This window comes from Pelophylax lessonae (assembly GCF_965119305.1).
Source record: "Pelophylax lessonae genome assembly, chromosome: 2".
NCBI classification, from domain to species: Eukaryota; Metazoa; Chordata; class Amphibia; order Anura; family Ranidae; genus Pelophylax; species Pelophylax lessonae.
In genome coordinates this window covers 223,712,328-223,784,416 of record NC_138769.1, presented here as the reverse complement: position 1 = coordinate 223,784,416, position 72,089 = coordinate 223,712,328, and positions in this window count along the sequence as shown.

Sequence of the window (72,089 nt, the reverse complement as noted above, 5' to 3'; positions counted from 1 at the left end):
AAAACCTTACAAGAAGAGCTGAACAAAATAATGGCATGTATAAAAAAGGGGATTCACTCCAGAGATAAAACGATAATTCTCCCACTCTACAAGACTGGTCTGGCCGCATCTCGAGTATGCCGCCCAGTTCCGGGCACCGGCCCTCAAGAAGGATGTGCTGGAACTGGAGAGAGTCCAGAGAAGGGCAACAAAGCTAATAAAGGGAATGGAGGACTTCAGCTATGAGGAAAGACTAAAAGCATTAAACCTATTCTCTTTGGAGAGGAGACGCTTGAGAGGGGATATAATATCAATGTATAAATACCATACTGGTGACCCTTGCATAGGGAACAAACTTTTCAGCGAAAGGGAATATAAAAGGACACGCGGCCATTCACTAAAATTAGAAGAGAACCTTAAACTGCGTAAAGGGTTCTTTACCGTCAGAGTGGTGAGGATGTGGAATTCACTTCCACAAGCAGTAGTATCAGCAGGGAGCATCGATAGTTTCAAAAAACTATTAGTTGGGCACCTTAACGATTACAACATACAGGGGTATACGATGTACTATTGACAGCAAACACACACACACTCATAGGTTGAACTGGATGGACTGGTGTATTTTTTCAAACTCCCTATGTAACTATAAGAAGATACAGAGGTCACAGATGGACTGGTTCCTAAAAATAAATATTAAAGTGGGAGTAAACTCCCATACATTAATCTTGCCTATAGATAAGCCTATAATGGCTCCATTCTGGACTTAAAATCCATAACCAAATACCTTCAAAGTTTAAACTTTCAACTTTCTACTAGGTAACTTTGCTGTCCATGGATGCCCATCTGCAGATTCCCATTCATCCCCCTCATCAGCTTTCTGCTCTGTGCAGCAGGAGCCAATTACTTCAAGTTTGGCCTATGCTCTGCTCCCAGGGTATTAACAAAGGTACTTGCCCCTCTTCATGCCCTTTTAAGATCTTGGAGCATCCAGGTCACAGTTTATCTGGGCGACCTTCTCCGTAATAACTTCACTCACTTCCCTATATCTGCAAATGTTGACTTGGACCATCCAGATGCTTCAGGCTTTCTGTTGGATAATTACCTTCCAAAAATCTGCTCTCCAACCTTCTCTTCACCTAGAATAATTGGGCCTAGTTCTAAACACAGCTCGAAAGTATTTCACCTAGAAAACAAATCGCGATCTCTCTCAGAACATACGCTCAGGACTTGAGATCAGAGAGATGCCCCTCTGAGATTCTCCATTAGAGTTCTGAGTCTCACAGTGGCCTTCTTCTGGGCTGTTCCATTTCCCAATTATATGCAAGACCTCTCCAAAACAACATCTTGTTGTTATGGAGCAAGCATTCTCTGCCTGTCTACTTACCCATGCTTCTATCCAGCCAAGTAGGGAACTTCCTAGTTTGGTTGGTATCCAGCCTAGCCTTGACAGTGGTGAAGTGGTTTCTTCCATATCACTGGAAGGTGAAAACAAAGGCCTCTTTGGCTGGGGAGGAGTGTTCCAGTCCCTCACAGTTCAGAGAACATGGTCACCAGAGGAAGCCAAGCTCCCCATCAACACCTTAGAGCTCAGAACGAAAAGGATGGCAATGCATCACCGAATCCCCTTTTTCTATCGTCCATTGACAGATGCAGCAGCTATGCTTATTTACCATTAGGGTTATGCGCCATCTACAGGAATAGACTAAGCAGTGAAAAAAAAATTCACTGACACGCGTATAGGGGCTGTCCTTCTCGGCATAACCTCGCACACACTGTGCTCCCAAATCAGTTTCTTGCTGCCTAGTGAAGGAGCAGGACCTAGGTTTCCTGCTGGGACTTCGTTCTCAGTTTTTTATTATTTTCAGAATACTTATGTTTATTTCTCTTTACTCACTATCGCTAGCTAGTGTCAGGGGGATCCTCCTGGTGAACTACAAGCGACAGCCGGCTGAGGTTTCACACTGGATAATCTAGATCCTTACGGTCTCCCATCCTGGCCGTGAGCAGGTTATAGTCCCGCACTAGGCCTCGCCACGACAGAGCCCCTGTGGAGGGAGGAGCCTGTGAGTAATTGTCTTGACGGGGGCATCGACCTGGAACGCCCTAAGTCGCAGCATACCCCTCCCTGGCAGCATTCCCACTCAGGGTGGGAGGCAGTCTGCCCAGATCAGATGGCCTCATGCCTGGGTCCTGACCGCAGTGATTCCGGCCGCTATCTTAAGTGTAGGCATCGGCTCTCTGTGTGTAAGGTACAGCGACCATTTTCCCTGAGCTTCCTATGCTTTTGTATTGGCACCATTTTGTTGTAGCCTGGAGCTACACAGGCAGTTCGGACTCTTGGGCTTCCAGGTCACTTCCTGTGAGACGTTTCATCTGCTGAATCTCCATGCTGCAGAGCTGCTGAATACACTGTGAGATGGTACAGTATAAGGGTCTTTTTGGACACACTCTGCTACCTGCTGCTATTTAAGGGTGACTCCGGTTACAGCGCGATATATTGGTGCGGACCACGATTTAAAGGGGCAGTACACTTTTTTTTTTTGTGCAAAATGGAGTCCCAAGCAGTAAATTCTCCTGCAGACCCAGTCAGTGCGACTGCTGGTGCATCCAGATCGCAGTCTTTCTGCAACATTGGAAAATCTGGCATCAAAGGTGGATTTTGTAATGAAACAAGTAACTAGCCAAAAACGGCCACTGCCTTCTCTGTCCTCTGATTCAGAGAATGATATGGTCGCCACGGACAACCCCCTCCTTGAGGGATCCCTGTCCTCGCAGTCAGACCGTGAGGAGGATATGTCCACCTCAGCTGCAGCGTGGGAACGCGCTATGGTGGAAGCACTGATTCGTTCAGTAAGGGAAAAACAATAGATGAGCCAACACAGTCAGAAAAGCGGGTAGTTTTTGGCTCCCGCAAAGCCCAGAAGTCAGGTCAGGTGTTCCCTTGTCCTGAGGGTTTTCATGATATTGTGAAGGAGCAATGGCAGAGCATTAAGCACATGCTAGTGGTGCCAAAGTGCTTTAGACACCGTTATCCCTTTAGTGACTCGGTCTCGAACCGCTGGACGGTGCCACCTAGGGTGGATCACCCTGTTTCCAGGTTAAACAAATCTACTGTGGTGCCCGTGGAAGATTCCCGGGCATTTACAGACCCGGTGGACAGACGGCTAGAACCCCTTTCCCGCCACCTACATCTTTTGGCGGGCTCGGTACTACAACCGATCTTTGCATCCGTTCTGGTTTCACAGACGGTAACGGAATTGGTTAAAGTACTTAGGGCAGTGGTTCTTAACCTGGGTTCGATCGAACCCCAGGGGTTCGGTGAGTCAGTCTCGGGGGTTCGGTGGAGGTCAAGACACACACCCAACTCCTATGATTCTTTACGACACGCCCGGCTCATCCCCCCGAGAAAATATTACTGATTGTGAGGCCGAGCGCACCCTGGGAAATCAGAGCTGCGGTCGGGACATTTCACAGCCATTACACATAGACACTTGACGCTCCGCCCCCTGTACCTCCCCCAGCAGGTTTCCAGCCTATCTCCTGCAGGCTGCTTGCTGCTTGAGTGGGCGGGATGGGGATGTACATGACCACGGAGATCACGCCCATCTGGAAGAGGGAAGTGTGAGCAGCTGAGCACAGGGAGCCGAGTGAATGTTCCTGGAGTAAGGGTCAGCTAGCTGTACATGGTGGATTCGTTTACAAGCACCTCTATGCTAAGTCTGCTGAGTCACTGCAGCTTAGCATAGAGGTGCTGTTAGCTGACAAATGGAAATGCATGTCCTTTTCATTTAGCTCAATAAAGCATTGTGAATGCCCCCTGGTGTGTGCCCTCCTGATACCCCATGGTATGCTCTCCCAACACCTCCCACCCAGTGTGTGCCCTCCTGACACCCCATGGTATGCCCTCCCAACCCCCCCCCCCCCAGTGTGTGCCTTCCTGACACCCCCAAGTCACACTGATTTGCAGTAAATATTCATTATTATGTTTTTGTTTTTGTGTGAAAATCATGTTTTAATGGTTTTGTTCTTTGTTCTTAATATGGTTTTGTTCTTTAATGGTTTTGTTCATTTTGTGCACCTATGTATAATAAATATATACCTAAATATATACCTATGTTTTGAATTTGAAAAATCATATTTTATTTTTCCAATTAAGAAGGGTTCGGTGAATGCGCATATGAAACTGGTGGGGTTCAGTACCTCCAACAAGGTTAAGAACCACTGACTTAGGGGTAACTTGAACAGTGACATAGTTCCCCCGACCCTGATTGAGCTCACGGACCAGGCTCTGGTGTTCCTGTGTTATGCGGCCGTTGATGCGGCCCCTCTGGTTGCCAGAGTGTCAGCGGTAGGGATTGCCATACGCTGCATGGTGTGGCTGAAGAGCTGGTCGGCGGACCAGGCCTCTAAGAAGACCTTAACAGATCTCCTTTTTTGGGTGAACGTCTTTTTGGAGACTCCTTGGATGAGTTAATAAAAGGATTATAAGGGGGCTAGAGTACTATTCTCCCGTAATCCTCAAAAAGCAAGGCATTCCGCAGTAGGTGGGGGCCCTGGTTCATGGCTCATAGGCAGTGTTTCGTACCTCGGGGGCGTAAGAAAAAGGTAATCCATTCAGAGCCTCTGGAGGGAACAAAAAGGATTGGTCGGGTAAGCCCCAGACTAGCCAGTCCGGTTCAGCGGACAAATCCTCTTCTACGTGAAGGGGCGCCCTTGCCCGATTCTGAATCCTGGACATCTCTATATCGGGACAAATGGGTTCAGGAACTGATTCGGTCAGGGTACAAGATCAAATTTTGGTCTCGCCCAGCAGACAGATTCTTTCTCTCAAATCTTCGTCTGTCTCCAGATTGCTTGCAGGATCTCAGGGAGGCAGTGCAGGATCTCATTGCACAAGGAGTGATTGTGCCGGTTCCTCAGCAGGAAAGGTTTTGAGGTTTCTTTTCAAACCTGTTCACAGTGCCCAGAAAGGAGGGCAAGGTGTGTCCAATTTTGGACCTTAAGATCCAGGGATTCTGGTGGCCCCAGACTTGCCTCGTCAGTCTTGGTACACAGACCTGGTAAAGATTGTCGTCGTGCCTCCTTGGCTGCTGCCTCTGAGGGAGGACCTGCTGTCTCAGGGGCTAATCTTCCATCCTGCTTTACAGTTGCTGGCTTTAACGACATGGCTGTTGAAGGCCAGGTGTTGAGAGACAGAGGTCTCTCTTATTCTGTGATCCCTACCCTGTTGGAGGGCTAGGAAAGCGACTTCCAGAAAGATTTAGAATTGCACCCTCGCTTGTTTTCGGTTGCGAGGGTCTTGACTTTCTTGCAGAAAGGAGTTGAGCAGGAGTTGAGTTGAGGAGTTGGCCTTGGGCAAAATCAAGGGCCAGGTGTCAGCCTTAGCTATCTACTTCCAACACCCGTTGGCTGCTAATTCCTTGATCCGCACCTTTTATTTAAGGGGTGTGTCATCTGGCTCCTCCTAGGAGATCCCCTTTGCCTCTGTGGGATCTGAGATTGTTTTTGGTGGCTATTACTTCTGCCCACAGAGTATCTGAGTTGGCGGCACTTTCTTGTCGTTCGCCTTATTTGGTCATCCACAGAGATAAGGTGGTTCTCCGACCTAATCCGTCTTTTCTTCCTTAGCATCCCAAGGAAATTGCCTTGCATTCACTGGATGTGGTTTGGGCAATGAGGGTTTATCTGGCGGTAACTGAGTCCTTTAGAAAATTTGATTCTCTTTTTGTCCTTACTCGTAAGGGTTTGCTGCGTCTGCGGCAACCATATCCAGATGGATTAGGCAGACGGTTGTTCAGGCCTATTCGTTGAAGGGTCAGGTTCCTCCCTTTCCCTGTGAAAGTGCATTCTACTAGAGAGCTGAGTGCCTCTTGTGCTTTTCACCGTCAGGCGGCTGTTACTCAAGTGTATTAAGCAGCGACTTAGTCGTCCTTGCATACTTTTACAAAATTCTACATGGTATATTTATTGGCATCTTCGGATGCCTCCTTTGGCCACAAGATTTTGCAGGCTGCTGTTTAAAGAGACTTGTTTTTTCTCTTTAAGGGGTGATTTTTTTTCTTCATGGGTAAGCTCCTGTTGTTAATGGTCAAACTTTTTTGTTACACAGTTGGCTACATTTTTAGCCTTGGAAATACGTTAACTGTTGGTTGCGTTTCTTCCCACCCCTCATGCCTATACTGCTTTGGGACGTCCCAATGGTAAAGAAGCATAGCTGCTGCATCTGTCAATGGACGATAGAGAAAACTGGATTTTTGTAAGAACTTGCCGTAAAATCCTTTTCTCTGAAGTCCATTGACTTCAGAGGGGCACCCGCCCCTCTGTTATGGGGATGGTTTGTGTCTTCTTTTCACTGCATGCTACAAAACTGATTTGAAAGCACAGTGTGTGCAGGGTTATGCTGAGAAGGACAGCCCCTATAGGCGTGTCAGTGAATTTTTTTTCACTGCTGCTGCGTCTGTCAATGGACTTCAGAGAAAACGATTTTACGGTAAGTTCTTACAAAAATCAATTTTTTTCAGTGGCACGCAATCAGAGTGCAATCAGACAAGATGTGACATAAATCAGTCACCAAGGGGGCACCAGGAAAAAAAAAAAACAAGGAAGAGAAGGTGGGACTTTAAAGGCAGCCGATTATAACCCCATGGAGAAAAAAAACTCAAGTATTAGGTAAAAAGTTTTAACATTTTATTGAAACATCATTAAATTTTTTTTTTCTTTTTGTTACATAAAATCAATACATAAAACACGTATATATCTTCCCATTGTAAGATAAAATCTCTCCTATGTAATATAAACATATTACATATATAAATAAATCAAAATAACTAAATTTTACAGGATATCTTGTAGAATCGCAACAAATTTCGCTTGTAGCTTCTTCAGGGAATCCTGTCAATACCAACTTCCAAAGGGAAGAAGAGGAATAAGGAGCAACTGGAGCCATGAGATGGTAGAGCACTTAGGGGGAGAAAACCGGGTATACCTGTCCTAGCGAGAAGGAGGGCAGAAGACCCACACACCACAGATATCGCTTTGGTATTTCCAAAATCAGGGGTCTCTGTCACGAGCCAAAAGCACTTGTGGGTAAAGATATGATAACAGTGCGCAAATCCAGACCTCTCCTATATGGAGAGTGGTTCATCTAATTATCTGTCTCCATTTTGTAAGTGCTTATCCACCTATAGCCCCCCCCTCCCCCAAAAGAGGAATCTAAGTGACGTCCAACACACAAGGGGGCACCTGGAGTCATGCATCCTTAGAGCAGGTTCACACTAGATGCAGCCCACTGCATTTTGATTCTTGTTTAACATACACTATATTACCAAAAGTATTGGGATGCCTGCCTTTACACGCACATGAACTTTAATGGCATCCCAGTCTTAGTCCATAGGGTTCAATTTTGAGTTGGAAATTTTTTATTTTGAAAATCTTGCAAAACAAGAATGCAAAAAAAAAAAAAAAAATTATTAAAAATAAGGTATACATAACATATTGTATACTAAACATAATAATAAAGGCTTACTTCAACCTATAAAACCAAAGTTTTTTTTTTTTTTTATTATACAAGGGCAATATCTCTAGATTATATTATACTTTATTTCTCTTTCGTTCATTGACGGACACAGCTCCTCATCTTGACTATGTGGGTTATGCTGCTCCCTACAGGAGTATGACACTAGGCAGGAAAGCACTTGACTATGCCTATGGGGCAGTCCCATGGGGTATACTCCCACTCTATGCTATAGGTACTTAATTTTTTTTTTTTTTTGCCTAGTCAGGAGTAAGGACCTAGTTCCTTGCTAGGATCTCTGGTCCTGACGATTCCTTTCATTTTAAATACAATTTTTTCCTTTCTTTATTATTTTGTTCCTGTTGAGAATCTACAATCGATTGCCGGACTGGGCGACGGACTGAAAAATCTAGAGCCAGAGGGTCCCCCCTAGTCTATCCAGTGAGCGTGTGCAGACCGCAGCTCCGCACTAGATTGGCCATGACATAGCCCCACTAGACAGGGGCTGGCCTGCGAGTTAAATGTCTCACGAGGGCGCATACAACCTGGCTTCAGCCTGAGTCGCAGCGTTCTTCCTGGTTGACAGCACCCACATTACGATTGAGCCGTGGTCTGTCCGGAGCGGTGCCCACCCTGTTCCTGGTGTGGTAAATAGCTGTCGCCCCTCTATCCCGGAGGGTTTTGGGGTGGACGTGGGCCCCTCCCTGGGATAGTCAGACCCCTCAGGTTCCCCTCCTTACCAGACAGTGGCCCCCCCTTCTAGGTGGTCTTCTGCAGGCCTTTGTCACCCCCCATCTGCCCACACCTCCCCCCCCCCCCCATGGGGTGGACATACCTTTTTTAGGTCTGTCTGGGTGTTGAGCTGGTGATAGGGGTGGGGACGGTGCCGCTGGCGACTAGACAATCAAACTTTGGGAGGGCGATGGGCCAGGTGGGGGCACCTGCCAGGGCCCCCCTTTCTGTTGGGATAATTTTCGAGCTCCAGGGGTCTCCCCCGGGAGCCACGTGAGGCCGGCATTTTCTTGTAGCTTTTAATGCTACAGATCAATGACCATGTTTGTGTAGCCTCGACTGGCAGTGTGATGCACTTTTTTTTGCGTGGGTTCCCCTCTCCATTATTGGAGTCCCTGGAGCATATTTCACTACCTGATCCCCTCTCATAGGCTGCCAGACTCTCTGGGTCCCAACAACTGACTGTACTGATGGCGGTGTCCAAAGTAGATTTGGTCCTGGGAAAATGTGCTAGTAAAAAAGGTCCTCCACCTTCACCTGCTTCATCTGTCTCATCAGATCCTGAATCTGATTTGGCCGCTGTGGACACGAGCTATCCTTCTGATATATATATATATCCTATCTGATACCTCTGCTCTTCTAGCCACGCATGAAAAGGCGCTAGTGGATGCGCTGATTGTATCAGTGCGGGAAACCTTAAAGATGAAGGATGCGACTGATGCAGCATCGGAGGCGTGGGTCACTTTTGGCACCCACAGGTCCTCCAAGGTGGCGAAGGTGTTCCCTTTTCCCGCTTTCTTTGACAATATTGTCACAAAACAGTGGGGGTGCACAAAATGCACTTTTGCAATTCCTGAGCGTTTTGCAATGCAATACCCTTATGAGGATTTCCTGTTTAAAAATGGATGTCTCTTCCTGTAGTGGACTCCCCGGTTTCCAGGTTGAAAAAAAGCCACCGTTATCCCTGTTGAAGAGTCCCCAGTCTTTACAGATCTGATTGATAGGATGTCGGAGGCCTTGACCCGCCATATGTTTACTGTGGTGGCTGGTTCGGCACTTAGGCCGTTATTTACTATTGGCCTGGTGTCGCAAGTTATAACCAAGTGGGAAAAACTTCTACGCCGGGACCTGGAAGGGGAACAGCCCCCCCCCCCCGCCTTTGTTGAGCTGGTGGATTAGTTGGTCCAAGGGCTGCAGTTTGTCTGTAATGCCTCTTTGGATGTGGCTCCCTGGATTTTTAAACTGTCTGTCTCAGCAGTGGTCCTGTGGCGTATTATCTGGCTGAAATGCTGGTCTGCGAACCAGGCTTCTAAGAAGGCCTTTTCCGATCTTCCATTTGTGGGGGATCACCTGTTTGAAGCTTCCTCGGACGATATCATCAAAGGCATTTACAGGGGCAAAGAGTACTTTTCTTCCACAGGCTTCCAAGGGTAAAGAGTCCCATTGCAGAGGGGGGCCTTTCTTTTCTAGGGATGATTGAACAGTTCGGGTCGACCATCGGTTCGACCCGAATATTGACTGTTCGAGGTTCGGCCGAATTCCGAACTTTTTGCTGAAAAAGTTCGGAATTCGGCAACCAGAACCGACCAAAATGCAATGGGACAGGAACTGGGCTTTAAAAGCTTGTGATTGGACCAGAACCATCAGTAAAAGCCAATTGAGGGGGCAGGAGAATGCTAGGAATGTGATTGGAGTGACTAGGGGGTCCAGAGGCCAATCATTAGTGAATACGCCCCCCAGTATATAAGATAGCCCCGCCAAATCTCTACCTTTTTAATACAGGGCTGTGGAAGAGAGTGGAAGCAGTTCTGTTACTTCTGCTTCAAAGTGTCATTTAGCAATTATTAGTGTGAGGAAAGGGATATCTAGTGTAGTTAGGGTACTATTTTCCACTATAGTTAGATTTAATAATCTAGTTTCTGTAGGGAAAGTGTTAAGTGTAAGGGGACCGTAGTGTAGTGTAGGGTTAACTGACTCTGACTGCTATGGCAGGGTGACAAAACCCTTCCATGTCAGGGTGACCGCTATAGAGAAAAGATTGTTTCTCTTAGAACACTTATAGAACTGGATAGTGGCTTCGCCCCTGTCACACGGCTTTTTGCTGCAGGCGTTTATAGGGCTTTTTTGAGGACATGTTTGAAGTCAGGCATGACATCTGAACTTCTGTGTAGGGGTATATATACACACACACACACATGTATGTATATATACACATACATATATATAGGTGTGAAAGTAGCAGAAACCTATGCTTGCGCTAATTAAATAATTAACACCCATATGGCTCCGCTTCTATCACACCTTTAAATGTGGATGTGTATAAATACATATAAGTGTGTGTATATATACCCCTATACAGAATTTCAGATGTTTTGGCTGCCTCCAAAGACCCCCAAAAAATGCCCAAAAAAAACGCCTGCTGCAAAAACACACCTGGGCATTTTTGTAGCTGGCGTTTTTTTGGGCATTTTTTGGGCGTCTTTGGAGGCAGGCATAACATCTGTACTTCTGTGTAGGGGTATATATACACACACACACACATGTATGTATAAATACACATACACATATATAGGTGTGAAAGCAGCAGAAACCTATGCTTGCGCTAATTAAATAATTAACACCCATATGGCTTCTCTGCTATAACACCTATATATGTGTATGTGTATAAATACATATAAGTGTGTGTATATATACCCCTATACAGAAGTTCAGATGTTATGCCTGCCTCCAAAGACCCCCAAAAAATGCCCCAAAAAAACGCCTGCAACAACGCACCTGGGCGTTTTTTTTTTTTGGCGCATTTTTTGGGGGTCTTTGAAGGCAGGCAAAACATCTGAAATTCTGTATAGGGGTATATATACACTTCAGAATTTTATCTTTCTGGGCATCAGTAAATTTAACAGATAGATCAGACTCCCACTTCGACAGGAACAGAGGGAAATAGTCATGGTGGGGAGCCATCAAAGATGCATACATGATAGATAGGCAGTGCCGAAGCGGCTCACGTTTGTGGCATATCCGCTCTAATACCGTAAGCGGTCTATAGATACCCGGGATACAGCTGCACTTACGGAGGAAATGTTGGAGTTGGAGACCAACCCAGAAGACCAGTGGGGGGTCCCCAGGAGCTGCCAAGGAGGCCACCAAGAGCCTCCCCTCCTACCCAAGAAAGTCCCAGAGGTGCAGGCGGCCCCAATCCTCAAGCTCCGGAATTGCTTACCCCCAAGGCCCGGCTCAAAGTCTGGATTGTCCAGAAGGAGCAACATCGGGGAGGGCATGGGGGAGATAGAGGTGGAGCGCTTCCCGTATAACAGTGAGCATGCTTCCCAGGGTGTAATGTTTAGTGAGGTCTTCAGGCAGAGGAAGGGAGGTCCAAGGCCAGAATCCACCAACTCTATGGCCACCCAACTCGACCTCAGCATGACAATGCTAATCAATCAGCCTGGCTAGATGGGCAGCTCTATAATAGGTATTAATGCATGGCAGACCAACCCCCCCCCCCCTAGACTTTGGAAGATGAAGCAGCTTGTATGCGTGGTCTCCGATGAGACCAGAGAAAGTCCCTAAATGCAGCATCAATACGCCGGAAAAAGGAGGAAGGAAGGCAAATGGGTAAGGCCTGCAGCAGGTACAGGATCCTGGGCAGAGTGGTCATCTTCAGGGCGTTGCACCGTCCAAACCAAGTGAGGGTAAGTAAGGGCCAACGGGCCAAGTCGTTATGAATCCGTTGGAGTAGTAGGTCGAAATTAGAGCTGTAAAGACTGGTGGGGTTGGCAGTGATATTTACCCCCAGGTAACGCCAACTTGACTGAGCAGAGCAGACACAGTCGATCCAGGGTGGCACCGTCCATCGCAACAGGCAAGGCCCGAGACTTAGAGAGGTTAATCTGAAAGTATGACAGAGAGCCGTATGCCTGGAGGGCCCGTAACAAGTGGGGTAGGGAGGATAAAGGATCCGAAAGGAAAAAAAGCAGGTCGTCCGTGAAAGTCACGACCTTATGAATTCCAGATGGTTTCCGATAGCCCGTGATCCCCAGTTCCCCCCGGACCACACAAAGGAACGGCTCCAGTGAGAGCACAAAGACCACAGGCGAAAGCGGGCAGCCCTGTCGGGTGCCATTGGAGATCCTGAAAAAATCAGAATGCCAGTCATTGACCTTAACGGCTGCAGAGGGGTTGGAGTAGAGGGAAAGGACTCAAGCCAACATCAAGGGCCCCAGCCCCATATGGGACAGGGTGGCCCGGATAAACTGCCAGTTGACTCTATCAAATGCTTTCCCCCGCATCTGTAGACAGCAGGAGAAGGGGACGCCGAGTGGATCATGATGGATGGATCAGATTCAGTACCCGGATCGTGTTGTCCCGAGGTTCCCTAAGCGGGATGAAACCAGCCTGATCTGCATGAATTAAACTCGGGATGTGAGAGAGCAACCTACTGGCCAAAATTTTAGCAAACAATTTTAAGTCGGTATTCAGTAAGGCAATGATGATAGCTCCCGCATTGAGTTAGATCCTTACCCTCCTTGGGGATCAAGAAGATATGGGCCCGAAGCGTGTCAACAGGCATCTGGTGACCATCCTTCAGGGAGTTGAGCGCCGTGGTCAAAAAAGGGGAGAGAATGTCAAAAAAGGTCTTGTAATAAATAGGGGTGAGGCCATCGGGACCCGGAGCCTTTTTGGGCTTGGAGTTGGCCAGTGCCACCCCCAATTCCTCGACTGTGATAGGTGCCTCGAGCTCCGCACTCACTTACGGGGAGAGGGAAGGCATACCCAAGGCAGAAATGTAGGCCCGAATGGACTCCACAGATGGGCGAGCCGACGAGTCAGAGTTGAGGTTGTAGAGGGACCGAAAAAAGGAGCAATATTCTGCTGCAATATCCCTAGAGGGGAGAAGCTTCTGCCCAGCAGGGCCTGTAATAAAGGGTCCTAGAACAGGGACCACGTAGGGCACGAGCCAGCAATGTGCCAGGTTTGTTAAAGAACTCAAACATAGAACACCGAGCCCACGCCAGTCTACGCTTCGTTTGGTGGAAGAGGAGGGACCGGAGGTACTCACGGACCTTAAGGAGTTCCGAGAAGGCGGACCGGTCAAGAGTCGCCTTGTGGAGGCACTCAAGGGTCTGGAGTTTCGCGAAAAGGCCAATGGCAATCTGCTGACGTTCACGCTTGAGATGTGTCCCTATTCTAATGAGTATACCCCTAATTACCGGTTTTTGGGCCTCCCACAACGTGAACGGATTGTCCACAGAATCACGGTTAGTAGAGAAATAGTCCATCAGAGTGGTCCGCAGCACAGCGAGTGAGTGTAAGATTCTGGTACCTTCGGTACCCTTCCAGCCCATTTCTTCCGCATTGCGTCCCACCTTTTCAGCTAGGTGGAACGCATATACCTGCCTATCCCTTTAAGCCGCATGACGTCATCACTAGGCGCCGCTCTGAGCGGCTATTTCAATCGCCGGCTTTCACTCACAAGGTGTTCGTGCAAACCACTTGTTATACAGCCTTGTCTGACGCTGCCGAAGCTTCCAGCTATTTCCCCAGTATCTGGATAGACCAGAGTCTCGCTACTTGATCCTGTATCTCGCTACTGATCCTGTATCTCGCTACCTGATCTTTATCTCATTACCGGACCCCTCATCTCTCTAAACCAACTAGTGATAAGTACCCCACAGGGGATTCCTTCCTATCAACTTACACTATCTACTCTTGCATACCAAGGACTGTTGCTATCTATGCATTACTATTTCTATCATCTGCACTGTTACATAGATTGCTAGCTCTTGAGTCTACTACCATCTATATCCTTGCACTAAGTTAGCAATTCCTGTACACTTCATCTGCTGTCCCCTACCACCTGTTACTTGTACATGATTGCTAACCTATCTGCATACTATCTATCACCATCTGCTAACACTCCTGAACATTACTATTGAGTGCCTATCATTGCTATCACTACTCACGCCTGTCCTTTCAGCACATCACCTCTATACTATCGTATACAACCTATCACTCCAGGAACATCTTATCTGAGTGTCTGTATATTTGCATGCTGAGGCAGGCTGGGCCACAATGATGAGTCTGGAGAGTTGGATATGGTGATTCAACACATCTCTACACGACTACTGAGTGGAATTTCTGCAGCTGCAAATCCAGTTCACTAAACAAACGCCGGAGCGTTACAGATTGCACGAACCAGAAAAAAAAAATGGATTCAGCAGAATTAGCCACTCATGTGATACAACTAACACAAAAGGTAGATGCATTAATCCTTTCCCTTGCCGAAGTGAAAAATGAAAATCAGACTTTGAGACAGCAGATAGCCCGTGTTTCACAGCTCACTGCTGCTCAACCTCGTGAGCCCAAAATAAACCCTCCTCTAGTGTTTACAGGTGATCGGAAAAAATTTAGTGAATTTAAAAACGCATGTCAATTGCTTTTTAATTTAAAACCTCGTACTTACACTACAGACCAAATTAAAGTCTGCACCACTATCTCATATTTGTCGGGTGATCCACGGGCTTGGGCAGACTCTCTCTTTGAGAAAAATGACCCTCTTCTTAACTCCTATCCTTTATTCTTAGCAGAACTCGCTAGCTTATATGAAGACCCAAATAGGCAGAGTACTGCTGACAGCCAATTGAGGGCTTTAAAACAAGGAAGGAGACCTGTTGAAGACTTTGTAGCAGAGTTCAAAAGATGGACCCTTGATTCAGGGTGGAATGATACATCTTTGCGAACCCAGTTCAGACTCGGGTTATCAGAAGCCGTTAAAGACGAGCTCGCCCGAGCGGATTTACCTGGCACTTTGGATGCCTTAATACAACTCAGCATCAATATTGACAGGCGACTGCGAGAAAGAAAGGCTGAGAAAATGGGAGTACCATTATCCAATCCTTCTCGGGTTTCGCCCGTTGACCCTACTCCTATGGAGGTAGGAACCATACGCCCACCATTATCATCTACTGAACGAGCCAGGAGAAGATCTGAAAATCTCTGCATGTACTGCGCCTCCCCGGATCATTTGATAAGCGTCTGTCCCCTTGTCCGCAAAAAAGAGGGTGAGTGTTCACATGTCTTGCTGGGGGGATTAACGACTTCTTTTTCTAATCCCTATCTTTTTATTCATTTGACCTTACAGTGGGACCACAATAGGATCACCACCAAGGCTATGATCGACACAGGATCTTGTGGGAACTACATTGACACTAGTTTTGTTGCTTTAACCACTTTACGACCGGCGCACGACGATCTACGTCGGCACTCAGCCCCGGCCAGGCAAACTGACGTAGGCCTACGTCAGCACAATTTGCCGGCCCTGTGCGCGCTCCCGCGCGTCCCCGCCGCCGATGATGACTCGATTGGGTTCAGAACCGATCAGTCATCAGGTCCAGGCCAATCATTTTTGGTCTGGACCTGTTGATCGGTCCTGCCCAATCAGATCATCCTCTAAGCCTGTGAAATGTAAACACAGGCTTAGAGGAGATGTGCCCTCCCCCCACAACGGTCTTTTTGGATCCAGCGTGAGAGGAGAGCACATCTTACTGTGAGTACTGCACCAAGCACACCCACACACAGTTAGATAGGCACATTTCACCCCCGATCGCCCCCCCCCAATTAACCCCTACAGCACCTGACACAACACACACTATATACAGCATATAGCATATACCTATATACCTGTATAAGTGTGATTTGTGAACAGGTGTAGCCCTTGCGACCCCCCCTTTTCCACTCAAATTACCCCCCACCCCCCCCTAATAAAGATTTAACCCACTGATCCCCCCTGAACCCCCCCTGATCACCGCCGTTAACCCCTACACCCTCTGTCACATCAGCACTAATACAAACGCAATATACGGTGTTATTGTATTTTTGTATTAGTGTCATTGTGATCAGAATTAGCGCAGGCGACTAAGTTTCTGTCCCAAGAAGGTTTAGGGTCCCCGCCACCCGCCCAATAAAGATTTAATCCCCTGATCCCCTCCTGATCACCCCTACACCCCCTGCCACAACGCACACTGTATACAGTATATAGCATTTTCTATATACCCGTATAAGTGTGACTTGTGACCAGGTTTAGCGCTTGCCACCGTTCCTTTTATCCTTAGGATTCCCGCCAGTCCCTTCCAATAAAGATTTAAACCCCTGACCCCCCCCTGATCACCCCTACACCCCCTGCCATAACACACACAGTATACAGTATATAGCATTTTGCTATATACCCGTATAAGTGTGATTTGTGGTCAGGTCTAGCGCTTGCGACCCCCCTTTTTCCACTTGAATTACCCGCCACCCCCCCCTAATAAAGATTTAAGCCCCTGATCCCACCTGATCCCCCCCTGATCACCGCTAGTTAACCCCTACACCCTCTGTCACATCAGCACTAATACAAACGTAATATACTGTGTTTTTGTATTTTTGTATTAGTGTCATTGTGATCAGAATTAGCGCAGGCGACTAAGTTTGTGTCCCAAGCAGGTTTAGGGTCCCCCCCACCCGCCCAATAAAGATTTAATCCCCTGATCCCCTCCTGATCACCCCTACACCCCCTGCCACAACGCACACTGTATACAGTATATAGCATTTTCTATATACCCGTATAAGTGTGACTTGTGACCAGGTTTAGCGCTTGCCACCGTTCCTTTTATCCTTAGGATTCCCGCCAGTCCCTTCCAATAAAGATTTAAACCCCTGATCCCCCCCTGATCACATCCCGTTAACCCCTACACCCTCTGTCACATTAGCACTAATACACACATAATATACTGTTTTTACTGTATTTTGTATTGGTGTCATTGTGACTTGAGGTTGCGCTAGCTAGCTAGTTTCTTTCCCAAAGGAGGTTTAGGGTCCCCGCCACCCCCCCCAGATCCCCAGCGCATAGTTTAGAAGTAACCCCTTGATTGCCACACACGCACGCACGCACACACGCACCTACACTTCCATTTCTAGTATAGTGTTTGAACAGATCAATATCTGATCTGATCAGAACTATACTAGCGCCCCCATAGTTTAGGGTTCCCAAAACGCGGTGTTTGCACGATCAGTACTGATTCCGGCCAGCACCTGCGTTTAACCCTTTCACCCAGGCAAGTGTAGTAATCAATAGATTACTGTCACTTGCAAAAAAACACAAGACACAAAACCGCTGTGTTAGCAGAGTCAGGCCTGATCCCTGCTAGCATTAGCAGTTTTTTTTGTAGCGCTTGAAATAATCTTCGACAACCAGGTGCTTTTATTACCTGTGAGTCGCATCACTGTACGAGTAAATTTAGTTACCAAAATGACCAAACGTTCGTACAGGGATGAAGAGCTTATCAGTTATATGCTGACCGAGTCATCTGATAGCGAAGGGGAAGCTACAATGACCGAATTAGTGTCAGTATATGAACCTGATGACGGCAGCGGCTCCCTGACAGATAGCTCCGACGACAGATGGGTCCCTGTTAGACCCAGGCGTACCCGACCCCATTCTGAAGTTGTTGTGATGCAGGAATCGCAGGGTGCTCGTATGGAGCAGAGTGTGGGTACTAGTGCCGCTCATCCTTCTGGCGACCTGGCAAGCGCCAGCGGCCTAGTACAACCTGGACCTAGTACAACCAGCACTGCAGTAAGACCTGGTGACGTGGCGAGTCCCCTAAGTGCAGTTGAAGCTGGTGCGGTGGCTAGCACAAGTAGTGGCCCGCAGCCACCGCGTATTCGAAGACAGGCCCGTAGAGCCCATAGTGCCCTCCCTGATGCGCTGGCATTTCCTAATTGGCAACCCACTGATACTACAGCGCCAGTACTTCCCCCATTCACCGCCCAACCTGGAATCCACGTGGAGACAGCTGGTTTTACGCCCCTGAACTTTTTTGAGCTGTTCTTCACGGAAGATCTTTACAGATCTATTGTGGATCAATCAAATTTATATGCACAACAGTTCATCGCCGCCAACCCAAATTCACACCTTGCCAGACAATTCGGCTGGAAACCTATAACGGTTTCCGAATTTAAGATCTTTCTGGGCCTTTCCCTCCACATGGGCATAACTAAACAGAGTGAATTGCGGCTATATTGGTCCACTAGCCCAGTTCACCATATGCGCATGTACTCTGCCTCTATGTCCAGGACGAGATACGAGCAAATTCTGCGATTTATGCATTTCAGCGACAATGAACTCTGTCGTCCTCGGGGAGACCCTGCATACGATCGGCTCCACAAAATTCGGCCCCTCATAGACCACTTCAGTCAGCGGTTTGCAGCCTTGTTTACCCCCGAACAAGTTGTCTGCGTTGACGAGTCCCTGATTAAATTTACTGGCCGCCTTGCTATGAAACAGTACCTCCCCAGCAAGCTTGCCAAGTACGGGGTCAAACTGTATAAATTGTGTGACAGGGCCACAGGCTATACAGTTAGTTTCCGGGTCTATGAGGGAAAAGATAGCTATGTGGAGCCCCCCAACTGCCCAGACTACATAGGGAGCAGCGGTAAGATCGTTTGGGACTTGGTGTCACCCTTACCCGGAAAGGGGTACCATTTGTACGTGGACAACTTTTATACAAGCGTGCCACTATTTAGTCACCTTCTTGATTTACAAATTGGCGCATGTGGCACCGTGCGACCTAATCGCCGGGGCTTCCCCCAACGGCTTGTAGATTCCCGTCTTAGTCGGGGGGCGAGAGCCTGCTTGAAAACGGACAAATTACTTGCGGTGAAGTGGAAGGATACACGGGATGTTTATGTTCTGTCCTCCCTTCACCCAGACACGACGATCCAAATTCCTACGGCAACTGGCGTTATGGAGAAACCCCTCTGTGTCCACGAATATAACCTTAACATGGGAGGGGTGGACCTTAACGACCAGCTTTTGGCGCCGTATTTAGTTGCCCGTAAAGCCAGACGCTGGTACAAAAAAGTGTCTGTTACCTATACCAATTGGCTATGCTGAACGCCTTTGTCCTATACAGGGCGTCAGGACGAACTGGATCTTTCCGGGAATTCCAGGAAGAGATCATCCTTGCCTACCTGTACCCAGGAGGCATGCCTGCCCAACTTCCCCTTCCAGATGCAGTGAGCCGGCTGCATGAGAGGCATTTTTCACATGTCCTCCCGAGTACCCCTACCCAAAGATGGCCCCAAAGAAGATGTCGTGTCTGTAGCAAGCGCGGATTTAGGCGTGACACCCGTTATTATTGTCCCAAATGTCCTGACCAACCTGGTCTCTGCATCGGGGAATGTTTCGAGCGCTACCATACACTAGTGGATTATTAGCGTAGGGTACAGCACGACACAGTGTAGGGCACATAAACACAGGGTCTCGAAGGATGTTGGATGTCCATCGACATTTTGAGAGACCCAAGCTGGAAGAGAAGATCGCAGATGATCGCAGTCCCTCCCAAATCAAGAAGTAAAGGAACAGTTAGAAAGAAAAATAAAAGGATCCAAAAACTGTTGTGGTGTCAGTAATTTTATATGTCCTTCTACTCCTTCCTACTATACTTTTTTTCAATGTCCTTTGTTTGTTTTTTCATTCTTTTGTGACCTGTTTCTCTTGCAGGTCCCTCGTCGGCTACCACGCATTGATTTTATATATTCTGACACAAACAGCGTTTGCGCTCAGCATATATGGATACCTTTGCTGATAGCAGCTGTGGTGATTTTCTGATTTCAGCACTGCAGTTAAAATCCTATTTTGGTATACGTGGATAGCGCCGTGTATACCCATCATTAAATTCAGTGGGTGGTTGTTTGGGCGGTTAATGATGAAGATCCAAAAACTGTTGTTGTCAGTCATTTTATATGTCCTTCTACTCCTTCCTACTATACTTTTTTTCAATGTCCTTTGTTTGTTTTTTCATTCTTTTGTGACCTGTTTCTCTTGCAGGTCCCTCGTCGGCTACCACGCATTGATTTTATATATTCTGACACAAACAGCGTTTGCGCTCAGCATATATGGATACCTTTGCTGATAGCAGCTGTGGTGATTTTCTGATTTCAGCACTGCAGTTAAAATCCTATTTTGGTATACGTGGATAGCGCCGTGTATACCCATCATTAAATTCAGTGGGTGGTTGTTTGGGCGGTTAATGATGAAGATCCAAAAACTGTTGTTGTCAGTCATTTTATATGTCCTTCTACTCCTTCCTACTATACTTTTTTTCAATGTCCTTTGTTTGTTTTTTCATTCTTTTGTGACCTGTTTCTCTTGCAGGTCCCTCGTCGGCTACCACGCATTGATTTTATATATTCTGACACAAACAGCGTTTGCGCTCAGCATATATGGATACCTTTGCTGATAGCAGCTGTGGTGATTTTCTGATTTCAGCACTGCAGTTAAAATCCTATTTTGGTATACGTGGATAGCGCCGTGTATACCCATCATTAAATTCAGTGGGTGGTTGTTTGGGCGGTTAATGATGAAGATCCAAAAACTGTTGTTGTCAGTCATTTTATATGTCCTTCTACTCCTTCCTACTATACTTTTTTTCAATGTCCTTTGTTTGTTTTTTCATTCTTTTGTGACCTGTTTCTCTTGCAGGTCCCTCGTCGGCTACCACGCATTGATTTTATATATTCTGACACAAACAGCGTTTGCGCTCAGCATATATGGATACCTTTGCTGATAGCAGCTGTGGTGATTTTCTGATTTCAGCACTGCAGTTAAAATCCTATTTTGGTATACGTGGATAGTGTCGTGTATACCCATCATTAAATTCAGTGGGTGGTTGTTTGGGCGGTTAATGATGAGTAATACTACGCATTATTCCTGTGCTGATTTCTGATAGGTTCTCTTTTTTTCCGTTCAGCCCACAGGCTGCATGAAAAAAAAAAAAACCTATATGCCAAACAAGGACCAGCAATGTACTGGTACGTTGCTGGACTTTGAGTGGTTATACCAGGATGATGCCTGCAGATTTAGGCATCATCTTGGTATCGTTTTTTACAGCCAGCGGTCGGCTTACATGTAAAAGCAATTCTAGCAGGTAATTGGCCGCTAGACTGCTTTTACATGCAGTGGGAGGGGCCTCCCCCCCCCCACCGCCGCCTTCCGCAGCCTTCCATGGTTTTTCTCTGGCTCTCCTGTCCCACCGGTTAACCCGAGAGTGCAGCCGGTGGTTCAATTATCTAACCATAGAGCTAATTGGAGATGAGAATGGCTCCAATCATCTCTATGGCCTAAGATGCCGGAGGCTACGAGCATTTTATGACTTCTGTTTCGCCAGAAATAAACAGGGCCATTGGGAAATTGGGAAAGTATTTTATCACACCAATTTTGGTGTGGTCAGATGCGTTAAGGTCAGAGGAGAGATCTAGAGTCTAAAAGACCCCAATTTTTTTTAAAAAGAGTACCTGTCACTACAGATTGCTATCATAGGGGATATTTAAATTCACTATGATAACAATAAAAATGATTTAAAAAAAAAAAATTAAAGGAAAGGTGTCAAAATAACATAAAAAAGCAAAAGAAAAAAGAAAAAAAAAAAAAAATTGAGCCCCCCCCCTTACCCCCGGTGCTTGCGCGCAATGGCGCACGCAAGCGGTGGTCTAGTGTCATATGTAAACCACAATTGCAGCATGCATGTGAGGTATCGCCGCGATCGCCAGATCGAGTGCAGTAATTCTTGCAGTAGACCTCCTCTGTAAGTCTAAAGTGGTAACCTGTAGAGACTTTTAAAGGTTTTCAAAAATGTACATACGTTTTTGTCGCTGCGCAGGCATGCGCAATTTTTAAAGCATGTCATGTTAGGTGTCTATGAACTCGGCATAAGATCATCTTTTAAATTTTACCAAAAAAATTGGAATTATATAGTGTATTTGTGCAATAAATTAAAAAAAAATGTATTTTTTTCGCAAAAATTGCGTTTGGAAAATCTGTGCGCAAATACCGTGTGACAAAAAAAATTGCAACATCCACCATTTTATTCTATAGGGCCTCTGCTTTAAAAAAATATATAATGTTTGGGGGTTCAAAGTAATTTTCTAGTAAAAAAAAAATATTTTTTCATGTAAACAAAAAGGCACAGAAAAGGCTTGGTTTTCAAGTGGTTAGAAGAGTGGGTGATGTGTGGATAAGATTGAGTATAAAATGCCGGAACTGTTCAAACACCCCCCTAATGACCCCTTTTTGAAAAGTAGACACCCAAAGCTTTTTTCTGAGAGGCATGGTGAGTCCATGGAGTATTTTATATTTTGCCACAAGTTTCGGGAAAATTATTATTTTTTTTTTTTTTGTTGTTTTTTTACAGAAAGTTGTCACTAAATGATATATTGCTCATGCATGCCATGGGAATATGTGAAATGACACCCCAAAATACATTCTTTTGCTTCTCCTGAGTACAGGGATACCACATGTGTGAGACTTTTTGGGAGCCTAGCTGTGTACGCGCCCCCGAAAACCAATCCACATCTTCAGGTTTTCTAATGGCGTAAATTGCTGATTTTACCCCTGACTACCTGTCACAGTTTCAGAGGCCCTGAAATTTCAAGATGGCACAAAACCCCCCCAAATGACCCCATTTTGCAAAGTAGACACTCCAAGCTACTGGCTGAGAAGTATGGTGAGTCCATGGAATAGTTTATATTTTGCCACAAGTTTAGAGGAAAAAAAATTTTTTTATTTTTTTTTATTTTTTTACACAAAGTTGTCAGTAAATGATATATTGCTCACACAGGCCATGGGTATATGTGAAATGACACCCCAAAATACATTCTGCTGCTTCTCCTGAGTACAATGATACCCCATGTGTGAGACTTTTTGCCAGTCTAGCCGCGTACAGGACCCGGAAAACCAATGCGCACCTTTAGGCTTTCTAAGGGCGTAAATTGTTGATCTCACTCCTTACTACCTATCACAGTTTTGAAGTCCATAAAAAGCCAAGATTGCACAAACCCCCCCCAAATGACCCCATTTTGCAAAGTAGACACTCCAATCTATTTGCTGAGAGGCATGGTGAGTATTTTGCAGCTCTAATTTTTTTTGGAAAATGAAGAAAAAACAGGAAAATGCATTTTTTTTCCTCTTTTTTCAATTTCCAAAACTTTGTGACAAAAAGTGAGATCTGCAAAACACTCAACATGCCTCTCTGCAAATAGCTCAGGGTGTCTACTTTCCGAAAAGGGGTCATTTGGGGGGGGGTTGTGCTGTCTTGGCATTTCATGGCCTCCAAAACTGTGATAGGTAGTCAGGAGTGAAATCAACAATTTACGCCCTTGGAAAGCCTGAAGGCGATGATTGGTTTTCGGGGTCCTGTACTCGGCTAGACTGCAAAAAAGTCTCACACATGGGGTATCCCTATACTCAGGAGAAGCAGCAGAATGTATTTTGGGGTGTCAGTTCACATATACCCATGGCATGTGTGAGCAATATATCATTTACTGACAACTTTGTGTAAAAAAAAAAAAAATATATATATATATATATATTTCCCGGAACTTGTGGCAAAATATAAAATATTCCATGGACTCACCATGCCTCTCAGCAAATAGCTTGGGGTGTCTACTTTCCAAAATGGGGTCATTTGGGGGGGTTTTGTGCTATCTTGGAATTTTAGGGCCTCCGAAACTGTGATAGGTAGTCAGGAGTGAAATCAACAATTTACGCCCTTGGAAAGCCTGAAAGCGGGGACTGGTTTTCAGGGACCTGTACTCAGCTAGACTACAAAAAAGTCTCACACATGGGGTATCCCTGTACTCAGGAGAAGCAGCAGAATGTATTTTGGGGTGTCATTTCACATATACCCATGGCATGTGTGAGCAATATTTCATTTACTGACAACTTTGTGAAAAAAAAAAAAAATATATATATATATATATATTTCCCGGAACTTGTGGCAAAATATAAAATATTCCATGGACTCACCATGCCTCTCAGCAAATAGCTTGGGGTGTCTACTTTCCAAAATGGGGTCATTTGGGGGGGGTTTGTGCTATCTTGGAATTTTAGGGCCTCCGAAACTGTGATAGGTAGTCAGGAGTGAAATCAACAATTTACGCCCTTGGAAAGCCTGAAAGCGGGGACTGGTTTTCGGGGACCTGTACTCGGCTAGACTGCAAAAAAGTCTCACACATGGGGTATCCCTGTACTCAGGAGAAGCAGCAGAATGTATTTTGGGGTGTCATTTCACATATACCCATGGCATGTGTGAGCAATATTTCATTTACTGACAACTTTGTGAAAAAAAAAAAAAAATATATATATATATATATTTCCCGGAACTTGTGGCAAAATATAAAATATTCCATGGACTCACCATGCCTCTCAGCAAATAGCTTGGGGTGTCTACTTTCCAAAATGGGGTCATTTGGGGGGGTTTTGTGCTATCTTGGAATTTTAGGGCCTCCGAAACTGTGATAGGTAGTCAGGAGTGAAATCAACAATTTACGCCCTTGGAAAGCCTGAAAGCGGGGACTGGTTTTCGGGGACCTGTACTCAGCTAGACTACAAAAAAGTCTCACACATGGGGTATCCCTGTACTCAGGAGAAGCAGCAGAATGTATTTTGGGGTGTCATTTCACATATACCCATGGCATGTGTGAGCAATATTTCATTTACTGACAACTTTGTGAAAAAAAAAAAAAAATATATATATATATATGTATTTCCCGGAACTTGTGGCAGAATATAAAATATTCCATGGACTCACCATGCCTCTCAGCAAATAGCTTGGGGTGTCTACTTTCCAAAATGGGGTCATTTGGGGGGGGTTTGTGCTATCTTGGAATTTTAGGGCCTCCGAAACTGTGACAGGTAGTGCAGAGGTGACATGCACAATTTACGCCATTAGAAAACCTGGGAGTGTTGATTGGTTTTCGCGGTCCTGTACACAGCTAGGCTCCCAAAAAGTCTCACACATGGGGCATCCCCATACTCAGGAGAAGTGGCAGAATGTATTTTGGGGTGTAATTCCACATATACCCATGTCATGTGTGAGAATTTTATCTTTTAGTGACAACGTTGTGTAAAAAAAAAAAATAAAAAAAAAAAATAGTAATATTCCCAAAACTTGTGGTAAAATATAAAATATTCCATGGACTCACCATGCCTCTTAGCAAACAGCTTGGGGTGTCTACTTTCCAAAATGGGGTCATTTGGGGGGGTTTTGTGGTATCTTGACATTTCAGGGCCTCCTAAACCGTTAGAGGTAGTGAGAAAATGCAATGAAAAATGTACGCCCTTTGAAATTCTGATGGTGGGGATTTGTTTTTGTGGTCCCGTACACAGCTAGGCTCCCAAAAAGTCCCACATATGTGGTATCCCTGTACTCAGGAGAAGCAGCAGAATATATTTTGGGGTGTAATTACACATATACCCATGGCATGTGTGAGCAATATATCATTTCAATGACAACTTTGTGTAAAAAAAAAAAAAAAAAAAAATTTTTAGTCATTTTTCAAACACCTGTGACAAAAAAATGAAATATTCAATGAGCTCAACATGCCTCTCAGAACATTCCTTAGGATGTCTACTTTCCAAAAAGTGGTAGTTTGGGGGGGTTTTGTACTGCCCTGCCATTTTAGCACTTCATGAAATGAGATAGGCAGTCAAAAATTAAAGCTGCGTAAATTTCTGTATTTACACCATAGTTTGTAGACGCTATAACTTTTGCGCAAACCAATAAAAATACGCTCATTGAATTTTTTTTTGTCAAAGACATGTAGCTAAATATATTTTGGCCAAAAAAAAATACATAAATTGAGTATATTGGATATTTTTTAAAAGACAAAGTTGAAAATGTCATTTTTTTGCAAAATCTTCGCTCTTTTTTTATTAATATCGCAAAAAATAAAAAGCGCAGAGGTGATCAAATACCACCAAAAGAAAGCTCTGTTTGTGGGAAAAAAAGGACGTAAATTTCGTTTGGGTACCACATTGCATGACCGCACAATTGTCAGTTAAAGTCACGCAGTGCCGAGTCGTAAAATACCCCCTGGTCGGAATGGGGGTAAAATCTTCCGGGGCTTAAGTGGTTAAATAAAATACCTATTATTTCAAAATCTAAACCTGTCTCTGTTAGTTTTATTAACGGTATTGCGTTATCTTCTGGTCCAATCACCAATCAGACACAAGCACTCCTTGCTACTGCTAACGAGTCTCATGCTGAGACCACCACTTTTGATGTATTACCTTTACCACATTTTCCCATTATTTTGGGACTTCCCTGGTTACACATACATCAACCAACCATTGATTGGAAAACACGGACTCTAACCTTCCCCTCTCACTACTGCGAGACCAAGTGTAACCTCCAATCATATAAAAAATCCTGTCCATGGTGTCAGATGAAATTTCACCACCACCATGTTATCAGGATTTATCAGAAGTCTTCCTTGAGAAAAATGCTCAAGTATTGCCTCCCCATAGGGACTACGATTGTTCTATTGATCTACTCCCTAATAGTAAACTACCTTTCGGTCATGTTTATCCTCTTTCTCAGGATGAACTTTCTCATCTCAAGGAATACTTGGATGAGAATTTAGCGAAAGGGTTTATTAGACCCTCTACTTCTTCCACAGCTGCAGGACTTTTCTTTGTCCGCAATAAGGATTTAAGTCTCAGGCCTATTATTGACTATAGGCAATTAAATACCATTACGATAAAGGATCGCTATCCTTTACCTCTTATTCCCGAACTCATTGAACAAGTGCGTGGAGCTACCTACTTTTCAAAATTGGACCTTAAAGGGGCATACAACCTCATCCGAATCCGTAATGGGGATGAGTGGAAGACGGCATTCAGAACCAGATACGGATTATTCGAATATCTAGTGATGCCTTTTGGGTTGTGTAATGCTCCCGCAGCATTTCAGCGATTCATAAATGACATCTTCAGAGACTTACTTGATGTTTGTGTTGTGGTATATCTGGATGATATACTCATTTATTCTCAGTCCTTGTCCGAACATGTAAGACTTGTGCTATCCAGATTACTCGCACACAATTTATACGTAAAATTGAAAAAATGCCTATTTCACAAGGAAGAAGTACTATTCCTAGGATACATCATATCTAAGAACGGTATCAAGATGGATATGAGCAAGATATCGTGTATACTGGATTGGCCTGTACCAACAACTCGTAAGGCATTACAACGATTCCTTGGATTTTCAAACTTCTATAGGAAGTTCATCAAGAACTTCTCTTCTATTGTGAGACCGCTCACACAACTTACTAGTGTAAAGAAACCATTCAAATGGTCTGAAGAAGCAAATAAAGCTTTCCGCTTGTTAAAATCAAGCTTCACTTCTGCTCCCATACTACGCCATCCAGACCCATCCCTCCAATACATTCTGGAGGTAGATGCGTCAAATATGGCTGTAGGAGCAGTTCTTTCCCAACGACCAACGAATACTTCACCACTCCACCCAGTTGCTTTTTTCTCTAAATCACTAAGTAGCCCAGAGGTGAATTACCCAGTGGGTGAAAAAGAGTTGCTTGCCATAAAACTGGCACTAGAAAATTGGCGACATTTACTTGAAGGTACTCGATTGCCAATACTCATATATACAGATCATAAGAATCTCCAATACCTTCAGACCAACAAGACTCTTTTCCACCGGCAGGTACGTTGGTCATTATTCTTCCTAAAATTCAACTTCCTAGTGACCTACACGCCTGCAGACAAAAACAAAAAAGCGGATGCGCTATCACGGCTAACCGAAGATAACTGCGCCGAAATCCCTTCACTTCCTATAATACCCCATGACCGTATTATTGGTGTTGTTCGTTCCTTGAAGGAAGAGATTCTGCACAGTATAGGACTGGATTCACCACCACCACAACTAAGTGCTGATGCAGAAGGCTTCCTCTACTTTAACAACAAACTCTACATACCTCCTGGTATGCGTACCAAGATCTTGGAATTATCACATGACGTACCTATGGCAGGACATATGGGTATGACTAAGACATTCAATTTGCTCACCAGGCAATTTTGGTGGCCTGATATGAAGACGTCTGTACAAAAATTTGTTTCCTCATGTGACATCTGTGCAAGGTCCAAAATTGACACTACAAAACCATCTGGTCTACTTTGCAGTCTACCAATAGGGATGATCGAACTTTTGAAAAGTTCGGTTCGACCAGAACACCCGAACTTCACGAAAGTTCGGTTCGGATTTCAGAACCCCATTGAAATCAATGGGACCCGAACTTCTGTAATCAAAAAACACCATTTTTAAGCCCTAAAACCCAATAAATGCCCCTAAAAAGTGCCTAGGGTTCTGGGTCATGCCCCAGGGACTATTAATCACACAAAAAAAAGTTCTTAAAAATTGTCATTTTTGATAAAAAAGCCAATTATTGAAAAATTAAAAAAAAAAAAAAAAGAGATTTTTTTGATTTTTACTTTGGATTTAGTATCTGGGGGGTCTAAAAGGTGTGCATGTGAAGTTTCAGCTCTGTAGCATGTCCAGAACCATGAAAAAAAAAAAGATAATTTTTCAGTAGAACAGGGATGTGGTTCGGGAGCCTCCTTTAACTTTAACACCTATATGATCTTTTTTTCTGGTTCTGGACATGCTACAGAGCTGAAACTTCACAGGTACACCTTTTAGACCCCCCAGACACAAAATCACACAAAAAAAGTTCTTAAAAATTGTCATTTTTGATAAAAAAGCCAATTATTGAAAAATTAAAAAAAAAAAAAAAAAAAGAGATTTTTTGATTTTTACTTTGGATTTAGTATCTGGGGGGTCTAAAAGGTGTGCATGTGAAGTTTCAGGTCTGTAGCATGTCCAGAACCCCCCAAAAATTAGCATTTTCTTATAATTTTTATTAGAACAGGAATACGGCTTCTCTACGGCGCTTTTTCTTGCATTTATCGGGCATTTTTGGAGGCAGGCATGACTTTTTTTGGATTTAGTGTCTGGGGGGTCTAAAAAGTGTACCTGTGAAGTTTCAGCTCTGTAGCATGTCCAGAACCAGAAAAAAAGATAATTTTTCAGTAGAGCAGGGATGGTGGGACCCCTCTTTTACACTTATATGATCTTTTTTTGGGGTTCTGGACATGCTACAGAGCTGAAACTTCACAGGTACACCTTTTAGACCCCCCAGACACAAAATCACACAAAAAAAGTTCTTAAAAATTGTCATTTTTGATAAAAAAGCCAATTATTGAAAAATTAAAAAAAAAAAAAAAAAGAGATTTTTTGATTTTTACTTTGGATTTAGTATCTGGGGGGTCTAAAAGGTGTGCATGTGAAGTTTCAGGTCTGTAGCATGTCCAGAACCAGAAAAAAAAGATCGTTTGTATTAGAAAACTTTAAGCACAGGAATATGGCTTCTCTGCTGTAACACCTTGCCGGTTTAATAGCAGGCATTTTTTTGGGTTCTTTGCAGTCAGGAAAAACATCTGAACTTGTGTATAGTAGTACTGTGCACAAGTTCTGATGTTTTGCCTGCCTCCAAAATTCCCCAAAAAATGCCAGCAAAAACACACCTGGGCATTTTTTTTTTTGACGCTAGCGTTTTTTTTTGGCATTTTTTGGGGTTCTTTTGAGGCAGGCAAAATATCTGAACATGTGTATAGGGGGGATATATAGACATATATGTCTGAATATATACCCCTAGACATATATAGGTGTGATAGTAGCAGAAATAAATGCTTGCGCTAATGAAATCATTTACAGTAATATATTTCTGCTACTATCACACCTATATATGTCTCGGGGTATATATTCAGACATATATGCCTATATATACACCCTATACACATGTTCAGATGTTTTGCCTGCCTCAAAAGAACCCCAAAAAATGCCAAAAAAAACGCTAGCGTCAAAAAAAAAATGCCCAGGTGTGTTTTTGCTGGCATTTTTTGGGGATTTTGGAGGCAGGCAAAACATCAGAACTTGTGCACAGTACCACTATACACAAGTTCAGATGTTTTTCCTGACTGCAAAGAACCCAAAAAAATGCCTGCTATTAAACCGGCAAGGTGTTACAGCAGAGAAGCCATATTCCTGTGCTTAAAGTTTTCTAATACAAACGATCTTTTTTTTCTGGTTCTGGACATGCTACAGACCTGAAACTTCACATGCACACCTTTTAGACCCCCCAGATACTAAATCCAAAGTAAAAATCAAAAAATCTCTTTTTTTTTTTTTTTTTTTTTTTTTTTAATTTTTCAATAATTGGCTTTTTTATCAAAAATGACAATTTTTAAGAACTTTTTTTGTGTGATTTTGTGTCTGGGGGGTCTAAAAGGTGTACCTGTGAAGTTTCAGCTCTGTAGCATGTCCAGAACCCCAAAAAAAGATCATATAAGTTTAAAAGAGGGGTCCCACCATCCCTGCTCTACTGAAAAATTATCTTTTTTTCTGGTTCTGGACATGCTACAGAGCTGAAACTTCACAGGTACACTTTTTAGACCCCCCAGACACTAAATCCAAAAAAAGTCATGCCTGCCTCCAAAAATGCCCGATAAATGCAAGAAAAAGCGCCGTAGAGAAGCCGTATTCCTGTTCTAATAAAAATTATAAGAAAATGCTAATTTTTGGGGGGTTCTGGACATGCTACAGAGCTGAAACTTCACATGTACACTTTTTAGACCCCCCAGATACTAAATCCAAAGTAAAAATCAAAAAATCTCTTTTTTTTTTTTTTTTTTTTTTAATTTTTCAATAATTGGCTTTTTTATCAAAAATGACAATTTTTAAGAACTTTTTTTTGTGTGATTTTGTGTCTGGGGGGTCTAAAAGGTGTACCTGTGAAGTTTCAGCTCTGTAGCATGTCCAGAACCATAAAAAAAAAGATCGTTTGTATTAGAAAACTTTAAGCACAGGAATATGGCTTCTCTGCTGTAACACCTTGCCGGTTTAATAGCAGGCATTTTTTTGGGTTCTTTGCAGTCAGGAAAAACATCTGAACTTGTGTATAGTGGTACTGTGCACAAGTTCTGATGTTTTGCCTGCCTCCAAAACCCCCCAAAAAATGCCAGCAAAAACACACCTGGGCATTTTTTTTTTGACGCTAGCGTTTTTTTTGGCATTTTTTGGGGTTCTTTTGAGGCAGGCAAAACATCTGAACTTGTGTATAGTGGTACTGTGCACAAGTTCTGATGTTTTGCCTGCCTCCAAAACCCCCCAAAAAATGCCAGCAAAAACACACCTGGGCATTTTTTTTTTTGACACTAGCGTTTTTTTGGCATTTTTTGGGGTTCTTTTGAGGCAGGCAAAACATCTGAACATGTGTATAGGGGGTATATATAGGCATATATGTCTGAATATATACCCCTAGACATATATAGGTGTGATAGTAGCAGAAATATATTACTGTAAATGATTTCATTAGCGCAAGCATTTATTTCTGCTACTATCACACCTATATATGTCTAGGGGTATATATTCAGACATATATGTCTATATATACCCCCTATACACATATTCAGATGTCATGTCTGACATCAAACATGTCCTCAAAAAAGCACTGGCAGTGGCAGCCCCTGCAGCATTAAAAAATGCTTGCTGGTGAGAAGCCACATTCCTGTCCCGAAGCAGAGAAATGATCATTTCTCTATAGCGGTCACCCTGCTATGGAAGGGTTTTGTCACCCTGCCATAGCAGTCACTGTCAGTTAACCCTACACTACACTACGGTCCCCTGACACTTAACACTTTCCCTACAGAAACTAAATTTTTGAAGCTAACTTAAGTGTAAAGGAGCACTCTAACTACACTAGATATCCCTTTCCTCACACTAAAAATAGCTAAATGACACTTTTAAAGTAAAATTAACAGAACTGCTTCCACTCTCTTCCATGTCCAGTATAACAATGCTGGGAATATGGCGGGGGCGATCTTATATACTGGGGGGCGTATTCACTAATGATTGGTCTAGGGACCCCCTAGTCACTCCAATCACATTCCTAGCATTCTTCTGCCCCCTCAATTGGCTTTTGCTAATGGTTCTGGTCCAATCACGGGCTTTTAAAGCCCATTTCCTGAAGCATTGCATTTTGGGCGGTTCTGGTTGCCGAATTCCGAACTTTTTGGGCAAAAAGTTCTAAATTCGGCCGAACCTCGAACACCCAATGTTCGGGCCGAACCGATGGTGGACCCGAACCGTTCGATCATCCCTATCTACCAATACCCAAAGTTCCATGGGAAGTTGTGTCCTTAGACTTTATAGTAGAATTACCACCTTCCAAAGGATTTACTACCATTCTAGTGTCAGTGGACCATCTGACAAAGATGGCACATTTCATTTCTATTCGCAGACTACCTTCATCTAAGGAAACAGCGGAATTACTAGTGAAACATGTGTTCAAGCTACATGGAATTCCAAAGACTCTTTTATCTGACCGAGGTTCACAGTTCATCTCCAAGTTTTGGCAAGCTCTATGTCATATACTACGAATTGAGCGAAAACTTACTTCTCCCTACCACCCTCAGACCAATGGACAAACTGAAAGAGTCAACCAGTGCATTGAACAATATTTGCGTTGCTACACCTCATACCTACAGAATGATTGGGTGGACCTCCTCCCTCTGGCAGAATTTGCTTACAATAACGCAACCCACAGTACTACTAAGCAAAGTCCATTCTACCTAAACTATGGGTTTCATCCCACACTCCTTCCACCACGCATCCTGCCATCAAGTAACCCAGTAGCCTCTGACTATCTTACCCAAATAAAAGACTCTCTGGGTTTACTTAACACCACTATCTCACATGCTCATAGCCAACAAAAAAGGTACTACGACCTCCGTAGAAGACCTTCTCCTCAATATGCTATTGGGGACCTCGTTTGGCTATCTACGAAAAACTTAAGGTTAAAGATCCCCAGTAAAAAGCTTGGGCCTTTGTTTCTAGGACCTTTCCCAATTGAGAAGCTCATTGGGAGAGCTGCAGTTCAACTCACCTTACCGGCAGATCTTAAAATACACCCCATCTTTCACGTGTCGCTACTGAAACCACATGTTCCCAACCAAGGAATAAGACCTACCATCTCGCCTCCACCTCCAATACAAGTTGAGGGCGGAGAAGAATTTGAGATTAAGGAGATTTTGGATTCTCGTATCCACAGAGGGAAACTCCAATATCTCATAAGATGGAAAAACTATGGACCCCAAGACGACACCTGGTTGGATACTTCTGACGTTCACGCTCCCAGGCTTATACGAAGGTTCCACTCCAAATACCCGGAGAGACCAGTGCTATAGGCCTTCTGGAGCCGGCCTTAAGGGGGGGGTACTGTAAGATTCTGGTACCTTCGGTACCCTTCCAGCCCATTTCTTCCGCATTGCGTCCCACCTTTTCAGCTAGGTGGAACGCATATACCTGCCTATCCCTTTAAGCCGCATGACGTCATCACTAGGCGCCGCTCTGAGCGGCTATTTCAATCGCCGGCTTTCACTCACAAGGTGTTCGTGCAAACCGCTTGTTATACAGCCTTTTCTGACGCTGCCGAAGCTTCCAGCTATTTCCCCAGTATCTGGATAGACCGGAGTCTCGCTACTTGATCCTGTATCTCGCTACTGATCCTGTATCTCGCTACCTGATCTTTATCTCATTACCGGACCCCTCATCTCTCTAAACCAACTAGTGATAAGTACCCCACAGGGGATTCCTTCCTATCAACTTACACTATCTACTCTTGCATACTAAGGACTGTTGCTATCTATGCATTACTATTTCTATCATCTGCACTGTTACATAGATTGCTAGCTCTTGAGTCTACTACCATCTATATCCTTGCACTAAGTTAGCAATTCCTGTACACTTCATCTGCTGTCCCCTACCACCTGTTACTTGTACATGATTGCTAACCTATCTGCATACTATCTATCACCATCTGCTAACACTCCTGAACATTACTATTGAGTGCCTATCATTGCTATCACTACTCACGCCTGTCCTTTCAGCACATCACCTCTATACTATCGTATACAACCTATCACTCCAGGAACATCTTATCTGAGTGTCTGTATATTTGCATGCTGAGGCAGGCTGGGCCACAATGATGAGTCTGAAAAGTTGGATATGGTGATTCAACACATCTCTACACGACTACTGAGTGGAATTTCTGCAGCTGCAAATCCAGTTCACTAAACAAACGCCGGAGCGTTACAGTGAGTCAGAAGACTGCAGCAAAGTTTAATTAAGCCTCCAGTCAGAGGGGCTCCTTAGAGATGGGGGAGGGGCAAATTAAGGTGGATCGGGGCATGGTCTGAAAGGTAGATAGGGTCAATTTGGGCCGATAGCACTTTAGCAAAGTCCTTATGGGCAATTAGGAGATAGTCAAGGTGAGAGTAAGTGTTGTGGACCTACGAGAAATAAGAGTAATTCCTATCCAAGGGGTGCAAGAGTCTCCAGGGATCTTTTAGCTGGAGGGACAAGAGGTCGGTCTTTAACCACTTCCCGACCACCCACCGCCTTTTTACTGCGGCAGGATGGCTCTCCCGTGGAAACCGACGTAGACCTATGTCAGTCGCGCGCAGGAAGCTAGGGGGCGAGCGCGCACCGCTGGCGGCGCGCTCCCGCCCCCACTCGGCAGTGGGGAAACCGATGCACGGGTCAGGTGGCTCCGATTGCTGTCTGACACCTGCGATCGCTCCCCGCTGAGAGAGAAGGATGGTCGGCTGTTGTAAACACAGCTGACCGTTCTTCTCCCAGAAATGATCATAGAGCTCATGTGATCCTTCTATATAGGATCACATGTCTCTATGGTCATTTCACAAGCGACGCCCCCCCACAGTTAGAATCACTCCCCTAGGCTCACATTTAACCCATTGATCACCCATAGGGTTAACTCCTTCCCTGCCAGTGTCATTATTACAGTAACAGTGCAGATTTTTAGCACTGATTACTGTAGTAATGTCACTGGTACCCCCAAAAGTGTCAAAAAAGTCAGTTAGTGGCCCGATCTGTCTGCCGCAATGTCGCAGTCGTCGCCATTACTAATAAAAAATAAAAATAAAATGACATAAATCTTTCCCGTAGTTAGTAGATAGTTTTACGCAAACCAATCAAAATACGCTTATTGCGTTTTTTTTTACCAAAAATATGTAGCAGAAAACAAATTGGCCTAAAATGTTAAAAAATGTTGATTTTTAATTATTTTATTTTTTTTGAGTATGTCATATAGCAGAATGTGAAAAATATTATTTTTTTTTTCTCAAAATTGTCACTCTTTTTTTGTTTATAGCACAAACAATAAAAATCGCACACGTGATCAAATACCACCAAATAAAGCTCTATTTGTGGGGAAAAAAAGGACATCAATTTTATTTGGGTACAGCGTCGTACGACCGCGCAATTGTCCATTAAAGTAACGCAGTGCCGAATCGCAAAATGGGGCCTGGTCATTAAGGGGGCAAATCCTTCCGGTCCTAAAGTGGTTAAACGTCGTAAGCACGCATACGAGAGATGCGAAGAACCATGGGAGACGTCAAACTGGAGGTCCATGGCAAAGTTAAAGTCACCCCCAAAGATCAAAGTCCCTTCCATGAATTCCAGGAGAACCGGAATCAGGTCCTGGAGGAAGCGAGGGTGGTCTGAGTTCAGAAAGTAAACATTAGCGAAGGTAACCTGAATCTCATCTATCTTCCTCTTAAGAAAGAGATAATGACCCTGGACATCCGGCTTAATCGCCCCCAATGTCCATGTCACCGATTTGGCAAAAAAAATGCTGACTCCCTTTGCTTTAGAAATAGGGGAGGAGCTATGATATACTGATAGGAAGTCTCTGTTGAAAAGTCTAGGTATGCTATTTCCCCTAAAGTGGGTTTCCTGTAGGAAGGCCACTTGAGTATTGGACTTGTGTAGGTCTGCCAACAGGGGGTGGCTGTGGACGTAGTATACTTGGATTTTGCAAAAGCATTTGACACAGTTCCCCACACACGGCTAATGTGTAAGGTAAAGTCTACTGGCTTGGAAAGATCGGTTTGTAATTGGATAGAAAATTGGCTAAACGATAGAATTCAGAGAGTAGTGGTTAATGATTCTTACTCTGAATGGTCTAAAGTTATCAGTGGTGTACCTCAAGGTTCAGTGTTGGGACCCTTATTTTTAATATCTATAAATGATATAGGGTCTGGGATTAAAAGTACCATTTCAGTCTTTGCAGATGACACCAAGCTTTGCAGTGGAATAACTTCTTTACAGGATATCTCCAAATTACAAGCTGACCTCAATGCACTGTTTCATTGGGCAACTATGTGGCAAATGAGGTTTAATGTTGATAAATGTAAAGTTATGCACTTGGGGCTAAGAATATGCACGCTTCATACATACTAGGTGGATTAGAACTGGGGGAATCCATAGCAGAGAAGGATCTGGGTGTTCTGGTAGATCATAAGCTTAACCACTTAAGCCCCGGAAGATTTTACCCCCATTCCGACCAGGGGGTATTTTGCGATTCGGCACTGCGTGAATTTAACGCACAATTGCGCGGTCGTGCGACGCTGTACCTAAACGAATTTGACGTCCTTTTTTTCCCACAAACAGAGCTTTCTTTTGGTGGTATTTGATCACCTGTGCGATTTTTTGATCACGCGCTATAAACAAAAAAAGAGCGTCAATTTTGCAAAAATAGCAATATTTTTCACATTTTTTTATATGAAATTCCCCCCAAAAAAAATGTAAAAATCAAAATTTTTAAAAATTTTCGGCCAATTTATTTTATGCTACCTATGTTTGGTAAAAAAAATCGCAAAAAGCGTATTTTGATTGGTTTGCGCAAAAGTTATCGCGTTTACTAACAAAGGGAAAGATTTTTGTCATTTTTGTTGTTTTTTTTTTTAACGCGTAATGGCGGCGATCTGCGATTTTTTTTTCGGTACTGCGACATTGCGGCGGACAGATCGGACCCTTGACTGACATTTTTGACACTTTTGGGGTTACCAGTGACATTTCTACAGTAATCAGTGCTATACATATGCACTGTTACTGTAAAAATACACTGGTAGTGAAGGGGTTAACTTTATTTGGAAGGGAGGGGCTGTGTGTGTCCCTAGGGGCGTGGTTTCTACTGTGATTGGCTGTGGCTCTAGCTGTAAGGACACTGATCAACGGATCTACATACCAGATCCGTTTTATCAGTGTCTTTGCAGCGAGGAGAATGACAGGCAGTTTGTTTACACAAGCTGCCTGACATTCTCCCTCTCCCCCGCCGATCGCCGAGTGACCGGCGGACATCGGGTCCGCTGGTCACACGCGCGGGGGGGTCCGTGACCACGCGGGAGCGGGAGCGCGCCTAGACCCTCACAAGCAAGCAACGTAGCCCTACGTTAGTTTGCCTGTGAGGGGCTGACCGCCGACGTAGATAGTCGTGCGGCGGTCGGCAAGTGGTTAATAATAGCATGCAATGCCAAGCTGCTGTTTCCAAAGCAAGCAAAGTCTTTTCTTCTATTAACAGAGGCATGGACTCCAGAGAGAGAGAGAGAGATATAATTTTGCACCTGTACAAATCATTAGTAAGACTTCATCTGGAATATGGGCACCGGTTCTTAAAAAGGATATCGGGGAACTGGAGAAAGTGCAAAGAAGGACAACCAAACTGATAAGAGGCATGGAGGACCTCAGCTATGAGAAAAGATTAGAGGAACTGAATTTATTCTCTTTTGAGAAGAGGAGATTAAGGGGGGATATAATCAACATGTATAAATACATAAGGGGTCCATATAGTGAACTTGGTGTTGAGTTGTTCACTTTAAGGTCAACACAGAGGACATGGGGGCACTCTATACACCTAGAGGAAAACCGATTTTGTCTCCAAATACGCAAAGGTTTCTTCACCGTAAGAGCTGTGAAAATGTGGAATAGACTCCCTCCAGAGGTGGTTCTGGCTAGCTCACTAGATTGCTTTAAAAAAGGCCTGGATTTTTTCTTAGGTGTACTATAAATGGGTACTAAAATTTTTGTAAAGTTGATCCAGGGAATATCCGATTGCCTCTCGGGGGATCAGGAAGGAATTTTTTCCCCTGCTGTAGGAAATTGGATCATGCTTTGCTGGGGTTTATTTTCGCCTTCCTCTGGATCAACAGCGGGTATAGGATTGTGTATATGGGATTGTATGGTTTGGTTTTCAATACTGTTTTTTTTTTTTTTGTATGGTTGAACCGGATGTGTCTTTTTTCAACCTGACTAACTATGTAACTATGAGAGCAGGGAAGGTACCAAAGGAAGGGGGGGGGGGCAGAGAGCTTAGCACAGCCCCCAGCCCAGCCCAAGAAAAAGAAGATAGCAGAAAGGAGAAGGGTATCAAAGAGAGAAGGAAGGAAAAAAGGGAAAAAGACTAAAAGAAAATGAGTAAGGAGGGGGATGAAAGAGGAGTAAGCTAGAGACACAAGAGAACAATAGATCCCCAGTCGGAAGTCAAGAAAAAACACCCGAACGGGGAGCCGCCCTAATAGGGGGTCGCTGTAAGCAAGGAGGAGAGAATGATGGAGATGCACAGGATGCAAGACCGGGGGAACAGGTCTATTGCAAGGGAGATAACACCAACATAGTCTAACTGCAGAGCAATGTTTAATAAGAAAAACACACATGTATTACATTTGGGAGCCGGGTGACTCTGGGCTATGGTAAAATAAAAAAACAAGACTGTAGGCCGAGCAACCACCCCGGTGCCCCTGGGCAAAAAAAGGCCGGAGGGCACAGGGAGGGGCCCGCAAAAAAGAGAAAGCAGAAGGCAGACAGGGCCCTCTGCTACACAAAAACCAACCACAGTCAAAAAAGCAAAAGGGTATAGCAAAAATGCAAAAATGAATCAGCCCTAAACGGACAGGGCCACTGTAAGGCAAGAATACTCAGCCAGCAGCAGAGTCAGATGATGTGGAAGAGCGATACACCGCAGATCAGTGTTCAGGAGCAGCAGGCAGTGCCTTCGGGGATCTTGACTGGAAGGTCTGGAGCTGGCCCGCCTGGGCCGTTGGGGTCGCTGAGCGAGAGCGGTGAAAGTCTCTGGGTTGAGCAAGAAAGCAAACCAATCCGGGATGGTCACCGCAGGCTTATCCAGAAAGGAGAAAAGAGCAGGTAGCTGGTCCGGAAAGCAGAGATAAAAGTCAGTCCCTTGCTTCTTGACGATGAGATGGAAAGGATGACCTCAGCGATATGTGGCATCAGCTGCACAAACGACCTCCAGTAGTGGGCACATCATACCCTGCATGGCCTGAGTGTAGCGTGAGACATTGGGGAACACCTCGATAGAGGCTCTATCAAAGTCAATCGGGCACTGTGTCCAGGCTTGACACAAGATTTCCTCCTTAACAGTGAAGAAATGTACTCTGCATAGGACATCACAGGGAGGGGGAAGAGGGCCAGAGGTACTGGTAGCAGGGGAGGCTGGTCTGGGGCCATGGATCCCGTGGACGCGGACCAAATTCAGATCCGAGGTAGGAGGCTTACCCAAAAGTTGGTTGAGGATGCCGATAAATGTGGAGTGCAAATCAGAGCCCATGGGGCGCTCAGGTATCCCTTAGAGGCGCAGGTTATTCCGCCTATTGCGTGTCTCACTGTTATCCAGGTGCAGCTGCACATCAATAAAATGGCGGCGCAGGACCTGTTGGTCAGCTTCCAGGGTCGAGAGGTGTGATTCTGTGGAGGTAGATGATTCCTTCCACTAACCCTTTCCTCAATGTTGTCAACCCGTGCCTGGACCTCCTGCAGGTCTCTAGAAAGTGCCTTTACTAAAGTGGCAGCCATGTCCTGAATGTCTTGTTTGGTAGGGAAGTCAGAGAGCATCTCCCTAATAGAGCCCTCTGGGAGGGCGGGTAGACTCTGAGAGGAAGAAGTCCCATTAGGGGAGTCCAGCCTAGGGAAATCAGGAGTGGGGATAGGAGAGTCTGCCCTGGCATGGCCCTGAATAGTGTCCCCCGGAGCCTGTACCTGAGTAGATGCAGGCTTCTTCACAGACTGACCAGCGGAGCTGCAGCGTGATGGCGCCATCTTGGGCTGACCAGCCGAAGGATCGGGCGGGTGCTGGCGGGGGAAGTAGTTTGATATATCACGCCCGGGTGGATGGCGGTCCCCGGTCTCAGTACGTGCAGAGCTCCTCGATGCACATACTCACACTGCCATCACTTGGCCACGCCCCGCGATGGTGTCTACCTTTGAGGCAGTTCTGTTTGCACAGTTCCACACGAGATCTCTGCAAAAAGGGATCCTGGTGAAATGAAACAAGAATCCTCAGACTCTAGGCAATCTGATTCTGTTGAGCTGGAGTACGAGATGGCCCCTGGTTTGGTGGCTTCATTCTGCGGTACTTTGTCAGGGAACATTTTTTCTTCCCCCTGTACTTGGGCGGTCATCACCACAAATGCCAGCCTGTCTGGGTGGGGAGACGTCCCCGGCACAGATTGTGCTCAGGGGGTCTAGACTCAGGAAGAGTCCAGGCTACAGATCAATATACTGGAACTCCGAGCGATCAGACTTTTGTCTGGATCATTGGACTATTCGTCTTCAGGGGTGTCCGGTACAAATTCAATCAGACAATGCCACGGCTGTGGCTTATGTTAATCACCAAGGGGGCACAAGAAGTGCCCTGGTGGCTAGGGAAGTAGCCGGTATTCTAAGGTGGGCAGAACATTTCATTCCAGCCCTCTCTGCTGTGCACATTCCAGGAGAAAATTGGCAAGCAAATTACCTCAGTCGACAGGCGTTGGACCAGGGGGAATGGTCACTTTATCCGGAGGTATTTCATCAGTTGTGTCATCTCAACAGGAAAGTACAGAGGTTTGTGGCATGGCCTCGGGATCCTCTAGCCAACACCACAGACGCCTTGGTTGCTCCTTGGAGTCAGTATTGTCTGATTTACACCTTTTCCGCCTCTTAAACTTCTGCAGAGACTCCTGTACAGGATTGAGGTAGAAGGGATTCCAGTCATTCTAGTGGCTCCAGACTGTCCTCACCTTGGTATGCTGATCTGGTACTGGTGCTGAAGGATAGAGGGTTGTCTGAATCTGTGATTCCTACGCTCTTAAAGGCTAGAAAATCTACCTCTAGGAAGATTTACCATTGCATTTTGGAAGATGTACATTGCATGGTGTGAGTCTCTAAGGGTTCACCCTCGCTCCTTTTCAGTGGCTTGGCTTTCCTCCAACATGGGGGGGGGGGGGTGTGGGGTTGAGTAGCGCCTGGCCTTGAGTACCATCAAGGGTCAGGTTTCAGCCTTGGCGGTTTTCTTTCAACGTCCATTGACCACACATTCCTTGGTGTGTACCTTTTATGCAGGGAGTTCGACACTTGGTTCCTGCAGTTCTCTCTACATTTCTGCTGTGGGATCTCAATTTGGTGTTGTCAGTTCTCCAGAAGCCTCCTTTTGAAAATATTTGGGAGGTTCCCCTGCTTACGTTGTCTCAGAAGGTGGCCTTTTTGGTGGCTATTACTTCTGAGTGCAGGGTGTCGAAGCTGGTGGCGCTGTCTTGCTGTTCCCCTTACCTGGTGGTTCGCAGGGATAAAGTGGTTCTTTGTCCATGTCCATCGTTCCTTCCAAAGGTCGTCTCTGATTTTCATTTGAATGAAGACACTGTGTTGCCTTCCCTGTGTCTCAGGCCTCAGCATCCTAAGGAAATTGCCTTGCATTCCCTGCATGTGGTTCGGGCAATCAGGTTGTACCTGGAAACTGGAAACTACGGAGTCTTTTAGGAAGTCAGACTCACTATTTGTCCTCACGGATGGACCTCTAAAAGGGTGGCTGCACACAATCACAAAGTTTTATAAAGTGGATGTGTTGGCATCTGCGGATGCTTCCTTCGACTGCAAGGTTTTGCAGGCTGCTGTTTAGAGGACTTGGTTTTACTTTTTTCAGGTGAGCTCCAGTTGTTTTATGGTTGAGCTGCATGTTACCTGGTTGGCTATGTTTAGCCTTGGGAAGTATTTTTTCTTGCTGTTCCAACCCCTCATATTTGGACACTGCTTTGGGATGTCACACGTAGTCAAGAAGATGAGGAGCTGTGTCCGTCAATGAACGAAATAGAAAATGGGATTTTTGACCTACCGTAAAATCCATTTCTCTGATGTTCATTGATGGACACAGCACCCTCCCCTCTATGGAGTTTGGGTTTTTTCTTCTGTCACTGCTTGTAATAAAACTGAGTACCTATAGCAGAGAGTGGAGTATACCTGCTGGGGCTGTCCCGTAGGTGTAGTCAAGTTCTTTCCTGCCTAGTCTCCTACTCCTGCAGGGGGCAGCATAACCCACATAGTCAAGAAGATGAGGAGCTGTGTCCGTAAATGAACATCAGAGAAATGGATTTTAGGGTAAGTCAAAAATCCCATTATATCACTAAATAGCACAGACATCTTCAACATTCTACACATCAAACTTTATTAACATTCAGACAAAGAAACATAGATTATCATTTGTACATAGCCTTTCTTCAAAAGGATGTTTATCCTTCAAAATCTAAGGGAGTGTCCAGAGAGAAAACAAGGAAAGAACCCAACACCCAGAGATCAACAAACAGCAGCTACAGGCCTGATATTCCAGGTGCGCATCCAAATCAAATCCCTTGTGATTCTGCAATGCTCCATACACCCACTCAGCATAAGACATGCTATGCAAAGAAAGGAATATTCAGAGCCCTCCCCACCTTTTTATAGACTGCTACATTGAAAGGGCACTGAAGCAAGAAGTGGTCCATGGTTTCCACTTCACCCTGACACTCCGTTCTCGGACAACCACGGTTGTACAAAGAGCAGCACTTCACGTCCCCCTCACATAGAGTCTACCGTGGAAAGCGAGCCAGGCCTGGTCCCTAAACTTCAAGGGAATCTGCTCAGAATTTACCAAACATAAACCCTCCCTCATATGACCTGGACAATCCCTTAACCTCCCTGGCGGTATGATTCTGTCAGGAATTCTGTACCAAAAGCGGTACAATTCTTTTCATGGAAATTTGGCGTTATGTATTATAGGCCTACAATTCTTAGTAATTACTGACTTAAACCTGACCAAAATAAGACTCTAGTAGACATCCCAGATGTGATAAATTTGAAACACAAACGCATGAATTATAATCAAATCAATAATATAATTGTATTATATAATATATAATATATATATAATAAAATTATATTATTGATTAGATTATAATTCATGCGTTATATATTATATATATATGTGTGTGTGTGTGTGTACATACATATATATATATATATATATATATATATATATATATATATATATATATATATATATATATATATGTATATAAAACGCATTAATTATAATCGAATCAATAATATAATTTATATATATATATATATATATATATATATATATATATATGTGTGTATATAGGTATACATATATATATGTGTGTGTGTGTGTGCATATACATATATACATATATATATGCATATATATATATATATATATATGCATATATATATATATATATATAATATAAAATGTGTTATGTGTTTGTGTTTTGTGCAACGTTTTTTTTTCTTTTTTTTTGAATTTCCCTCCCTAGTTCCGCTCCCATGCAGCATTGCTGCTGCAGGGAACGGAACTAGGAAGTCATCACACCGACTGAGGAGCGGCGGGACTGTCGGCTGGCGGTCACAGCAATGAGAGATCATTGCTGGATCGCCAGGAGAAGGTAAGAGAACACCGCTGCGCTCTCTGCACATCCACCCCGAGCGTGACTCGGGGTTACCGATCCTGCACTGAAAAATCCACTCCGAGTCACGCTCGGGGTTACCGCCAGGGAGGTTAAGGCCAATGGCGCATGAAAGACAGTACCCATGATCTTCTCACCCAGGAGTCTCCTAGGGATGGACCTGATATACTCTGCTGTCACATGTAACTGTCTAAGAATTTTCAGGCATGGGGTAACATAAGTCGGGAGCCTACAATGCTTGACCCTTACGCTTTTCATTGCCCCGCCACTCTCCCAACAGCTCAGAAAAAGCCTAAACCAGATCTGGAAAATACCTACCCATCCAAGCAGTCTCTCTGCTAGCATGTTACGAAAATTATGTTTCAAAAACATCAGAAAGAAGAACACAACCCGGTTGACCATCCCTAAGCCACCCTTCTGCCTAGATAGGTGGGTCACATTCTGCTTCGTGGTATAGAAGGACTCTGGCAAGATGCAAACAAAGCTGACATACAGAAAGGTAGGAGTCAGGTAGGTCTTAATCAAGTCCACCCTTTCCCTTAAGGAGAGCCGCCACCCCTTCCAACATTTCACCTAGACATCAGCATTATTCAGCCTTGCTTCCCAATTTGACTTACCGTAATCATCAAATTCAAAAGCCAAATTCGATGCCTAACAGGGCCATCTTACCGAATGGGCATGCTGGGCAGTTGCCCCGGGGCCCCACTTGCCCGGGGGGCCCAGCCCCAGTCAAGCATTATTCCAGATTCCTGTGTGCATTCCGCCACCAAACTTGGCAGGTGGCAAGCACCTGTCGGCCCTGCGCTGCTGTCAGGCCACTTGGACCATGGAGGGGGAGCCCACAACTGCAGGAATGCGTGTCCACCTCCACGGGAACAGGCACGCACAGGACAGTCAAATCTGACTCCCGTCCGTGTGTGTGTGTTCTCCGGACCCAGCCACCGAACTTGGAAGCTGTCATTAGCCTGGCACTGCTGTACCAATAAATATTGCCTTATCGATGATTTGCATTTTTTTTTCTCGTGGTTGATTGTGTAGGCGGGGCCACAGTGCACTGCATTGCCCGGGGTCCTATAATGCTCTTAAGATGCCACTGATGCCTAATACTTTGACTTTCTGCTGAGGCCTCAGGAAGGTGCAAAGCTCTCACCTCCCTCGTTCATCCAAAAAAACGTCACTTTTATCATGTTGACCTTGGAGCCTGATGCCTCGGAATACTGCTCTATCACTGAGACCATATCCTGTGCCTCCTCTGTCCCAGAGATAAAGACAGAACCATCATCAGCATAGGCTACAACCCTCAAGGGCGACTCACCAGTAATGCCCACTGGCACCCCGTACAACGGTCTTCTCTCATGCCTTCTGAAGCCCTCTCTGTCCAGCGATGTCTACAAGTTCCTGGGCCATCCAGGACTCTCCCTCCTAATTGGCTGAGACACAGTCACCGTGCCATTGGCTCCTGCGGCTTTCAATCAAAGTCAGTGAGCCAATCAGGAGAGAGAGAGTGGGAGCGGGACCAAATGGCAGCTCCATGTCTGAATGGACACACAAAGCTGCAGCTTAGCTTGGGTGCCCCCATAGAAAGCTGCTTGCTGCATGTGTGTGAGTGCCCCCACAGCAAGCTGCTTGCTGTGGGGGCACTCAGCAGGAGGAAGGGATGAGGGACCTGAGAAGAGGAGGATTTGGGCCACTCTGTGCAAAACCAACTGTACAGGGGAGGAAAGTATAACATATTTGTTAATTTTAAAGAAAAAAGAAAAGAACTAAACTTTTACAATCACTTTAAAGCATATCTAAGTCAAGACTGTTTTGGATAGATGAGGGAGAATTTAAAACTCTGTCAGATTTTGTTTGCAGTCTGTGCCCCAATACGGAGATTTTTTTTTTTTTCATACGTTGAGTGACACAGAAAATCCTAAACCTTAAGGTTCTAAATTCTGCCTGGAGGAAGATTAAACACTGGCAAACAGAAAACTAGTAGGCCATCCTAGGATAATCTTTCCCACCAGCAGCATGCCTTTACTAGTGTACTAGGAGGAAGGCCATCTTTTCTACAGCTCTGCTAGGTCAAGTCTGATTATTTATTTTGCTTTGATTTTATTTGTCTTCATTCAAGACTTTTCTTTATGTCGCTGCTGGTGCTTTATTTGCTTTCATTACAGCTTTCTGGTGCTGTCGTTCTGATCCTGGCTTTTGAAGTACCGTGCCCAGACCCAAATTGACATGAGGGATTCACTTGAAAGTGACATTTTAGCCATTGGTATTTGCACAGGATGCTTTCCAGACTCATAACTGGTAAAAGTTAGCTGCGGAGCACTTTTCACTTTCAGAGCCATTGGCATTGCCGCAATCCAAAGCCTTGTCACTGAAAACTCAGTGAATAGGGCAGTTGGGCTGAGCACCCAGAGCTTCCTTGATTACTTAGGTTGCTAAGCACCTTTAATGCCGCAGAAAAGATTTGACAATGTGCACTTATGGAAGGGATTAACTTTTGTATCAGAGAAAAAGCTAACTACAGTACTTTCTGGTGAATAAATACCAAATATATATCTCAATGATTGGGGTAGTGACTCAGATAAATATCATACAATATAATAAATATAGCAATATTGAAGCAAACAAAAAATGAAAATAAAATATAAAAATTAACAAAATGAAAAATATAAAATTTATAAAAAATATATATAAATAAATTGTGACTGTTGGTAGATAAAAAGTCCAATATATATAAAGTGACTTGGTGCTCAAGAAGATCAGAAGAGTCCTTTAGTGAATATATGGTTCAATGCGATTCAAGGTGCAAGTGCTCAAACGTGAATGTTCTTATTATTCTGTGACATCAATCAGTTTGTGATTTGTGGGTAGATGAAATCACTTACCAGAACCAGTGGGTCCTATGTGCTTTACAGCACTAGGACCTAACGCGCTTAGTTGCCTTCTGGGCTGGGATGGATTCCCCCTTTTTTCCTCGTATGGACTGATCCGGAATGTAAGCTGGATCCTCCTCACACCATAGAAGTTTGGCAATTTATAAAAGGAAACAGAAGCTCCATATAGTGTAGTATAATTAAAGTAAGTTTATTACCCAATATAATGGGTTGAAAAGGCAAGGAATTGCCTAAAAAATTAATCCGTGGGGGTCAGTGGTCGGCTGGTGCGGGCTGTGCATCCCCTCTGCAGAGTGGCGAGCGGTGCTTCCGGCTTGCGTTCCAACTGACTCAACGTGATGACGCTATGCGTTCCAAACTGATGAGTTTTGTCACTTCCGGTGACGTCTTCAGAGTTTTTATATACCAACAGTCACAATTTATTTATATATATTTTTTTATAAATTTTATATTTTTAATTTTTTTAATTTTTATATTTTATTTTCATTTTTTGTTTGCTTCAATAATGCTATATTTATTATATTGTATTATATTTATCTCAGTCACTACCACAATCATTGAGATATATATTTGGTATTTATTCACCAACAAGCGCTGTAGTTAGCTTTTTCTCTGATACAAAAGCTAATCCCTTCCATTCCCTCTGTTATCTATAGCTGCTGCTGCAATACTCATTCTATTACACATATATTTATCTATTTATCCTTGGCGCGGGGAATATGCACTTATGTCCTCGGCTAGGTGGGGTGTCATGAGTGCACTCCACACTCTCTTTTTCATCATACAGCGGGGAAGCAGCTCCCTGATGCTATTCCTGCTTGAAAAGATCTACGTGGAACTTTGATCTGTTCTGCTGCCCGCCTACAGCGACTTTGGTCACTTCCAGCTGTCTGACGCTCACCTGCTACCAGCTGTCTGGGTTTCAGGAGTACCTGAGGCCTTGCTTTTTACCCTTAACCTATTTGTTGCATTTCCACCACATGGTCGGAGCATGTCTGATTCTTTAAAAGGAGGACAGTCTTGCTATACTGCGTGTCCCCTACTCACAATAATAATGGTTCTGAGACTGCTTGCAGCACTGAGGATGCAAATGTCTGCAGCTTAGGATCGTGTTATCCTCTGCTTGCAGAGAATGTTTTGTCCTTGGAGTTCTCCTTGGTTTGGTGGGTGTGCCTGGACACTTTCCCCGTATGGCTGAGGTTTTTACTATGATTGTGCAAGATTTTATGACCCAAATCACCTAATTATGCACAGATTTCAATTGCAGAGCCCACAAGGGCGCTTTTGTTCCCTCCTGCAGATTTTATATTTAATTTGCCCTGTGCTCTTAGTGGCTTCTGAACCATCGACTGCAGGGATTCTGAGTTGCTTCAATCCTTCACTAGTAATCTTGCCTGTAGGAGTAGCAGTCTACTGCTTTTAATTAAGGGTTACTATTTCTGCTCTTTTTATGCAGTATGCACCACTCTGAAACTAGAACAGTCTGTTTCTTTTGACAATGCTGCTTCCAGCCTTGGGTCATTTAAATCTCCTAAGACTGCAAACACTTCACCTTTGTACCCGTGTTTCATGCTTTTTCAATATGGAAATTGAATACATCCTGACAACAATTTTTTCCCTTTAACCACTTTCATACAGAGCAGTTAGACCCCCTTCCTTCCCAGACCAATTTTCAGCTTTCAGCACTCTCACACTTTGAATGACAATTGCTCAGTCATGCTACACTGTAACCAAACAAAATTTTTATCATTTTTTTCACACAAATAGAGCTTTCTTTTGGTGGTATTTGATCACAACTGGGTTTTTTTTTTTTCGTGATATAAGCAAAAAAATAGCAAAAAATTTGAAAAAAAACCACTTTTTTTTAGTTTCTATTATACAATTTTGCAAAAAATTAATTTTTCTTCATACATTTGGGCCAAAATTTATACTGCTACATATCTCTGGTAAAATTAACCCAAATTAGTGTATATTATTTAGTCTGTGTGAAAGTTATTGAGTCTAGAAGCGATGGTACCAATTACTGAAAATTGATCACACCAGATGTACTGACTGCCTATCTCCTTTCTTGAGGCCCTGAAATGTCAGGACAGTACAAATACCCCCCAAATGACCCCTTTTTGTAAAGTAGACAGTCCAAGGTATTTAGTAAGAGGCATGGTGAGTTTTTTGAAGTTATAATTTTTTCCCACAATTCTTGGGAAAATGAAGAAAAAAAAATGTTTTTCTTTTTTTCCCCAAAACGTTGTCAATTTATAAGCTATTTCTAACACATAGCATGTACACAGCAAAAATGACACCCCAAAATTCATTCTGTTACTCCTTCTGAGTATGGTGATACCACATGTGTGAGCCTTTTACACAGCCTGGCCACAAAAAGAGACTCCACGTCCAAGTAGCACCATAAGGCGTTTTAGGAGCATAAATACACATAAAACTTTCTTACTACCTATCACACTTTTCAAGGCCCTAGAGCACCAATACAATGGAAAAGTCCACAAAATGACCCCATTTTGGAAAGCAAACACTCCAACGTATATTCTATGAGGCATTATGGGTCCTTTGAACATGTCATTTTTTTCCACAAGTTTTTGGAAAATGTGGGAAAAAAATAAAAACTTTTTTTTTTTACACAAAGTTGTCAATTTATAGGATATTCCTAACACATAGCATGTACACAGCAAAAATGACACCCCAAAATACATTCTGCCACTCCTCCTGAGTATGGCAATACCACATGTGTGAGACTTTTTCACAGCCTAGCCATATAGAGGGGCCTAACATCCAAGGCGCATCATCATGCATCCTAGCCACTTGCCTAGGCCTATTTTTGACATTTGGTGTTTACAAGCTAAAATCAGTTGTTTTGCTAGAAAACTGCTTAGAACCCCCAAACATTATATATTTTTTTTTAGCAGAGACCCTAGAGATTAAAGTGGAGATTATTGCAATATTTTTTATCACACCGTATTTGCGCAGCGGTCTTCCAAACGCAATTTTTTTGGAAAAAATTCACTTTTTTTAATTAAAAAATAAGAAACCAGTAAAGTTAGCCCAATTTTTTTCCATAATGTGAAAGATAATGTTACCCCGAGTAAATAGATACCCAACATGTCATGTTTCAAAATTGCGCACGCTCACGGAATGGCGACAAACTTTGGTACTTAAAAATCCCCATAGGCGACAATTTAAAAATTTCTACAGGTTGCCATCTTTGAGTTACAGAGGAGGTCTAGGGCTCAAATTATTCCCCTTGCTCTAACGATCGCGGCGATACCTCACATGTGTGGTTTGAACACCGTTTACATATGTGGGCGGGGTTTCTGTATGCATTCGCTTCTGCACGCGAGCTAACGGGGACAGGGCGCTTAAATTTTTTTTTTTTTTTTTTTACTATTTATTTTATTTATTATTTTTTATTTTTACACCGTTTAACAAAAAAAAAAAAAATTGATCATTTTTATTTCTATTACAAGAAATGTAAACATTACTAGTAATAGAAAAAGGCACGACAGGACCTCTTTTTGTGAGATCTGGGGTCAAAAAGTCCTCAGATCTCACAAGTACACTAAAAGATAGAAAAAAAAAAAAATTATTATATAAAATGAAAAAAAAAAAAAAAAGGACATTTAAACCGGTTGCTAGGCAACAACATTTTCCGTAGCTCCGGTCCTCCAAGACCATAGAGTCAAGTGAGATAAAGCTTGCCCTCACTCGACATCCTGTCTGTGAGGATCCGGGACCGGATCGTTTTCCCCGCTGCCGGCGGGTCCGGTAAGTGGGGAAAAGGACCGGACGCGGCGGGAGGGGGGGGGGCACCTCTTCCGCCATCCCGGAAGGGTGAACCCACGGCGAATCCGCCGCTGGGACCACCCTTATCGGAAAGCCAACCGTCCACCGTTTAAAAAAATACCAGGGTTATGGCAGCTATCTGCTGCCATAACACCGGTATTTAGGTTTAAACGGAGGACGTATATAAACCTTTTTGGACTTGGACATGGTGGCTGTATGAAGGGTGACAGGTACTCGGGTACTTTGTTGGGCAGGTGACAGGCAGGTGACAGGTACTCTGGTACTGATGAGCAGGTGGCAGGTACTCGGGTACTCCGATAGGCAGGTGACAGGTACTCGGGTACTCTGATGGGCAGGTGACAGGCAGGTGATAGGTACTGATGAGTAGTACTGATACTGATAGGTGATACTGTACTGATGGGTACTGATGATCAGTACTGATACGTGATAGGTACTGATGAGTACTGATGAGTAGTGATGGGTACTGATGAGCAGGCGGCAAGTACTCGGGTACTTCAGGCGTCAGGTACTCTGATGAGCAGGTGGAAGGTACTCGGGTACTCTGATGGGTAGGTGACAGGTACTCAGGTACTCTGATGACGGGTACTCCGTTGACAGGTAATCAAAGTATCCGAGTACCTGTCATCAGAATACCCGAGTATCCGTCATCTGAGTACCCGAGTACCCGTCATCAGAGTACCCGAGTACCTTTCATCAGAGTACCCGAGTACCTGTCATCAGAGTACCCGAGTACCTGTCATCAGAGTATCCGAGTACCTGTCAGAGTACCTGCGTATCTGTCATCAGAGTACCCGAGTACCCGTCATCAGAGTACCCGAGTACCTGTCATCAGAGTACCCGAGTACCTGTCATCAGAGTACCCGAGTACCTGTCACCAGCCCATCAGAGTACCCGAGTACCTGTCATCAGAGTACCTGATGGGCTGGTGACAGGTACTCGGGTACTTTGATGGGCTAGTGACAGGTACTCTTTATTGGGGGGGGGCAATCAGTGTGGTTGGGGTGCACTGTATTTGGTAACTAGCTGTTACTACACTCTCTTCCTCACACAGGATCAGTGTGTGAGGAGGAGAACACGGTGACAGCTAGTTACCGTGTTCTCTGTTGACATTTGTGACCGGCTGTGATTGGACACAGCCGGTCACGTGGTAAAGAGCCAATTTCATTGGCTCTTTACCTAGATCGGGGATCGACTCTGTCCGAGGGACGAGCCTCGTCCCCGATCGCTGCTCTGCGCGCCCCCGGGGGCGCGCATTGCAGAGAGAACGAGCGGCTCGTGCAGGAGCCGCTCATGTGATCGGCTGTGACTGACACAGCCGATCACATGGTAAACAGCCAATTTCTATTGGCTGTTTACCTTGATCAGGGATGGGCTATGTCCGAGGGACGAGCCTCACCCCCGATCGCCGCGCTGCGCACCCCCGGGGGCGCGCAGTAGCAGCTAGAGCGGGCGGACGTCATATGACAGCCGCCCGGAACGGTAAAGCCATCCTGCCGGCGTCATATTACTATGCGCCGGTATGGATGTGGTTAAACGCTTATTAGCCTTGCATGTATTTAGTGAGGAATTTGTGCAGAAGCGGTCTATTCGCACTGTGAATCCAGCATTGTTCTAACTTAACAGGGCACCTGTCTTTATATACCTACCCCTAAAGCAGCTGTTAGCCCTCTTTAGAGCTCTGTTCTTGCTGGTGAGCCCTGCTCCAATCTTAGCTGTGACCTTACTTTGCTTAATCATACCTGACTAGTCAAAAATCTTTAAAAGAGGTGTAACTGCTGCCAAGGTTGATCTTCTGCTTGAAAGACTTGTGAAGAAAATGGCTGTAATGTTACATTTCAGCTGTCATGCTTTGCCTATAGTTTTCTGTCTCATTTCTTTCCATTTGTGTCATCTCAGTGCATATGCATAGGGCACTTGGACTAAAGTGCTGGACTGCGGAACCCTTGTGTAAAAAACATTTGATCCACATGGCCTACAGCGTCTCTTTAGACCAGCTCTTGACAACAACATCAAGAATGCTACTGGTGTTTATACACTGCCCTGCTTCGCCCGGCATCTGACTTTTGCCCTCCGTTTCTTTCCCGATGAGAATCTGACCTCAACACGACATTCACGGCTTCTCAGAAGGAGAAGATTCTGTATTTCGTGCAAAAATCCTCCATAGCCTCAAAAGTTCAGGAAACTGGGTACAAGATTCTGACTGGATGGTATAGGGTGCCCACAACCCTCCATCAATAATTTCCACAGGTTCCTGATACATGCTGGCGCTTTAATGGTGATCGAGGCACCATACTGCACATTTTCTGGACCTGCCCAAAACTCAAAACCTTCTGGCAGACAGTGACTGATACCATTAAACATCTGACCAATGTGGATCTGGCGGATGACCCGGCGGCATGCTTGCTGCGCCTCACGCAGAGTGAATGCAGGACAATCGGTGGACGCGTCCACCGATTGTCCTGCATTCACAGTGTGTACCTGTACCTGCCATTTGATTGATGTGGAATAAAGATACTCCTTTCCTTGAAAATTCATCAGAAGTGCGGTCATTCCTTTTTGTTTGAAGTTATCCTGGATTGCAGATCCGACCGGCACCTGATCCTAGCCTCACCTGGAGCGGTCTACCCTGTTTGGACTTTGCGCCTCACGCAGAGGCCAATCAAGAAATATAACGCATATTTACAGGAGGTCGCACGGCACAACGTTTCTGTGTAAATATTGCCTGCCGGTCTCCGGGGGGGAGGGCGCCTGTGGGCACGGACTCTCTTTCTTCTCTATAGTCATCTACCCTCTTTTCTCGCCTTTTCTTTTTACCTATCTTCATTCCCAATACATCCCACCTTCATTCTCTGTATAGTTGATGTTCTCATTTTACCACCTATTACCACGAAATTCACGAATCTTCTTCTTTCAGAAATATCACATATCTCTAGCTACGGGGCTACCCTCCCACGGAATGCATATCTCTCACTAAACACACATGCAGCATGTTCTTATGATGGGGGTTATGCCTCCTGAGGCCCTAATTGCATATTCAAAATGGTCCAATTCAAAAGGATAATTATTAGTAAGACAAGGTGACCCCTTGCACTGGAACTCTTTGACTCTTTCCGATCCCTGTGCCATGGTTTTATAACTTGCTGGCATGCCTTGGACCTGTTCACGAAGCTCTAAAACCCTGTGTGGAATATGATTATGGTTATCTATGCTGCCTATTGTTTGCTTATACCGGTTGACCTTAAAATATTGTATTCCTGTAAGCTGTTCTATGCATGCCTTGTATTGTACAATGTCATTTTGGAAAAATAAAGAAATTACAAAAAAGAAAGAATGCTACTGGTGGTATGGACTATACCAATTTGCATTGGCTCCCCTTCAGAGTGTGCAGTGGGAGAAGGTGCTGGTGCTGGAGAAAAATGGGAAGGAGCTCTAGGCAACATACAGGTTGGTCAGAAATGCTGAGAACGTTCAGACTGCTGCTCTTGTAGGCGTCTGTCAAGCTGAATGGCCAGCTGAATAAGTCCTTCCAGGGTAGTGGGAGTCTCCAACCTAGCTAGTTCATTTTTAAAGGTCTCAGATAGACCCAGATGAAATTGGTACTTGAGGGCTGCCCCGTTCCAACACATAGCCGCAGCCCATTTGACGAAATCCACAGTGTAGTCCTCTGCAGGGCGCCATCCTTGCTGGAGAGAATGCAGGACAGCTTTAGTAGTAGCCGTACATTGCGGGTCATTATAAAGTTGAGCCATAGAGTCTGGGAAGTTGTCAATGCAATTGAGGATGGGATTTTTCTGTTCCAGAAAGCAATGGGCCGAAGCTTGGGGTTCCTCGGACAACAGGGAAATCACAAATCCAACTTTCACAGTCTCTGTGGTAAAAGTCCTAGGCTAAAGGGCCAGGTATAGCTGGCAGGCATTCCTGAAAGCCCTGAATTTTTTCTGATGACCAGAAAAGCGTTCAGGCATTGGTACCCGTAGTTCAGGAGGAGGGATCACCACTGTGTGTAGAGGAGTGGTATGATCCTGCGTTGCTGAGGCTGATGCAGTACTGGCAGATGGAGCACTAAGATCTGCAGGAGCGAGGGATGTTGTTAGGTGCTGTAGTCGACCTTCCAATTGAAAGTACCCATCCTGTAAATGCTGCACCGCTTGGGTAAGGGCGGTAACCTGCTGGCACAGAGCCTTGAGCTGGGAAACACCTCTGTCGGCCTCTGACATGGCTGGGTTATACTGTCAGCTACCTGATCCGAGGCCAAGGTGCTGAGAGGGCATCCTTTGCACCTAAGTGCGGTACACCCCTGAAAGGATATAGATGAGAAGAGCTGACTAACTTCAGGAGCTTGCTGGGTAACTGGAAGCACAGCAGGATAATGGTCTCCAGAAAGTCCCTAGAAGCCAGGCAACCTAGTGCAGAGGTAAGTCCAGGCAGGGGGTCAAACACAGAGAGCAATCTTGAAGGCAAGCTGAGTAGGAGAAACAGGAACAGTCCGAGGTCTTCAGGCAGGAGAAGGTAGAGAGGTCAATAGTGGAAGCCGGGGTCATGCACAGGAGATAAGCAGAAGCCAAGTCGGGTGGTGAGAGCCAAGGGTCAAGCCAGGAGAAGATCAATCAGAGTCAGGAGCAAGCCGGGTCACAACAGGAATCCCAATAGCAGAATACAGGAGACATGGGAACACAGGGAAGCTGACGATATTCCAGCAATGAGAGGCATCCCACAACCATCTTTTATAGGCCAGCAAAAGGCTCCGTCTGTCAGGCATTGCGTACGAGCGTTTGCCAATTCACACCGTCGCAAACGCCTGCACGCTATTCTTATGCCAGGGCATACAGGAATGCGCTGGATGCACAGAGAACGTCCATTAGCACTACTGGCAAAGCTGCCAGATCTCTCACGGCCATTTCCCTGACAATGACGGTTGGTGCCCTGGGGTATTTCCTCCCAGATATAGACCACGGCATCATTGAGCTCCTGAACAGACTGAGCTGCAACCTGGAGGCATTGGGTGGGCCGAAACATAATGTTCCAGAGGTGTTCTATTGGATTTAGGTCAGGCGAGTATGGGGGCCATTCAATGGTATCATCTCCTTTTTCCTCCAGAAACTGGCTGCATACTCTCGCCACGAGCATTGTCGTGCAACCAGGAGGAACCCAGGACCCACTGCACCAGCGTAGGGTCTGACAATGGGCCCATGAAATGTATCCTGATACCCAATGGCAGTCAGGGTGCCATTGTCCAGCCTGTAGAAGTCTGTGCATTCCTCCATTGATATGCCTCCCCAGATCTTTACTGACCCACTACCAAACCGGTCATGCTGAACAATGCCACAGGCAGCATAACATTCTCCACAGCTTCTCAAGACCCTTTCATGTCTGTCACAGGTGCTCAGGGTGAACCTGCTCTCATCTGTGAAAAGCACAGGGCACCATTGGCGGACCTGCCAATTCTGGTGTTCAATGGCAAATTCCAATAGAGCTCCACGGTGCCAGGCAGTGAGCACAGGGCCCACTAGAGGACATCGGGCCCTCAGGCCACGCTGATGAAGTCAGGTTCTGATTAATTGGTCAGAGACATTCATACCAGTGGCCTGCTGGGGGTAATTTTGCAGGACTCTGGCAATGTTCCTCCTGTTCCTCCTTGCACAAAGAAGCAGATACTGGTACTGCTGATGGGTTAAGGACTTTCTACAGCCCTGTCCAGCTATCCTAGAGTAACTGCCTGTCTCCTGGAATCTCCTCCATGTCAGAAAAGACGAGTAGGAAAAAAACTGGATTTCTGACTTACCTTAAAATCCTTTTCTCTGAAGTTCATTGACAGACGCAGCTTTATATCTTCTTGACCATTGGGTTATACTGCCCCCTACAAGAGTAGGACACTAGGCAGGAAAAAGCTTTACCACGCCTATGGGGCTGTCCCTGCAGGCATAACCCCACACACTCTGCTATAGCCCTCAGTTTTGTTGCAAGCAGTGTTTTAGAAGACCACATTCCACTCATAAATAGAGGGACATCTTCAAGTTCAGAGAAAAGGATTTTACGGTAAGTCAAAAGCCCATTTTTCTCTATTGTTCATTGACAGACACAGCTTCATATCTTCTTGACCATTGGGGCGTCCCAAAGCAGTATTTGCATGAGAGGTGAGAAAAACAATGCAAAAAAAAAACGTAATTTCCCAAGGCTAAACGTAGCCAACCAGGTAACATGTAGCTCAACCAGGAACAATTGGAGCTCACCTAGAAAAAACATACACCCTCAAAGAGAAAAAAAAATCTCTTTTAGTCATCAGCCTGCAAAACCTTGCGGCCAAAAGCGGCATCCAAAGATGCCAACACATCTACTTTGTGGAATTTAGTGAACGTGTGTTCAGACGACCAACTTGCTGCCTTACAAACTTGCATCACTGACGCCTGATGGGGAAAAGCCCAGGAAGCGCTCAGCTCCCTAGTTGAGTGCGCCTTCACAGGGAAAGGAGGAACCCTTCCGCGAATATGCCTGAACTACCGTCTGTCTGATCCATCTAGATATAGTCACAGCAGACGCAGCCAATCCTTTACAAGATCCTTCGGTAAGGACAAATAGAGCATCTGATTTTCTGAACGACTCAGTAGCCACCAGGTAGACTCTAATTGCTCGCACCACATCCAAAGAATGCAATGCAATTTCCTTAAAAATGTTTGGGCTTAGGACAAAGTGAAGGTAGCACAATGTCTTCATTCAAATCAAAATCAGAAACCACCTTAGGAAGAAAAGACTGATTAGGTCGGAGTACCACTTTATCTCTGTGGACCACCAGATAAGGTGAACGGCAGGACAACGCTGCCAACTCAGATACACTGCAGGCAGAAGTAATAGCCACTAAAAAGGCAACCTTCTGACACAAGGTAAGCAGAGGAATCTCCCTAATGTTCTCAAATTGAGGTATTTGAAGAACAGATAGTACCAAATTCAGATCCCACGGAGGTAGCGGGGATCGCCTCGGGGGAGCCATGTGGCAAACCCTCTGAATAAAAGTGTGACTCAGGGCATGCGTAGCTAAAGGGCATTGGAAAATCACAGCCAAAGCTGACACCTGGCCTCTGATAGTGCCCAAGGTCAATGGCCGTTCAACACCTTTTTGAAGAAAAGTCAAAACCCTAGCTACCGAGAACAAGCAAGGGTGCACCTTCAAAAATTCACACCATAAAATGTACGATTTCCACGTACGATGATAGATCTTCCTGGAAGTAGACTTCCTGGCTTTCAGCAGTGTAGGAACCACTAAATTAGAAACACCTCTATCCTTCAAGAAGAGCGCCATGACACCCCCCACTCCTCTATCCTTCAATACCTGGCTTTCAACAGCCATGCCGTTAAAGCCAGCGACTGTAAAGCAGGATGGAAGATCAGTCCTTGAGACAGCAGAACTTCCCTGAGAGGGAGTCGCCAGGGAGCATCGGAGACTAACCTTATCAGGTCTGCGTACCAAGACCGGCGAGGCCAGTCTGGGGCCACCAGAATGACCGGAATCCCTTCCGCTTTTACCCTGAGAAGAAGCCTCGGTAGAAGTTTGAGCGGAGTGAATGCATAAATAAGCTGATACTGACTCCAAGGAGCCACCAGCGAGCCTGTGGCATCGGCCAGAGGATCCCAGACCTGGCTATGAACCTCTGAATCTTCTTGTCGAGTCGAGAAGCAAACAGGTCGACATTAGGTGTCCCCCACCGGACACACAGGAGATGAAACACCTCCTGGTATAGGTACCACTCCCCCTGATCCAACGCCTGACGACTCAGGTAATCCGCCTGCCAGTTCTCCACACCTGGGATGTGCACAGCAGAGATGGTTGGAATAAACCTTTCCGCCTAATCCAGGATGTCGGCCACCCCACGGGCCGCCAAGACACTTTTTGTGCCCCCTCAATAATTGTTATAAGCCATGGCCGTGGCATTGTCCGATTGTATTCAGACTGGACAATCCTGCAGATGAGTTGTCCAGTGTCTCAGGCAAAGTTTTATTGCACTGAGCCCCAAGATAATTATTGGAAGTTTTGACTCTTCCACCGTCCAGGACCCCTGGGTGCAGAGCTTCCCCAGCACTCCACCCCAGCCTGACAGGCTGGCGTCTGTGGTTACCACCGTCCAATATAACGGACGGAAGGACCTGCCCTGGCGTAGTGCTAACGAGCGAAGCCACCAAAGAAGAGCAGTCTTCGTTTTGTGACTCAATCGAATCAAAGTGTCCAAAGACTTTGGATCTTTGTTCCATTTGACAAGAATCTCCCTTTTTGAGGGTCTCAAGTGGAACTAAGCAAACGGAACCGCCTCGAAGGTTGACACCATCAGACCCAAGGCCCGCATGCAAGTCCGCAGAGAGGACCAATTGTTTGCCAACAGCTAACGGGTCACCCCTGCAACTTCTGCAGCTTATCTGGAGGAAGAAAGTTCCTCGCCAACGCGGAATCCAGAGTCAGGCCCAGAAAATCCAGTATTAATGCAGGTATCAGGACAGATTTTTTGAAATTGATGTTCAAACCGAACTCTTGCAGAGTCCATACCGTGATCGTCAAGCTGACCGACAGGGCTGAATGAGAGTCTGCTCTCAATAGGAGATCGTCTAGGTATCCCAGTACCGAAATCCCCCGTTGGCGCAGTAATGCCAACACCAGAGCCAGCACCTTGGTAAAGACCCTAGGGGCTGGGACGAGACCAAAGGGTAACGCCACAAATTGATAATGCTCCTCTCCTACAGCGAAGCGAAGAAAACTCTGGTGTCCAGCATACATAGGGATGTGTAGATATGCGTCCTTGATATCTATAGAGGCCAAGAAATTCCCTTGGTGTAGAGACACCACTACTGTTCGAATGGATTCTATTTGAAACTGCTGTACCCGCACAAAGTGGTTCAGAGCCTCGAGGTCCAGAATTGGACGTACTTTGCCTTCCTTTTTGTGCACAGGAAACAGGTTTGAACAAAAACCCTGAAAGCGTTCCAGAGAAGGAACCATCATAATCACCCCTTGTGACAGCAGGTCTTGTACCACCTGTCGTAGGTCCCTTAACCGGTCTGGAGATAGGCGTAGATTGGACGGGAAGAACCTGTCCGACGGTCGAGACCGGAATTCGATCTTGTAACCCAAACAGATTATTATTATTATTATTATTATACAGGATTTATATAGCGCCAACAGTTTGCGCAGCGCTTAACAAAATGAAGGCAGACATTACAGTTACAATACAATTTGGAACAAAAGGAATCAGAGGGCCCTGCTCGTTAGAGCTTTCAATCTAAAAGGGAGGGTCAATTGATACAAAAGGCAATAGCTGTGGGGGATGAGCTGATGGAGCAAGTGCTAAAGAAGAAGTTCCCCTTGGGGTGGGACTTTGTAGGCACGTATGATAATAACTTCAAAAATAGTTTATTCAAAATATTAAATTTATTGAAAAATAACATATACAGAAAAAATTAAAAACATATGGCAAGCTGATTACAGATCATGTGGTCATGTGGCAAGGAAATACCACTGTGTTTGAAGGAGAGTGCCCGACGCGTTTCAGAGTTCCTTCTTCAGGGACAAACTTTTAAATAGCGGTCTGTAAGTGATTAATCACAAAGTAATCAATCATTCAGTATGTATCAAACAAAGGATACACATTTGCAAAATGTAGAGAGAATAAATAGAATACATAACATCAACCATCACTGGAAACATTTACATTGTGTGTTGAAACAACTTAGAACAAAAAATTGTAATCATATAACACTTACAGAATCTGCCGTATAACACTTTGAAGTGTATGCCTGCCAGAGATAAAAGCAAGTAGCTGGATTGCTCTCAGTGCTGTCTAGAATGCCTTAGTAGAGGAAACGATTGGTATGAGGGCGGAATCATATCATGTATGCACGTTCCAAAAATGTATGCCCGTCAGCAAAAAGCTGAATGGGGACAGCTGGAACCCAAAAAGATGGGAGATCTTTTTTCATACATTAGTTTTTGTCTATTGGTATTGCGGATAGTGAATGTATCTATTCCATCCTGGTACCAATATATATGGAAAATCTTTTGTTCCCACAATTGCCTAGACGATCCAATCTAGTCTTTAACTAACCTTTCTACTCATTATTGCTATGATGAGTAACCTAATGTTTTATAGTAATTTCAGTGAGCGCATGCAGCACTTTCTGAGCAGCCTTGATATACACCAATGCAGCATAACCATCATATTATTGCCACTGTAGCAATCATAGTCACAATTGTTATGGTAATTATTCCTCTCTCCCCACCTGGCAGATCTCCCATCTTTTTGGGTTCCAGCTGTCCCCATTCAGCTTTTTGCTGACGGGCATACATTTTTGGAACGTGCATACATGATATGATTCCGCCCTCATACCAATCGTTTCCTCTACTAAGGCATTCTAGACAGCACTGAGAGCAATCCAGCTACTTGCTTTTATCTCTGGCAGGCATACACTTCAAAGTGTTATACGGCAGATTCTGTAAGTGTTATATGATTACAATTTTTTGTTCTAAGTTGTTTCAACACACAATGTAAATGTTTCCAGTGATGGTTGATGTTATGTATTCTATTTATTCTCTCTACATTTTGCAAATGTGTATCCTTTGTTTGATACATACTGAATGATTGATTACTTTGTGATTAATCACTTACAGACCGCTATTTAAAAGTTTGTCCCTGAAGAAGGAACTCTGAAACGCGTCGGGAACTCTCCTTCAAACACAGCGGTATTTCCTTGCCACATGACCACATGATCTGTAATCAGCTTGCCATATGTTTTTAATTTTTTCTGTATATGTTATTTTTCAATAAATTTAATATTTTGAATAAACTATTTTTGAAGATATTATCATACGTGCCTACAAAGTCCCACCCCAAGGGGAACTTCTTCTTTAGCCTTTCCATTACGGGATGTGGCACACTCGGGATTGATCCCACATGAGCACAATATACGTACTATATTAGGTAGAAAATACCAATCCCCGCTTTTTCGCTCATGTGAAATCATCCCACATTTCTTTTTCAAGATTTAACGATTTTGTTAAATTTATGTTGTCTATTGGTTATATTGATTGCACAAAAAAATTTTAAACCTGTAGATCAATCCCTCCTTCCCTCTACCGTTTACGTGACCTTTTCCTCCTCCCTCCCTTTCCTCATCTTTTCTTTTTTCCTTTTTTCATTCACCCTACACCACAATTTTGATTGACTCTGAGAACCTTTTAAATTCAACATGGCCAAATTTACCGGTGATGATTGGACTACATTAATGTCAAAATACCTTGCGGACTATGAACAAAGGGATTTTATAGAAACTGACATCTTTTCACTATTTTTCCAACTATCTAAAAATCTTGAAAAGAAGTCAGCGCATTTTTGGCATGTCAAGTCTTTCCGTGAATATATAGACAAAAAAATCAATCCTTTTGGACTTAGAGTCCAGGTTTTTCCTCTTCTCGAGGATCTAGACCGGGACTTTAAGACCAAGTGGGAAAAAACTCTCAATAAATGTTCAGCTTCTCTCATGACCCTTTTGATAGATGAACATACTGCACGTGCGGCTAAACTAGATGTTGAAATTGAGCTGATTTGCGAAAAGATCCAAAAATATAAAACTCACAAATTGTTTCAAGAAAAAGAAAAACAATTGAAGGAACATTTAGAGGTTTTTAATAGAAACATTCTAATCAAAAAACAAAAAAAGCTCAATCGAGACATTCATGCTTTTCAACAAAACAAAGCATATAAATGGAATTCTAATAAACCCACTTACCCGATGGTATCTAATCAACCTCCACATGACATCTCAACACACCCCTCATCCAGAAATGCTTCACATCCCCCACCCAATACCACTAAACCTAAAACCTCTGATCGAGGCAAACGCACATACCAAGGTGATTCTACCAATCAACAATCCACAAAAAAATCAAATACACAACAGTTTCCTAAAACTAATCTCTCCCTATTTAAACCACAAAATCCTTTAACTAGACCACCCAATATGGATGAACCATTAGAAGGTTCCCAGAATAATATTCTTGCACCTATTTTCTCTCACCCCCCACCATCCCTTTTATCTACCTTGAACTTACAGGATTCTATTTTTTTAGAAGCACTTCATCAACGAGCCCCAAGCTTCACTCCAACCCCTGCACCATCACCCTAACCAACACTGATACAAATGTGTCTCACATCACTTCTAACACTTCAGAGCCTTCCGATTTGTCTATTGTCAACCTTTCAAGTTATAAACTATCTATGGATGAAACTGAGGTGCTATCGAAAGGCCTCAGTTTCTGTCCAAATACCAAATTGGATAAGTTCGATTTCATTAAGGACCTAAATCTTTTTGCCTGCAAACTTAATCTCAAGGTGTTGTTTGACAAACAAGACTCCACACAAACGTCTATAAATAAAAAAGATCCAGCTCTTGAAACCCTAATTTCCTTACTTGAAGATAACGAGGACTTGATAGACAGAATAGATCTAAAGGCACTATTAGCAGATGTAAACGCTGATGAGCCTGCTCTCGACGCGAAAACATCGTTGCTTAAGAAAAAATCTGACAAGTATCCCAGCACTTCCAATGCCAACATTGCCGCCTTTGTCAAGCTAGTCTCTAAAGAGGTGGAAAAAATTCATATACGCCCCTCCTCCAAACAAAATATTACATTTCAACAAAGACAGGCTATCAAAAAACTAGCAGATAATCATTCTATCATAATTAAACAGGCTGACAAAGGCGGCAATGTTGTCATCATGGATAGTGACCACTATATCCAGATGTGTCAAAACATTTTGAAAAACCACAATTGGTATCGTAAAATCCCTTCAGACCTTGTGGTCAAATACCAACAAACCTTTTATCAGTTAATAGACTCGGCATATCTAAATGGCATCATCCCTAAACAAACATGGGAATACATCCGGATCACTTTTCCAGTCACCCCGACCTTTTATGCCCTTCCCAAGATTCACAAACATGCCACTAATCCACCAGGGCGACCTATAATTTCGGGAAGAGGTTCGATATCAGACAATGCGAGCAAACTAGTAGACACTTATTTAAAACCTTTTGTTACTGCGTTACCGTCACACGTACGAGATACAATCCATTTTTTACAAAAAATTGAAAACATTATTACCCCTGAAGATTGTCTACTAGTCACTATAGACATGGAAACCCTATATAGTTCAATCCCACACGATCGGGGAATATCTGCCATTAGACACACACTAACAAAAAGTGGAAAATTTGATGCTTACGGTGAATTTGTTTTGTCCATCTTACATTACATACTTCTTCACAATGTTTTTACATTCAATGGTTCCCATTTCCTCCAGGTACAAGGCGTAGCGATGGGCACATGTTGTGCCCCATCCTACGCCAATCTGTACCTGGGGGAATGGGAACAAGCCTTCTTGCACGATGAATCAACATCCATCTATACGGACCACATTATCATGTGGATCCGTTATATAGACGATGTTTTCATGCTTTGGCAAGGCTCAACTGACTTGCTACAGAACTGTCTAGCTAGAATGAACAAAAACGAGTTTAACCTCACGTTCACAATGAACTTCCACGAAAATGTTATCACCTTTTTGGACGTGGAGGTCCATAGAGGTACGGATGGTGCTCTCCGCAGTGGTCTCTACTGCAAGCCCACTGCGGGGAACACCATCCTACATGCTTCAAGCTTCCACCCTGACACCCTTGTTCGCTCGATCCCCTTTGGACAATATCTCAGGATTAGACGTAATTGCAATGATCTACAAACTTTTCAGCTTGCAGCAAACGATCTCAGAGATAGACTCCGTTTGAGAGGCTATACCAAAACCACTTTAAAAAAAGCCTACAAAAAAGCGCTTGCATGTGATAGAAAGACTTTATTAGCCCCCAAGGCTCCTAAAGAACCTGATCATGCCCTAACAATTATCACGAAATACTCTGAACAACATGAAAACATTAAACATATCATCTCCAGATACTGGCATGTATTGACCCTTGGTCCTATGGTGGGCAAATTTGTACCAGATCGTCCTCAATTCACCCTCAAAAAAGTACCAGCGTTGAGGGACAAGCTTACACAAAGTGAATTCAAAGCTTCCAAAAACAAAGATCCCTGTAAATTTAAGGGCACCTTTACTTGTGGCAATTGCAATTATTGCAGATATATGTTAACCACTAAAAATCCTACACTACCCAATGGTCAGACCTTCATTCCTAGACATTTTGCCAACTGCCGCACCCACGGAGTTGTTTATCTACTCCTCTGTGGGTGCGGCTGCTTTTATGTAGGCAAAACTAAACTGCCATTTTTCAAAAGGGCTAACAGACATGTCAAAAGCATGCAAGTTTGCAATCCAGATTTGCCTCTAGGACGACACACCAGTGCAGTACATGCAGGAAAATTTCCTAAATTAAAATTCTTGATTTTAGATAGAGTTCACCCCAGTCCCCGTGGAGGGGACTGGAATAAAACTCTCCTACAGCGAGAACTCCGATGGATCTGTACCCTGAAGGCGACAGATCCTCCGGGGCTAAACAAAATGGTCTCCTTTAAACCCTTCTTAAAAGGGTTCACATCAGGAGGTATGGAACAATAATCTCATACTTCCTTCACATATCAACATATCCAATTTCCACTTCTTAGTCATTGTTATTGAGCTGTCCTTTTTTTTTTTTCTCTCTCTTTTCCTTTATCCCTTAATTATGGAGCATCAATGTCATTGTGTTTTATTGATTATTGAGTATTTATACCATTATGTAATATTAGATGTGCCCTATTTTGTTCTCCTCCCCATGTCACTATCCATTCTATCCAGTAATGTAGGGAATGACTTGTTTTGATCTACTTGGCACTTAGCTGCTCTGCCCTCTTGCTGTAGTTTAGAACTTAGGCCTTTTTCTTTCGTTTTTTCTTTGATCTTGCATTTTTTGAATAATGCAATATCAGATATCCACATAGTTAACATACCCCATTGTCATCAATTCTTCATTATTATTATTTCAAATCTATCCAGAATCTTTCATTTTTACTTTCCAATTATATAGTATGCCTTGGCGACATGCCCGGCACGGTAGGCGGGCACCCCACGTGATGTCCGCCTTTGTGAGCGATCACCATTGGCTCTTTGAGTTCCCTTGGTCTTGCCCATTTCACCCCCGCCTGCGTATCACGTCGGCGGAAGTGACCGTGCCGGTGGAACGCATCGGCCGCACGGACTTCCGCCGCACTATGCGCACGCATGTGCGGTGGGGAGTCTGTCCGGCGGCTGCGCACCAGGGAACCCACCAGGAGACTGCCGATCAGGTGCAAGGTGAGTGAATACACTCAGCTAATTCCAATTGAATTTATTATCTACCATATATAAACACCCTCTCTTCGGGCAGTGATCAGCATTGCTCACTTGCCTGAAGATAGATGGTTGATGCACAAGTTCCAAAATTAGCCCATGCAACTACTAAGGTAATCTATTTTCCATTTACTACTATACTGGTTCTGCTTATGGTGTTGTTCCGCTTGCCATTAGTGCTGCATCTGCTCAATCAATTCCAAATATTTTTTTCTCTTGTTTTTTTCTTTTCTCTTTTTTCATACATTAGTTTTTGTCTATTGGTATTGCGGATAGTGAATGTATCTATTCCATCCTGGTACCAATATATATGGAAAATCTTTTGTTCCCACAATTGCCTAGACGATCCAATCTAGTCTTTAACTAACCTTTCTACTCATTATTGCTATGATGAGTAACCTAATGTTTTATAGTAATTTCAGTGAGCGCATGCAGCACTTTCTGAGCAGCCTTGATATACACCAATGCAGCATAACCATCATATTATTGCCACTGTAGCAATCATAGTCACAATTGTTATGGTAATTATTCCTCTCTCCCCACCTGGCAGATCTCCCATCTTTTTGGGTTCCAGCTGTCCCCATTCAGCTTTTTGCTGACGGGCATACATTTTTGGAACGTGCATACATGATATGATTCCGCCCTCATACCAATCGTTTCCTCTACTAAGGCATTCTAGACAGCACTGAGAGCAATCCAGCTACTTGCTTTTATCTCTGGCAGGCATACACTTCAAAGTGTTATACGGCAGATTCTGTAAGTGTTATATGATTACAATTTTTTGTTCTAAGTTGTTTCAACACACAATGTAAATGTTTCCAGTGATGGTTGATGTTATGTATTCTATTTATTCTCTCTACATTTTGCAAATGTGTATCCTTTGTTTGATACATACTGAATGATTGATTACTTTGTGATTAATCACTTACAGACCGCTATTTAAAAGTTTGTCCCTGAAGAAGGAACTCTGAAACGCGTCGGGCACTCTCCTTCAAACACAGTGGTATTTCCTTGCCACATGACCACATGATCTGTAATCAGCTTGCCATATGTTTTTAATTTTTTCTGTATATGTTATTTTTCAATAAATTTAATATTTTGAATAAACTATTTTTGAAGTTATTATCATACGTGCCTACAAAGTCCCACCCCAAGGGGAACTTCTTCTTTAGCCTTTCCATTACAGGATGTGGCACACTCGGGATTGATCCCACATGAGCACAATATACGTGATGGAGCAAGTGAAACAGTGTTTTTAGTTAGTAGCCGGGTAGGCTTCTTTAAAGAAAAGAGTTTTCAGGGATCGTCTAAAGATAGATTAGGGGACAGTCGGACATATTGGGGTAGAGAGTTCCAAAGAATGGGAGAAGCTCTGGAGAAATCCTGGAGGCGAGCATTGGAAGAGGTGACAAGGGAGCTAGAGAGCAGGAGGTCTTGGGAGGACCGAAGAGAGCGGCTTGGTTGATATGTTGAGATCAGGTTAGTGATGTAGCTGGGGGTAGAGTTGTGGATGGCTTTGTAAACTATTGTTAGCACTTTGAATTTTATTCGTTGGTTGAGTGGAAGCCACTGAAGGGATTGGCAGAGAGGGGTGGAGGACACTGAATGGTTGGTAAGGTGGATAAGTCTTGCAGCAGCATTCATTATGGATTGAAGGGGGGATAATCTATGTAAGGGTAATCCAATGAGGAGGGAGTTGCAATAGTCGAGGCAAGAGATAACCAGGGCGTGAATTAAAAGCTTGGTGGTGTCATTGGTTAAAAAGGGCTGTATTCTAGCGATGTTGCGGAGGTTAAGGCGGCATGATTTGGACAAGAATTGGATGTGAATCTGAAAGGACAGTGCAGAGTCCAGGGTTACCCCTAGCACCCTGGCATGTGTGGAAGGACTAATAGTTGTTCCATTGATCTTGACAGAGAATTCCGGGGAAGGGGCACGTGGAGGAGGAAATATTATGAGCTCAGTTTTAGATAGATTCAGTTTGAGGAAGTGGTGTGACATCCAGGCTGATATGTCTGTTAGTAGATCAGTGATGCGGGAGGAGACTGATGGGGTGAGCTGAGGGGTAGAGAGGTAGATTTGGGTGTCATCAGCATAGAAATGGTAGTGAAAGCCATGGGAGGCTATTAGCTGACCCAGGGAGGAGGTAAAGATTGAGAATAGTAGCCTTCCAAGGACAGAACCTTGGGGGACCCCAACAGTAAGAGGAGTTGCAGGGGAGTAAGTGGAATTGTAAGTGACACTGAAGGTGCGGTGAGATAGGTAAGATTCAAACCAATGGAGAGCACAGCCACGGAGACCGAGCAAACTGGGTTTTTTGAGAAGGAGGGGGTGGTCAACAGTATCAAAGGCAGCAGAGAGTTCCAAGAGTAAGAGTATTGAGTAGTGACCATTGGTTTTAGCTGTTAGTAAGTCATTTGTAAGTTTTAGGAGAGAAGTTTCTGTGGAGTGTTGCTGGCGAAATCCAGACTGAAGGGGATCAAGGAGGTTATTCTCAATGAGGTGCTTGCTCAGGCGGTTGTAGCCTAAACGTTCAAGGAGTTTGGAAGCAAAATAGAGTAAGGAGATGGGTCTTAAGTTATTAAGATTGGTGGGGTCTAGTGAGGCTTTCTTTCGTATGGGAGTTACTAGCAAATGTTTTAGAGAGCTGGGGAAGATGCCAGTGGAGAGGGAGAGGTTGAAGATATGAGTTAAAGAGTGTAGGATAGAGTCAGAGGGTGACCGTAGTGTTTGAGGAGGAACAGGGTCCAGGGGGCAGGAAGTTAGGTGGGCATTAGAAAAAATTTTAGTGACTTCCTCTACAGTAGTTGGGTTAAACAAGGGAAGTATTGATTGTGCAGGAGGACAAGGTGTGTAAGGTGAGGGAGATATCTGTAGTGTAAAGATCTCTTCACGAATTGTATCAATCTTATATTTGAAGTGATTGACAATCCCATGGGCAGTGAGTAAGTTAGTGGGTGGAAGCAATGGAGGACGAAGTAGAGCGTTGAAGGTAGAAAAGAGTTGACGGGGACTGTGTGAGAGGGTTTTAATGAGAGTGATAAAGTAGGTCTGTTTGGCAGTGTGGAGGCAGGAACTGTATTTTTGGAGGGAAGATTTATATTGGCTGAAATCTTGCTGTGACTTAGTCTTACGCCACAGACGCTCAAGAGCGCGACTACGTTTTTTGAGGTTTCTGGTATTGTCTGTCTGCCAGGGTTGTAGCAGTCGGGGTCTGATTCTGTGTGTAGTGAGGGGGGCCAAAGCATCCAGAGTAGATGACAGTGAACTGTTGTAGACAGAAGTGGCCATGTTGGGGCAGGAAAGGGATGAGATTGTGTTGAAGAGACAATCTGTAGCAGAAAAAAGAAGTGAAGGGTTATGATGGCGAAGGTTTCTATGGGTAATTGTTTGGTAGTTGGAAGGTAAGGAGGAGGACAAGGAGAGACTGAAACTAATGAGGTGGTGATCAGAGAGAGGGAATGGAATGTTGGAGAGGTTGCAAGGGGTGCATAGGTAGGAGAACATGAGGTCAAGGCTGTTGCCATTAGAGTGTGTAGAAGCATGTGTCCATTGTTTTAGGTCAAAAGAGGAGGTTAAGCTCAAAAGTTTAGAAGTAGCAGGAGTGTTAAGATTAACAGGGATGTTGAAGTCTCCAAGAATGATTGTGGGAATTTCAGAAGAGAGAAAGTAGGGTAGCCAGGCAGAGAAGTCATCAAGGAAGCCTGATATCGGTCCAGGAGGCCGATAGATCACAGCAATTCTCAACGAAACTGGAGAAAATAGACGAATACAGTAAGCTTCAAATGAGGAGAGAGACAGAGAAGGGGGTGGATGAAGAAACCTGAAAAGTGCTTTGAGGGGAAAGCAGAATTCCAACCCCACCTCCTTTCCGTCCACTAGGCCTAGATCAATTAGTGGACCCATTTGTCCTGAATCAAGGAAGTCCATGGTTCCGGAAAGAATCAAAGACGCCCCAGAAATGGGTGAGGGGGTCCATTCATGCAGACAAGTATTTGTCCGCAGATCCAGACTGGCCAGATTTTTGCTTACCCGATTATGTCTTCTTAGAACCCTCAGAAGACCGGAATGGCTTTGCTCCTTTCTCCTGCGACCCTGGTGTAAGAAAGGGCTGCTTATGAGCAGTGAAAGAGGGCCCCCGTCTACTACGTGGCACCTTGCTCTTAGATGATTGTGGAAGAAGAGTGCTCTTTCCACCCATAAGGCCTTTGATCAGCTCATCCAAGGAAGGATCCAAACAGACACTCTGGTCACCAGGGGAGCCGCATCCAGCGGCGCATCACAAATATACAGCAGGGCTTGACCCATCTGGTCCATTAGCTCAATTGAACCCGGAGAGAGCTGTTCCGTTTCCAAGTCACCTTTTAGTAACTTCACCCATTCTGTAATGGTTTGTGACACCAATGTGATCACAAAGACCGGTTTTAGTATGGAGCCCGTTAAACATGTAAATGGACAGTGACTCAATCCGTCTATTCACAGGATCAGTAAAAGCCGGGGATTCTTCCACCGGAACTACTGTGGACTTGTTTAGTCTGGAAACTGGGTGATCCACCTTAGGTGGTACGGTCCACCTAGTGAAATCCGCAATCACGAAGGGGTTACGCTGTTTAATGTGCTTGGGCACCACTAACATCTGTTTGATGCGTTCCCACTGTTCATTGACAATGTTGTCAAAACGTTCCGGACAAGGAAACACCTTGCCCGACTTCTGGGATTTGTGGGTGCCAAAAGACACTTGGCATCCCAGACGCTGCAGACTCATCTGCCATTTTTAATGTTTCCCGCACTGATAATTTAAGTGCTTCCACCAGCGTGCTTTCCCGCACAGCGGTAGGCGAGGACATGTCCTCCTCGCCATCAGAATGTAATGACACAGATCCACCCAGGTGGGCTGCGTCCGCCGCGGCCATATCTGCCTCACAATCTGAGGATACACCAGAATGAGGTGAAGGTAAAGGGCGCTTTCGGCTAGTGGCACTTTTTAAAACAAAATCCATTTTTGACACCATGCTTTCCAAAACTGCTGTAAAAGCAGACAGGGGCTGCGACCCAGAGGGTCCTGCAACCGCACTGAAGGGGTCTGCAGGTGAATGAGGAATGCCTACAGGGACCCCAAAAACATTACTACCAAACTGATCTGGAAGCTTCAGGAATGTTCCTTGCTGAAGATAGAAACGATCTGGCACAGGTAATGAAAAGCACCTGGGTCATTTCTAGAGCCTTTAGTGACTCCCCTTGCTGCCCAGCGATCACGGACTACAAGAAAATGGCCGCCCCATGCATTCTTATGGGGAACTAACAAAACATGGCCGCCCATGCATTGTAATGAGAAAAACTTTTACATTAAGGCAGAGCAAAAGTCTACAGCAAAATGGTGGCCCCCACGGCACACCATGCGGTCTCCAGGACCCCCATGTAGGTTATCAGACCAGATGCATCGGGGGGGTCCCCAGAAGGAGACCCCTACCAGGACAGACACCCCCCCCCCACAGAACCACCACAACGGCCACAATCTAACCGCCCCCCATGAGGTATGAACCTGCTACAGAGGGGGGGAAACAGCTAAGGGGGGGCCTGGTATGCCCGAGAGGCCAGGGGAATCGAGGGATACCCGAGGGTCAGACTATTCCATGGAGGGGGCCCATGTCCACCTCGAGACCACCAAGGAATTGGGGGGACACTTATTTACAATACCATGGTGAACAGGCGGCGCCACTCCGAACAGACCACCTCCCACCCAGGGTGGGGGTGCTCACAGCCAGGGAGTACGCTGCGACTCAGGGCATCCCAGGTCCTCCTTCCGGTGAGACAGTTCACTCGCAGGCTCGTGCCCGTCCATCGGTGCTCTGGCGTGGCGAGGCCTAGTGCTAGACTCTAACCTGCTCATGCTCGCTTGTCAGGCTAGGAGACCTTAAGGATCTAGAATATCCAGTCCGAAACCCAGCCAGCTGTTGCTTGTAGTTCTCCAGGAACTCTAACTAAAATAAATTAATCATAAAAAAAAAAAAGCTTCCCAAAAAGACAGCCAAGACCGAAGTCCCAGCAGGGAACTAGATCCTACTCCTAAACTAGGCAGAAACAAACTGAGGGCTATAGCAGAGTGTGTGGGGTTATGCCTGCAGGGACAGCCCCATAGGCGCGGTAAAGCTTTTTCCTACCTAGTGTCCTACTCCTGTAGGGGGCAGTGTAACCCAATGGTCAAGAAGATATGAAGCTGCGTCTGTCAATGAACGATAGTGAAAAATGCCATTGGCCTCTACCTG